The sequence below is a fragment of the Rutidosis leptorrhynchoides genome, chromosome 2, assembly GCF_046630445.1.
Source record: "Rutidosis leptorrhynchoides isolate AG116_Rl617_1_P2 chromosome 2, CSIRO_AGI_Rlap_v1, whole genome shotgun sequence".
Classification (NCBI taxonomy): Eukaryota; Viridiplantae; Streptophyta; class Magnoliopsida; order Asterales; family Asteraceae; genus Rutidosis; species Rutidosis leptorrhynchoides.
Genome location: NC_092334.1, coordinates 160510581 through 160582669, shown reverse-complemented (window position 1 = coordinate 160582669; position 72089 = coordinate 160510581). Strand labels below are relative to the sequence as shown.

Here is a 72089-nt window from a genome sequence, read left to right as displayed (position 1 = left end):
ACTTGTAACGACCATTGTGGTCACATACACTTATTATTTGCTTCTACTTAGTGAAGCATGCTTTTGGATTGTAAAACATTCGATGTTGGTTTAGACATCACTTTATTAATGAATGCAAACTCTTTTTGAAGACGCATATAGTACTTAACCTTGTAATGATCCTGTTGTTGATGATTCGTACACGATGGTTTTGTACGGGGCATCACATTTGGTATCAGAGCATTGGTTGTAGGGAATTAGGTTGCATTAGTGAGTCTAAGACCGACCCGAGTAGGATTCACTAATAGGACTAATCTACAACTTGCTAGTTTACTTGTTTCCGCTGAACTTACTGCATGCTGCTGCTTACTGTTACTGCTATATGCCGTATGCTACTACATGATTTCACTACTGCATGATATTACTTGCTTTCGATTGCATGCTACTTCTGAACGATTCGTTATTATTGCCATGCTACTTATTGTTATACATGATTTAAACTGTTGGCCTAATATGTGCTTGCTTTATGACTTACTGACATGGAAAATTTATTTTCCTTGTTCAGATGTCGGATGTACCACCTGCTAGCGTTTTGGGCAGTTCAGACTCAGACCCCGTCGCCCCACCTGCTGCTGCTGCCGATACACCGGTCCCGCTACCCATTAGTGATCCCGGCGCTTCTACTTCCGGAGCCAGTAGTAGTACACCTGCCCCAGTGGCTGCTTCCGATGGACACGTAGGCCCTACGGAGATTCCAGCTCCGTCTGCTCCCGGACCCTCGGGGTCACAGCCCCGCATCGGTGGGATTGAGATTCTCGTGGAGTTCGGGGAAGGTCCATTTCGTAACCATATGTGCACGCCTTACCGACGCACTCCCGACAGACGTTTAGTGCCGATTCCGCCAGGCAGACACAGAAAGATGTTGGCCGCCTTCGGACTGCCAGTTGAGCCACACGTGTCGCCACCACATGATTCAGACGACGGGTCTTCCACTGATGCTCCATCAGATGACACCTCTTTAGATGACTCCAGTGACGACGAGGACCCTGCTGATATACCTATACAGGCACCCTCCACCCCGCCGAAGAAGCGGTACCGTCCTGATGGCACCGGTATTCCAGGGGTGAATGGAGGTCGTGCTTTCACTGACGCTTTTGGTCGGCGTCGGTGGGTTACTGCCTGTAAGCGGCTTGTGCCGTACCCTGCCGACCCACTCATATGTAAGGCACCTCGTTACGTGCTGACTATTTCTGGAGCCGGGACATCTGCTGTAACATCCCGCCTTTTTCCATTTACTTTTCCGTTATACTAATATAAAGTCCGTTATATGTTTATAACATCTCCCGTTGATAAGCGTTTTAAATTATCTCGTTTAGGTAATTCACGCACCCGAACGAAAGTTAAGGGACTAAACTTGACAAGGGATCAAACCCTTGACTAGGTCAAAGGGTCAAACCCCTTTCACCCATTCATTATCATCTCCATCTCTCTCTTTATCTCTAGCAAGAACACACACCCATTTACAAAATTCATTCAATCATCATCTAAATCCGATCTAGGAGGCTTACAACAAAATAAATTACATATTCGTGATCCTCTCTTCATCCTCTTCATTTTGGTACCAACTTCATCTCGTTTGGGTAACATTTCTAAAACTCTACATTTCTCTAAATTCGTGTTTTTGACTTGAAATGGTGTTAGTTAGTGTCTATGGCTCATTGTGATGTCGTGTATATAATTTGTATGCTCGATCTCGTTGTTTTAGTGTAACTAGCATGAACTTGAATTTTGGTGTGTTGTTCTTGAATTTTGGATGATCATATGTTGTTAGATGTTAAAAGTTCATGTTCTAATTGTGTTCCTAGTATCATTAGCTTCATTTTGATGTATAGATTGATTTAAGAAACTTCATAAACGCGATTATTGATTTTGTGAACTTTTGGTTAGGGTTGACAACTCTTAAAACGAACTTTTGATGCGTTGAATGCTTGTTAATGTTATTGATAAGTGTTTAGTTGTGTTACATGTTTCATTACCTTCAAAACGGCATATCATATGTATAAATTGGATTCCCGAAACTTAAATTTCAATTGATAAACTTGAAACTTGAAAATAAACCTCTATTGATCACTTGACGGGATTTCGGTTATAGTATATTATGTTTTTGCTTGATGAAAAGTGCTTAGTTGCGTTCCTTGTCGAAAGAGCTTTCCGATGATATAAAATACATGTTCTAATTGCTTGCGGATCATAAAATGTGATTGTTTGTGTTTTGGTTCGTCCATTTGAGGAATACAGCAAACAGGGCCTGGGAAAAGATCAGGACGCCGTCCAGATGCTTGGGACGCCGTCCCACCTTTTGAACCGGGACGCCGTCTAGCCATTTGGGACGCCGTCCCATTTGGCTAAAACTGGCTGTTTGCTTTGGTCATTTGACATGAAAATGTTTGCTATGCTACGGACCTCCGATTAACATGAAACTTGGCCAACATGCTCATATATGATTATATAACTTAGAAAAATTGTCGGATATCCAACCCGACCCCGTTGAATTTTCTGTTGACTTTGACCCGACCAAGTTGACTTTTAATCAAACTTAACCAAATAATTGTGCAATCGTTCTAACATGTTTTTATACTTGTATCTTGCATGAAACATGACAATTTGATTCACATGCTATTATGATCGAGTCTTAACGAGCCATAGGACTAATTGAACATCTTTGACCTATCGTGTTTACCGTTATTGATACGACCTATTTGTTTAGGTCAAGACTAGCATTGTTCTTTGCACACGTTTACTTGTTGAAGTACTTTACTACTCGTGCACTCAAGGTGAGATCATAGTCCCACTTTTACTCTTTTTGAACTTACATTTGGGATGAGAAAACATAAACATTTCTTTACTAAGTGAACACAAGTACAGGAAAACAAACATTCTACATACGAGTTTAGAACAAAAATCCTCAATTCGATTATCATTAGTTACACTTGCCGGGTGTAAGCGAGAACTTATGTTGTATGGATCCATATGGGTTTGACAAACCCTCATTCAAACGGTTCGCTACCGTTTACGAATGAAATATATTTTCGAGAAACAGTGTATGTTCTAGCACTAAGTGATGGGGTTCAATGGAAGGAAATGTTAAGCATTGATAATTGGGTGCTCGTGAAACAAACTTTTGGAATGTATTACTATTATTTCATTGATGCAAATCTTGTGGTTCACTTGTACTTACTTACTTAAACCTATGATTTCACCAATGTTTTCGTTGACAGATTTCTATGTTTTTCTCAGGTCCTTGAACGATACATGATATATGCTTCCGCTCATTATTTGATACTTGCATTGGATGTCGAGTATATGTGCATTTCATGGAGCGTCTTTTGGCTTTACTTTAAACCGTGTCGCCTAGATTTCATTCGTATTATAACGTTGTAACTTAACTATTGGTTGAACAATTCTTGTAAACTTTGGGAACAATCTTTATTTTGAAATGAAGGCGACATATTTTGGTCAAACTTTGTCTTAAAGACTTATGACCACGTAACGGGACCTAAGTAGACGGCGCCGTCAAACATGATTTGGTCGGGTCGCTACAGATGGTATCAGAGCCAGGTTTAACCTTAGCCGTAAAGGTAGTCACGCGCGCCGGCTGTCAGGCCGGGCACCCATACGGACTATGCTTTTTGGCGGGTTAATCGTAGAGGGGGTTCTCACAGTGTTACCTGTGACGAAGCATTGGCTCTTACCCCTTGCGATCCCTTGGAATTTGAGGGTTGGCAGTTTGGCAGAAATGCGGGCCGTAAAATCAGTGTCTGAGGTACACTCAGTGGTCACCAAGCGGTTAGCTGGAAAGGCACTGGGTGGGTTTCTACCCCATCTGTCGCTACAGATGGTATCAGAGCGTTGGTTGTAGGGATTTAGAGTTCATTGGTGTCGACCCCGAGTCATAGGGTACATTGGTGAGTCTAGACTACAACCGGCATATAGACTTGAAGTAGGAATTACTTAACTACTTGTGCATTTATACTCGAACGCTTCTACTCATATCTACTCTTAGTTCATCTTAATCTCACGTTGTTTAATTTGATTGACACGCCACCTTGACTATATGAAATGATGTCGAATGCACATATGAATCAGGGTAATATAATTTCCGGGATTATATTACGGTGACTCATATGAACGTTCCGACATTATGACATAAAGAATTTAAGGCGAGTCGAGGAAAAACTTCTCTTTATCTTTATTCTATATCACGGTTAGTATTATTGAGAATACTAATCAATGATATTCTTGTGTCTTGAAGGAACAATGGCTCCTCGTCGTGTACGCCGCAATGAAACTCCCGAACAAGCTCTTGAACGGATGATAGCCACCGCCGTAGATGCGGCCATGGCCGGTCACTCATCCAACAACAATAATAATAACAACCACAACAACAACAACAACAACAATGGAGCCGGAAACTCAAACGAGGGATGCTCCTATAAAGCTTTCATGGGGTGCAAACCTCACACTTTTGATGGAACCGGGGGACCGGTCGTGCTCACCCGATGGTTTGAGCAAACGGAAGCCGTCTTTAGCATAAGCGGTTGTCGGGACCAAGACAAGGTCAAATACTCCACTCACACTTTCTCCGGAATTGCTCTAACATGGTGGAACACCTATGTTCAATCGGTGGGTACCGATGAAGCTCATGCCCTCTCTTGGGCCGATCTAAAGGAAAAGATGATTGTTGAATATTTTCCGCGCGAAGAAACCCGAAAGCTTGAGGAAGAACTAAGAGCTTTGAAAGCGGTCGGAAACGATCTTAAAGCTTATAATCAACGCTTCGCCGAACTATCCTTGATGTGTCCTAATCTTGTTAACCCCGAATCTCAAAGGATTGAGCTCTACATGCTCGGTCTTCCAAAAAGCATCAAACAAGGGGTGATGTCATCCAAACCCACTACTCATCAAGCCGCTATGAACATGGCTCGCCAACTAATTGAAACGGTTGACGAAATCGTAGTTCCGGCACCTAAGGCCGAGGATAAATCGGGCGGCAACAAAAGAAAGTGGGAACCCTCCCAATCAAGCAACAACAACTTTGCCAAGAAATCTTTCACTTTCGACGGCAAGAAGGGTTATGCCGGGAATCTACCTTTTTGCAACAAATGCAACAAACATCATTTTGGCGAATGTAGTAAGCTAATTTGCCATCGGTGCCAAGGAATTGGTCATAAGGCCAACGATTGTAAAAGTGCCACTCCCGTCGCTCGAAAGTGGCCCAATGCACCAAAGACGGGCACTTGTTACGAATGTGGCCAAACGGGTCATTATAGAAATGCATGCCCAAAGAAGAAAGATAACCCCAATACGCGCGGCCGAGCTTTCAACATCAACACCGAGGAAGCCCGGGATGACACTGAACTAGTCACGGGTACGTTTCTTCTCAACAATTCTTATGTCTCTTGCTTATTCGATTCGGGTGCCGATAAATGCTTTGCATCCAAGACTTTGACTCATTCTTTTAGCACTCCACCTCTTCCATTAGATACCACTTATACCATTGAAGTGGCTAACGGGAAACTATTAAGTGCTGACACATATTACCGGGGGTGTACGTTAAACATTTTGGGTAAGGAATTTGAGATTGACTTGATACCCATGGACCTAGGAAGCTTTGATGTAATAATCGGTATGAATTGGTTAGTCAAAACGAAATCTCACATCCTTTGTGATCTTAACGCAATCCGAATTCCTATCGAGAATGGTGAACCTTTGATTGTTTATGGCGATAAGAGTTGCACCAGACTCAACCTCGTTTCGTGCCTTAAAGTTAGAAAACTGCTCCGTAAGGGTTGTTTTGCGATCCTTGCCCACGTTAAGAAAGTCGAGTCCGATGATAAGCATATCGATGATGTGCCAATTGTTAGTGACTTTTCCGATGTATTTCCCGACGAATTGCCGGGTCTTCCACCTCATCGACCGGTTGAATTCCAAATCGATCTTATTCCGGGAGCCGCACCCGTAGCACGTGCACCATATAGACTCGCCCCATCCGAAATGCAAGAATTGCAAAGTCAAATCCAAGAACTACTTGATTGAGGTTTTATCCAACCTAGCCATTCACCTTGGGGCGCTCCGATTTTGTTTGTTAAAAAGAAAGACGGATCCCTACGAATGTGCATTGATTATCGTGAACTAAATAAATTGACGGTTAAGAACCGATATCCTCTTCCTCGCATCGATGACCTCTTTGATCAACTACAAGGGTCTTGTGTATATTCAAAAATCGATCTCCGCTCGGGTTATCATCAATTGAGGGTTAAGGGGGAAGATGTCTCCAAAACCGCTTTCCGAACTCGTTATGGTAGTTATGAATTCCTTGTCATGCCATTTGGTCTCACTAACGCACCGGCGGTGTTCATGGACCTTATGAACCGCGTGTGCAAACCGTATCTCGATAAATTCGTTATTGTGTTCATCGATGACATATTGATCTATTCTAAAAATGAAGAAGAGCACGAACAACATCTCCGACTTGTGCTTGAACTTTTAAGACAAGAACAACTCTATGCCAAATTCTCCAAGTGTGAATTTTGGTTAAAGGAAGTTCAATTTCTTGGTCATGTTGTAAGTGACCAAGGTATTAAAGTCGACCCAACGAAAATCGAAGCCATTAGCAAATGGGAGACTCCTACTACTCCTACTCACATTCGTCAATTTTTGGGTCTCGCCGGGTACTATCGTAGATTCATCGAAAATTTCTCTCTGGTTGCACGTCCTCTAACCGCATTGACTCACAAGGGAAAGAAATTCATTTGGGCGACCGAACATGAATCCGCATTCCAAATCTTGAAAACGAAGCTAACCACCGCTCCTATCTTGTCACTTCCCGAAGGCAATGATGACTTTTTTGTATATTGCGATGCCTCAAAACATGGTTTTGGGTGTGTATTGATGCAACGAACGAAAGTCATTGCTTATGCTTCTCGACAACTCAAAATTCATGAACGAAACTATACGACACATGATCTCGAACTCGGAGCCGTTGTCTTTGCACTTAAAATGTGGAGACACTATCTTTATGGAACCAAGAGTACTATCTTCACCGATCACAAAAGCCTTCAACACATTTTCGATCAAAAGCAACTAAACATGAGACAACGAAGGTGGATTGAAACCTTAAACGATTACGATTGCGAGCTTCGTTACCACCCCGGGAAGGCAAATGTAGTAGCCGATGCCTTAAGTCGAAAAGAAAGAGCGGTGCCTCTCCGTGTCCGAGCTTTAAACATCACCATTCACACCAACCTTAATAGCCAAATTCGGGTAGCCCAAGATGAGGCTCTCAAGGATGAAAACATCTCTCTCGAACACTTGAACGTCCTCACCTCTCGATTCGAAGTTAAAGAAACCGGACTCCGATATTTCGCCGGAAGAATTTGGGTGCCTAGTTATGGGGATCTACGAAGCCTTATTTTAGATGAAGCCCATAAGTCACGATACTCGATTCACCCCGGTGCCAATAAGATGTACCACGACCTTAAACAACTATATTGGTGGCCGAACATCAAAAGGGACGTAGCTACTTATGTTTCCAAGTGTTTGACATGTTCCAAAGTCAAAGCCGAACACCAAAGACCGTCCGGATTACTTCAACAACCCGAAATCCCGCAATGGAAGTGGGAAAGGATAACGATGGATTTTATCACCAAGCTACCAAAAACGACGGGCGGTTATGATACCATTTGGGTTATTGTTGACCGTCTCACCAAATCCGCACACTTCCTTGCCATGAAAGAAACGGACAAAATGGAGAAACTTGCACAACTTTACATTAAGGAGATCGTAGCCCGACACGGTGTACCTTTATCGATTATCTCCGACCGAGATGGCCGTTTCGTTTCTAGATTTTGGCGTACATTGCAAGAAGCGTTGGGAACGCGTTTAGACATGAGCACCGCATATCATCCTCAAACCGATGGACAAAGCGAACGTACAATTCAAACCTTAGAAGACATGTTACGAGCTTGCGTGGTTGATTTCGGAAAAGCTTGGGACAAGCACTTACCTCTCGCCGAGTTCTCTTATAACAATAGTTATCACGCGAGTATTAAAGCCGCACCTTTTGAAGCACTATATGGCCGCAAATGTCGTTCACCTCTTTGTTGGGCCGAGGTAGGCGACGTGCAAATCACCGGACCCGAACTCATTCACGAAACCACCGAGAAAATCGTTCAAATCCGAGATAGGCTTAGGACGGCCCGAAGTCGTCAAAAGAGCTATACCGACAAACGACGCAACGATCTTGAATTTCAAGTCGGTGACCGAGTAATGTTAAAAGTCGCACCTTGGAAGGGTGTAATCCGTTTTGGGAAACGCGGGAAGCTAAATCCGCGGTATATTGGTCCTTTCGAAATCTTGGAGCGTATTGGAACCGTTGCTTATCGTTTAGATCTTCCGCCTCAATTGAACTCCGTTCATCCTACTTTCCATGTATCTAACTTGAAAAAGTGTCTTGCCGAACCCGATATCGTCATCCCTCTCGAAGAACTTACTATTGATGACAAACTTCATTTTGTGGAGGAACCGGTTGAAATTGTGGACACCTCCGTCAAGACATTGAAACAAAGCCGAATCCCGATTGTCAAGGTTCGTTGGAATGCCAAAAGAGGGCCCGAGTTTACTTGGGAAAGACAAGACCAAATGCAAAGGAAGTATCCTCATATATTCGTGAATTCGGAAACGCAAGATCTCGAGGAAGAAACAACGACTACTACGCCTACTTAAATTTCGGGACGAAATTTCTTTTAAGGAGTAGGTAATGTAACATCCCGCCTTTTTCCATTTACTTTTCCGTTATACTAATATAAAGTCCGTTATATGTTTATAACATCTCCCGTTGATAAGCGTTTTAAATTATCTCGTTTAGGTAATTCACGCACCCGAACGAAAGTTGAGGGACTAAACTTGACAAGGGATCAAACCCTTGACTAGGTCAAAGGGTCAAACCCCTTTCACCCATTCATTATCATCTCCATCTCTCTCTTTCTCTCTAGCAAGAACACACACCCATTTACAAAATTCATTCAATCATCATCTAAATCCGATCTAGGAGGCTTACAACAAAATAAATTACATATTCGTGATCCTCTCTTCATCCTCTTCATTTTGGTACCAACTTCATCTCGTTTGGGTAACATTTCTAAAACTCTAGATTTCTCTAAATTTGTGTTTTTGACTTGAAATGGTGTTAGTTAGTGTCTATGGCTCATTGTGATGTCGTGTATATAATTTGTATGCTCGATCTCGTTGTTTTAGTGTAACTAGCATGAACTTGAATTTTGGTGTGTTGTTCTTGAATTTTGGATGATCATATGTTGTTAGATGTTAAAAGTTCATGTTCTAATTGTGTTCCTAGTATCATTAGCTTCATTTTGATGTATAGATTGATTTAAGAAACTTCATAAACGCGATTATTGATTTTGTGAACTTTTGGTTAGGGTTGACAACTCTTAAAACGAACTTTTGATGCGTTGAATGCTTGTTAATGTTATTGATAAGTGTTTAGTTGTGTTACATGTTTCATTACCTTCAAAACGGCATATCATATGTATAAATTGGATTCCCGAAACTTAAATTTCAATTGATAAACTTGAAACTTGAAAATAAACCTCTATTGATCACTTGACGGGATTTCGGTTATAGTATATTATGTTTTTGCTTGATGAAAAGTGCTTAGTTGCGTTCCTTGTCGAAAGAGCTTTCCGATGATATAAAATACATGTTCTAATTGCTTGCGGATCATAAAATGTGATTGTTTGTGTTTTGGTTCGTCCATTTGAGGAATACAGCAAACAGGGCCTGGGAAAAGATCAGGACGCCGTCCAGATGCTTGGGACGCCGTCCCACCTTTTGAACCGGGACGCCGTCTAGCCATTTGGGACGCCGTCCCATTTGGCTAAAACTGGCTGTTTGCTTTGGTCATTTGACATGAAAATGTTTGCTATGCTACGGACCTCCGATTAACATGAAACTTGGCCAACATGCTCATATATGATTATATAACTTAGAAAAATTGTCGGATATCCAACCCGACCCCGTTGACTTTTCTGTTGACTTTGACCCGACCAAGTTGACTTTTAATCAAACTTAACCAAATAATTGTGCAATCGTTCTAACATGTTTTTATACTTGTATCTTGCATGAAACATGACAATTTGATTCACATGCTATTATGATCGAGTCTTAACGAGCCATAGGACTAATTGAACATCTTTGACCTATCGTGTTTACCGTTATTGATATGACCTATTTGTTTAGGTCAAGACTAGCATTGTTCTTTGCACACGTTTACTTGTTGAAGTACTTTACTACTCGTGCACTCAAGGTGAGATCATAGTCCCACTTTTACTCTTTTTGAACTTACATTTGGGATGAGAAAACATAAACATTTCTTTACTAAGTGAACACAAGTACAGGAAAACAAACATTCTACATACGAGTTTAGAACAAAAATCCTCAATTCGATTATCATTAGTTACACTTGCCGGGTGTAAGCGAGAACTTATGTTGTATGGATCCATATGGGTTTGACAAACCCTCATTCAAACGGTTCGCTACCGTTTACGAATGAAATATATTTTCGAGAAACAGTGTATGTTCTAGCACTAAGTGATGGGGTTCAATGGAAGGAAATGTTAAGCATTGATAATTGGGTGCTCGTGAAACAAACTTTTGGAATGTATTACTATTATTTCATTGATGCAAATCTTGTGGTTCACTTGTACTTACTTACTTAAACCTATGATTTCACCAACGTTTTCGTTGACAGATTTCTATGTTTTTCTCAGGTCCTTGAACGATACATGATATATGCTTCCGCTCATTATTTGATACTTGCATTGGATGTCGAGTATATGTGCATTTCATGGAGCGTCTTTTGGCTTTACTTTAAACCGTGTCGCCTAGATTTCATTCGTATTATAACGTTGTAACTTAACTATTGGTTGAACAATTCTTGTAAACTTTGGGAACAATCTTTATTTTGAAATGAAGGCGACATATTTTGGTCAAACTTTGTCTTAAAGACTTATGACCACGTAACGGGACCTAAGTAGACGGCGCCGTCAAACATGATTTGGTCGGGTCGCTACATCTGCACCCCACTTCGTGCGGTCTGCACCACCCGCTCCACCAGCACCATCCGCTCCACTGGTACCACCTGCACCGCCAGCACCGCCTGCCCCACCAACACCCACTGTCGAAGAATTGACAAGGGAGGTGGGAATCCTCCGAGCTCGGGTTACTGAGCTCGAAGAGCAGTTGGCTCAGGTTTTAGACATCCTACACCCACCTCCACTGTAGGACTTTTGTATTAGATTTCATGATGTAATCTAGTTGTAGCTTCTTGTATTATTTATGTATTGTACGGACTTATTCAGATGTACGGAACTTATTATTATTAATGGAACTTTGCGTTATTTAATTCTTGCACGATGTTCTATTTACATTACTGTACGATGATTCTGTGGTATTTGTACCTAGATGCGTTATTTAATAACATGTGACGTTTTGATTCCATGTTGGTCACTATATACTGTATTATTACTACTTGCGTGCTGGATTTTGACTTGAGTCAAAAATTTTGTTTAGAACATCATGGCTAACGATCGATCCACACCTACTGCTGCTCAAATTGGAGAGATGATCCAAGAACGTGTAGCCGCAGCCCTAGCAGAAAGAAATCTCCAAGCTCCACCGCCACCACCACCGGTTATCCCACCCGTTCGAAATAGGTGTACTTACAAGGAATTCCAGAGCTGCAAATCACATAACTTCAGTGGAACCGAGGGACCGGTTGGTCTCACCAGATGGTTCGAGAAACTTGAATCAGTATTCCGAGTTAGCAACTATTCGGAGGACAACAAGACCAAGTTTGCTTCGTGCACGCTATCTAACAGCGCGCTAACGTGGTGGAACACGTTAGCTCAAGCGAAAGGCATCGATGAGGCGTATGCTACGCCATGGGAGGAATTCAAGGCTGCTATGATTGATGAGTATTGTCCAAGAACCGAAATTCAGAAGATGGAAATCGAATTTATGCAGTTAAAGGCCGTTGGGAACGACCTTGATGGCTACAACAGGAGATTTTTGGAACTAGCTCTTATGTGTCCGACAATGGTCACCCCGGAATTTAAGTGTATGGAGAGATACTTCTGGGGACTCCCTAAGTCCATCAAAGGAAACGTCACATCGTCCAAACCACTGAATGTTCCCGAAGCAATGCGCATGGCGCATACTCTCATGAACCAAATCATTATTGATGAGCCGGAGAAGGCTAAGTTTGAGGCTGGTAGTAGCGAAAAGAGGAAATGGGAAAACAACAACAACAACAACAACAACAACAACAACAACAACAACAACAACAACAACAACAACAACAACAACAACAACAACAACAACAACAACAACAACAACAACAACAACAACAACAACAACAACAACAACAACAACAACAACAACAACAACAACAACAACAACAACAACAACAACAACAACAACAACAACAACAACAGGGGAAGAAACTATGAACAGAACCCGGCGAAACGACATGAGGGTTTCAGAGGAAACAACAACGGTGGAAACCCCAACCCCAACAACAACACCAACTCCAACCCGAACTACAAAGGAACCTTACCACAATGCAAGAGGTGTTACAAACACCACACTGGGTATTGCAATGTTGTTTGTGAGAAATGCCAACGGGCTGGGCATATCGGGAAAGACTGCAAGGTCACCACTTTGAGTGGGAAGCCAAACACCAATGGGCCGAAGAAGTGCTACGAATGTGGACAGACGGGCCATTTCAGAAATGCGTGTCCAAATAAGCGAAAAAACGGAGGACCACCTCGTGGTAGAGCTTTCAATGTTAATACAAGGGATGCACGCGATAACCCCGACTTGGTGACAGGTATATTCAAAATCAACAATCTTTTAGCTTCTGTCTTATTTGATACTAGTGCGGATAGAAGTTATGTATGTAGACATTTTTGCGATAAGATTAATTGGTCATTAGTCCCGTTAAAAGAAAGTATGCTTGTCGAGGTCGCCAACGGTAAACTTGAAAAGGTTGACCATATTAGTCGTGGAGCTATTATCAACATAGCTGGAGCAGATTTCGAAATTGACTTGATACCTATCGAACTGGGAAGTTTTGACGTGATCGTCGGTATGGATTGGTTGAGCAAGATAAGGGCTGATATTATCTGTGGAGATAAAGCACTACGCATACCACAAGGAGATGGCGAACCACTGGTTATCTATGGAGAGAAATGTACCTCGAAGTTGAACCTCATTAGTTGCGTGAAAGCGCAGAAGATTATGAAGAAGGGACGTTTTGCTGTCCTAGCACATGTGAAAGCGGTAGAAACTGAGGTGAAGAGCGTGAACGACGTTCGAATTGTGAACGAATTTTCCGATGACTTCCCTGAAGAATTGCCTGGATTACCTCCGCCGAGAGCCGTAGAGTTTCAGATTGATTTAGTGCCAGGAGCTGCACCTGTAGCTCGCGCACCTTATAGACTCGCACCTTCCGAGATACAAGAATTACAAAGCCAACTACAAGAACTACTTGACCGAGGGTTTATCCAACCAAGTTTCTCGCCTTGGGGTGCACCTGTGTTGTTTGTAAAGAAGAAGGATGGATCCTTCCGTATGTGTATCGACTACCGTGAGCTCAACAAATTAACTATCAAGAATCGGTATCCTCTTCCACGAATTGACGATCTTTTTGATCAACTACAAGGATCGAGCGTTTACTCAAAGATCGATTTGCGATCCGGTTATCACCATTTGAGGGTGAAGGAAAGTGACTTGATGAAAACTGCATTCAGGACCCGTTACGGTCATTATGAGTTTCTCGTGATGCCATTCGGTTTGACAAATGCACCTGCCGTGTTCATGGACCTTATGAATCGTGTCTGCAAGCCTTACTTGGACAAGTTTGTTATCGTCTTCATAGATGATATCCTCATCTACTCTAAGAGCGAAGAAGAACATGAGCAACACCTCCGGCTAGTACTTGAACTCTTGAGACAAGAGCAACTTTACGCCAAATTCTCCAAGTGCGAATTTTGGTTGAAGGAAGTACAGTTTCTGGGTCATGTTGTAAGCGACCAGGGTATCAAAGTTGATCCCGCCAAGATTGAAGCCATCAGCAAGTGGGAGACCCCCACTACTCCGACTCATATTCGCCAATTCCTAGGTCTCGCCGGTTACTATCGAAGATTCATCGAAGGATTTTCTCTGATTGCACGTCCTTTGACCGCGCTGACTCACAAGGACAAGAAGTTCATTTGGGAACCCGCACACGAATCAGCATTCCAAACTTTAAAGAATAATTTAACCTCCGCACCTATCCTATCACTTCCTGAGGGCAGTGACGACTTTGTTGTTTATTGTGATGCATCGAAGAGTGGTTTTGGTTGTGTACTGATGCAACGATCAAAGGTTATTGCCTATGCCTCCCGCCAATTGAAGATTCACGAACGGAATTACACTACTCATGATCTCGAACTTGGAGCCGTTGTCTTTGCACTCAAATTGTGGAGACATTATTTGTATGGAACTAAGAGCACTATCTTCACCGATCACAAGAGCCTCCAGCACATCTTTGATCAGAAGCAACTGAATATGAGACAGCGTCGATGGATTGAGACGCTCAACGACTACGATTGTGAACTCCGTTATCACCCTGGCAAGGCCAATATTGTAGCTGACGCTTTAAGCCGAAAGGAGAGGACGACACCTCTTCGTGTTAGGGCTCTGAACATCACCATCCATTCGAACCTCAACAGCCAGATCAGAGTAGCCCAAGATGAGGCTCTCAAAGAGGAGAATATATCTCATGAACATTTGAACATACTTGTCTCTCGATTCGAGGTTAGGGAGTCTGGACTCCGATGTTATGCCGAAAGAATTTGGGTACCTCTTTATGGAGATCTACGGAACCTTATACTTGATGAAGCACACAAATCGAGATATTCGATTCATCCTGGAGCAGGCAAGATGTACCATGACCTTAAAGAATAGTATTGGTGGCCGAATCTTAAGAAGGACGTTGCGACTTATGTTGGTAAGTGTTTGACTTGCTCAAAGGTTAAAGCCGGGCATCAGAGACCTTCTGGGTTACTTCAACAGCCGGAGATCCGACAATGGAAGTGGGAAAGGATAACAATGGATTTCATCACCAAGCTACCAAAGACGGTGGGCGGATACGATACTATTTGGGTTATTGTTGACCGCCTTACCAAATCTGCACACTTTCTAGCGATGAAGGAAACTGATACAATGGAAAGACTTGCTCAATTATACATCAAGGAGGTCGTATCTCGTCACGGTGTACCTTTATCGATCATCTCGGATCGCGATCCCCTTTTTGCTTCTAGATTTTGGCGTTCTTTGCAAGAAGCCATGGGAACTCGTCTTGACATGAGTACTGCGTATCATCCACAGACTGACGGGCAAAGTGAGCGAACGATTCAGACCTTGGAGGACATGTTGCGTGCATGTGTCATTGATTTTGGAAAGGCCTGGGAAAGGCATTTGCCACTAGCTGAATTCTCGTACAACAACAGTTATCACTCTAGCATTAATGCTGCACCTTTTGAAGCATTGTATGGCCGTAAGTGCCGATCTCCTATTTGTTGGGCCGAAGTAGGCAAAAAGAAAATCACCGGACCCGAGGTAGTCCATGAAACGACCGAGAAGATTGCTCAGATCCAAGCTAGACTTAAGACTGCCCGCAATCGTTAAAAGAGTTATGCCGATCTTAAATGTAAGGACTTTGAATTCAACATTGGTGATCGTGTAATGTTGAAGGTTGCACCTTGGAAAGGTGTGATCCGTTTTGGAAAATGTGGAAAGTTAAACCCACGATACATTGGTCCTTTTGAAATCTTGGAACGTGTTGGACCCGTTGCATACCGTTTGGATCTACCAGCACAATTGAGCTCAGTTCATCCTACCTTCCACGTGTCGAAATTGAAGAAGTGTCTTGCTGCACCAGAACTTATCATACCACTTGAGGAACTTACGATTGATGACAAACTCCACTTTGTGGAAGAACCAGCTGAGATTATGGATCGTGAGATCAAAACTTTGAAACGCAACAAGATTCCGATCGTCCGAGTATGATGGAATGCCAAACGAGGACCTGAGTTTACTTGGAAGCGAGAGGATCAAATGATGCGGAAGTATCCTCACCTTTTCCCGACTCCTCCATCTACCTCATCTTAAAATTTCGGGACGAAATTTTCTTTAACAGGTGGGTAATGTAACGACCCTGGATTTTCCAACGTTTATTTATTAATAATTATTATTATTAATACGTGTGATTAAACGAATGTATGTTATTACATTTACATGTTGCCATGATTGCCCGAAGTTGACTTTAATTGCCCGAAACGTCCTTGTGACACACGAAACTTACACGAATAATATTTTCACATATTATTTACATTCATGATTAGTTTTATTAATCACTTTAATTAACTAAGGTTGTTGGTTAATTACTTGGGCTTTTGTTGGACTTTATTTGTTAATTATTGAACTTGGGCTTTGATTAGTGTAATGGACTCTTGAATATTGGGCTTCCAAGCCCACCCTACCTTTTTAAATGGACTTAATTAGCCCATAAGACTTGTAAGTAGTACTTGTACATGGAAACTAGCTAGTTACTTCATTAAGAATCTAGTTAACATATAATCCCCATGAAACCCCATCTAATATATATCTTTTGTAAGCTTTTCATCCAAGTAACCATTGAACTTCTCCTCCCCTCTTCTTTTTCTGCTGCTGGCCGTGAGCTAGGCCTCATGGGGAGGTGTTTTTGGCTTTCAAATTTTGATAACTTGGCTACTAGTTCTCTCACACTTCATTCATTCCAAACACACACTTGCATACTTTTTTTTTCCTCTCCTTTCTCTCTAAACTTTGTAAGTTACAAGGCTTTCTTTCTTTCTTCTTTTCTTTTTGAAACCGATTTCAAACACCCCATTTATCATCATCATTCATTGTTTGCTACTTGTATTTGGTTGTTGTTTAAGTTACTTGAAGTTTATTGTTACTTACTTGTTGTTGTTACATACTTGTTACAAGAATCAACTTTCTAGTTAGATTCTTCATATTAATCTTGTATTTTCAAGAACATACAAGAACTAACTTTCTAGTTATGTTCTACATACATTATGTCAAAAGATTCAAAGTTCTTGTGTTGTAACTCATACTTGAAGTTCATGAAGTAAACTTTAAAGTTTACTTTCTAAAGATCAAACTTTGGTTTGAATCTTTAAAGTATGAACAACCATGAATAATTTACTTGTTTACTTAGTTTACTTCTTCTTGAACTTTACTTTCATGTAATTAGTTTAAATGGTCAAGTACTACAAGTTAGTCTTGATCTCATATCTCTTGGAACTAAAAGTTAACTTAAAAGTCCAAGAACATATAAATAAGTTTTCTTTAAATATAACTTTGTATACTTATGCTTGATCTAGACTTTTGGGTCTTGGATCTTCAAGATCTAACTAAGAACTATGTTCCACATCTTAAGATCTTGATTAGTTAGTTTACTTTCAAGTTTATAGTTCAATATTTCTTTTATAGTTCATGTAAGTGTCAAACCTAAGACTTTGATGTAACTTTGGTTCTTCAAACTACATGCAACTCTTAAGTGAGTTATGCTTCATGTCTTAGACTTGCACTAGTGTTATGATGGTCAAGACTTGGTTGATATAATGTAGACACATCAATGAGTTGTACACTTGAAGCTATATGCATCAAGGATGAGAACCATGATGAACATCAAGCACCAAGACCACCGGAACTCACTTAAACTTACTGCTTCTGTCCAAACCCTACTGTTTTGCTGATTCTGTAACAGACCAGTAGACCTGGGATGTTGTGGTTATTATTTTCAAATATATCTTTTCGAGTAGATAACTTTTCATATAGGACTCATCTTAATCCGAGTTACGGTTTAGGATTTATGGCCCTCCGATCGTCACTATGTCCTTTAACGTTGTGCAGAAATTTCTGACCTACTCGCACTTAAACCGTTACCACGGTCAAACGAAGATGAGTTTGCTTCTGTAAATTTTACCACACTTAAAGGACTCATATACGGAGCCATGGCCACTGGTCTCACCTTAATTCAGTAAGGATAGAGGCCGTGGTGACTGACTGAAGTCAGCCTTTGTTTTAAACTACTTTCATAAACGAAACTTACTTTATGCCTTTTGTTTGATGATGAATGATGATGACCCTTAAGATCTTATTTACATACTTTTAAAACTTTTTGGACGATTTACTGACTTAGTACTATTTGACTTAGGTTGAGGACCTTCGGACCGATTATTTGCACACCTTTTCCGAACCGACTTTACGACTACATTATCATTGTGAGTTATAGCATTCCCTTTTTACTTTAACTTATTTTGGGAACTGAGAATACATGCGGATTTTATGTTTTACATACTAGGCACGAGTACTTAAACTTTATATATGTGTGGGTTATTCAACGGCATAAACATTCCCTTTAGCTCGGTAACGTTTAATCATTGGTTTTTGAACCGTGAACGCGAATCTTAGATATGGATCCATAGGGTTTGACATCCCCACTCGGGCTAGTAGCGCTAGAATTTAACGAGTGTTTAATACTTCGTAGACATACGCACTTGCCAAGTGTACTTTCAGGGGGTATAAACGTTAAGTTAGTTACCAAGTGCCCACGGTTAACATATACTTTATCATACTGTTTTGAAACGCTCTTTGTAGCACTGAAATCTCGTGGCCTACCTTACATACTGTTATACTTAAACTATAGCTCACCAACCTTTGTGTTGACATTTTTAAGCATGTTTTTCTCAGGTGCTTGAGGTTAGCTTCGCTGTGTACTAGTCGTGCTGTAGACACCCGCTGCTTAGAGTTATTATCGCATGAACTACTTTATTTTGCATTCAAATATTAGTACTTTTGAACTATGACTTGTAACGACTATTGTGGTCACAGACACTTATTATTTGCTTCTACTTAGTGAAGCATGCTTTTGGATTGTAAAACATTCGATGTTGGTTTAGACATCACTTTATTAATGAATGCAAACTCTTTTTGAAGACGCATATAGTACTTAACCTTGTAATGATCATGTTGTTGATGATTCGTACATGATGGTTTTGTACGGGGCATCACAACCATAGTATGTGCCAGCGTGCTATGATGTGAACCAAAGAGCTGGTAGCGTCATAGTACGTGTGTTGTAGTGTGAACCAAAGAGCCGGTAGCACTACGGTACGAGTTGTTAGAGTGTGAACCAAAGAGCCGGTAGCACTTTAACGCGAGTATGACTCGGGTTGTGATGTGAACCAAAGAGCCGGTAGCATCATAACCGATGCGTATGGTGTGAACCAAAGAGCCGGTAGCACCATGACGCGAGAATGGTTAACCATAGTTTTGTATTATTTTGTAGCATATTGCATTATGTCGATTATATGTTATTGATTACGCTAGTTGCGGTTTGTTGGAGATTATTAGCTTTGTACTTGAGATGATATGCTAATTGTATTGCTATCGTGTATGCGGTATATGTGTAAGTGATTGCAAGTCGGTATATTATATATATATATATATATATATATATATATATATATATATATATATATATATATATATATATATATATATATATATATATATATATATATATATATATATATATATATATGGGTATAATTATTGCATTCACTAAGCTTTGCTTACCCTCTCGTTGTTTATCTTTTTATAGGCCGGAGACAAGGGTAAGGGCATTCGTATGGATTAGAGATCCCGCTTGTTGTTTAGGGGACGCTTTTGGATGTTATAGCTTTTGGAGTTTGACCGAGATTTGGGTAGTTTAACCCCAAACACCAAGCTCATAGTGTCGTTTGGAAATTAAACTAGTGTGGTCGAAACTCAAACTTTTGTATGAAACTCGTAAAACGGCCGATGTAGGCCCCGTTTTGTAAAACTCATTTTATTATTGAATCGTGTGAGTTTTAACCATTATATCATATTGTGAAAACGTTTCGTCTAAATATGTCGGGAAGTGGGAGATCTTTTTTTGAAAATGGACAAAACCGGACAGAACTGAAAATGCCCTGTGCGCGCCGCGCACCCTGAGGTGGTGCGCGTGGCGCACTATTCTGTAATAAAATAAATAAATAAAAAAAATTCTTTCGCGTGATCTGTCTGTTATTGGTTTGGGTTGTTACACATTTATATTTTATCAAATAATTAAATTAATTTTAAAAATTAATTAAATAATAAAAACATAAATATTTTCTCTTTCCAAGACACTGAACTGACACTGAACTAATCATCTTCCCAATTTCCCTGTTTTTTCACCAATGTCAGTTTTCAGTGTCAGTCCAGTCAGCGTCCAGTCATCAGCAAGACACTGAACTAACACTGAACTGACGCGTCACCACACTCAGTGCTCTAATACTATACCACTATGTAGTAACTCAATTGCTTTATCCAGGCTAAACATTATTATAATTTGCAGCAACATTGGAAAATACAACATTAGCAACACCAACTTAGCTTGAAACTAGGATATCAATAGAATACTAAGAGCACTGGGTGTCGTGACGCGTTAGTTCAGTGTCTTGCTGATGACTGGACGCTGACTGGACTGACATTGGTGAAAAAACAGGGTAATTGGGACGATTGTCAATTACATTGGCTGAAGTCAGATTTTGATTTATTCAGAAAGATGGAATATTAAGGAAGATGATGATGTGGAAGCCACCTCATCAGATTAGGTGAGGTGGTGTCTATGTGGATGCATACATGGACTCGTATTACCTCGATTGCAACTTTTTCATATTCGAATCCTTTTTATGCTTTAAATTAAAATTAGAGTCCTTTTCTGGCAATGGCAATACTGATATTCTCTTTATTGAGAATTTTGGTCTTTTATATTATCTTTTTGGGTTATTTGCCCTAAAAGAATAACTCTACCTAATTATTCTTATTTATTTATTGATGTGAAAAATTAATTTGAGAAATTTAAAAATAGAATAGTAGAAAATAGAAAATATATATGAAATTCGAAAGAGTAAATAAAGATCAGGATGAGTTACAAATGACAAATCGATACGAAGACCAACTACCACTTGCAACAATTGAGAAATAATGATCAATTAAGTATAGTTGACATTTATGAGAATCATAATCAATGGCTAACTACGGTCCTCCCAATTAGTCAAATGTTAATTCATTTAATCACGAGAATATTGTCTGTTAGACTGTTACTTTAGTTACGTACTCCACCAATTATAAAAGTGTCCATATGCGAAAATCTTTTTTTTCCAAAAGAAAATTAAGACTTTATAACCAATTAGAAAATTCATTAAAAAATAAGATAAAATTATGTTGTTGATCCCTATGTTTGTATAAAAAAACATGAATAACATTTATCTATTTTTTGCGTGGTTGACCCTCATCTAACGTTTCTTAGTTGTCAAGCGTTAATTTTCCTCACGTGCTAGGCACATGAGGGCAATTTGGTCCAATTAAATATTGATCTACATTTATAACGGGATATTACAAGTGCAAACGAGAAAAGACTTCTTTTAATTAGACTTTAGTTTGGATAAGTGAGAAGACAAAATTGTCTCAAGGTGGCCAGAACCTTGAGGCCAAGTTTCATCATTTTGGCCTCCAATTTCCCTCCTACTTTAACCAATTATAATTATAATTATAATTATAATTATTATAATTATAATATTTGCTATGCTTTGATTTATTTTTAGATATCACTTTTGCATGATCTTACACCACTCAATTGACAGAATAAATAATCTTATGAACTTCAATCATTCTTCACTATTCCATTCCTAGAATTAATGGATTATATAAAGCTCAATTATAAGTTCATAATGCATAAACTATGAATGAATCTAGGCGAGTTCAACATGAACAATACATACAGGCTCAACAAAAACTCTAATAAATCAATGCTCATCTGCCAACATTATAAAAAGAGTCAACAAGAACAACTCTTGAGTACAATTCAAAGCTAAATAATCTCTTTCTAAATGGAAATTATTAATAATGATACTATAATTATTATGCAAATCAAATCCCCATCAGATAATTATAGTACAATTCAAAGCTAAATAATCAATGCCAACCTGATTTGGATTTTGCATTTATAGAGAACAGAATTGCACCGCTCGTTGATTTGGATTTGGCGGTGGCGTGATAAGATTTTGGAAGAAGGGAGTAAGTTATAAATGCAAATCAAAATTTAATTGGACCAAATTGCCCTCATGTGCCTAGCACGTGATGAAATCTAACGCCTGAAAACCAACAGAAGTTAGCCAGAGGAAAAAATAAAATAGGGAGAAGTGGGGATGTATTTTGAGTCGCAAATTTAGGGAGGTGAATTTGTGGGATCAAGAAATATTCTAGATTTAAATTAGATATAGGTGACTATGTAGTCGAGAATGCTTCCCTCTTAATCATATTCATACCCTTATAATATATATATATATATATATATATATATATATATATATATATATATATATATATATATATATATATATATATATATAGTGGTAGGATCAAGAGGGAAGTAACCAATCGGGGGGAAGCAAAAACTTTTTTTTTCTTTTCGTTTTTTGAAAAAACTTTGTTCACGAACATTATAGATAGGATGAAAATATGAACATTTAGTAGAGACACTTTGTGATAAATATTTTTATTTTGGCGGGAAAACGTTCGAAGAAGTAATATATAACAATTATCGTGTTTTTCGAGCGTATGTTGAGGTTTTAGCTATTGGGGTTTAGATATTAGGGTTTATAGGGTTTAGATATTAGGGTTTAGAAATTTTGGGTTTAGGGTTTAGATTTAGGGTTTAGATTTAGGATTTAGATTGAGTTTTTAACACGAACCGTTTAGAGTTTAGGGTTTAGGGTTTAGGGTTTGGTGTTTTGCATAAACCCAAAACACCAAACCCTAAACCCTAAACTCTAAATCGGGCTAAATTTTACTTCACAAAACATGAAGAAAAAAAAACGTTCATATTCTTCACGAACAATATTATCTTGAATGTTATTTTTGTCGATCTTTTTCCCGCCTAAATAATAACATTCATCACGAAGTGTCTCTTCTAAATGTTCATATTTTCGTGTGATCTTGATGCCGGAAAAAAAAAATTCCAAAAAAAACGAAAAAAAAAAATTTTTTGCTTCCCTCCGCCTCCCCCCGATTGGTTACTTCCCCATTGATCCTATATATATATATATATATATATATATATATATATATATATATATATATATATATATATATATATATGGTCACGATCCAGTGCTAAGGCCATGTTTCAGCGATATGGTAAACTGTAATTCTTACTGTCTGAGCTTTTTAATCAGTTTCTATGCTGTTAATTTTTTGTATTTTATATCTGCTTATATTATATCTGCAACTCGATTGGATGCTACTCCTCATGTTCCTGGAATGAAATGTTGAATCGTCTAGTAAGTTTCATTGTTTATTTTCATTTTTTTCATTTTTTCATCTGTTCATATTTTATTTTTATTTTTTATTATCATAATATATGTTTCTTAATATTGTATTTAAATTTTAAGGAATATATTATTTTATCTCATCTTTTTTTCATCATACATCGAATGTATTTTAATGCTTTTCTACAGAATTTATAGAAAATAATATTATCCTCATTATTTTTTTGTCATACATCACATGTATGTTATTTCTTTTTACCAATATTTTGTAGAATATATTATATGTTCTGATCATTTTTTAATCATACATTTCTTGTATGTTGATGCTTTATATTAAAATTTAAAGTTTTAACTGGTTTCCTCATTATCATTTCATCATACAACACATGTATGTTAATATTTTTAGCGCAAAACATGTAGTACATAATGATTTTGCCACCATTATTTCATCATACATCACACGTATATTGATGTTTTATCCCAAACCGTAAGGTACATAATGATTTTATCATCATGATTTCATGATACATCACATATATGTTCATGTTTTATGTCATTTTTATTTCTTGACAACTTTTTTTTCCAGATGGATCGAATGTTACCTGTGACGCCCCGTACAAAATCATCGTGTACGGTTAATCAACAACAGGATCATTACAAGGTCAAACATTATATGCTGTTTGAAAACCAGTTTTGCATTCATAAAAAGATAGCGTTTTACAAAGATAACGTGCTTCCTATGACTAGAAGCGTTAACATAAGTATGTGACCTAAAGGTCGCTACAAAGCCATTGTTTGAAAATAACATAAGTTACGAATGCAAAATAAAAGTTTCATGATTGAGACATCTCTAGATAATGCAGCGGAAGTCTAACACAGCGAGTCTGTAACAGTAAGTCTATAACACCAAGACTATAACAGCAAGCCTAACAGCTGAAGCAACAACGTCTAAGCACCTGAGAAATACATGCTTAAAAAGTCAACACGAATGTTGGTGAGCTATAGTTTAATTGTAACAGAAATGTAATGTAGGCCACAAGATTTCAGTGCTTCAAACCAGCGTTTCAAATCAGTAATTCAAATCAGTATGATAAAGTATATGCTTAACCGTGGGCCAAGGTTGGAGAACTCGGATCTCGGGGAGATCTCGTTTGAACTTTTTTAGGGGGATCTCGGCATTTCGGAATAATCTCGGGGAGATCTCGGACGTTGACTTACGTTGACTTTGTAGTTCTTTTAATAAAAATATACATAAAAACATAAATATATGTATATTTATATACTTTTTTACGAGATTTTAGAAAAATATCCGAGAAATGAGTGAGAAAATCTTAGAAATTACGAAATTTACAAGAAAATCTTACAAACTAGCAAGAAAATCCGAGAAATTGTGGCTTTGACTAAGTTTAACACCGTTGACCGAGAAATCTCGGAAGATGAACATCTCGTCTCGGTTGCCTTCTAAAAACGAGATCTCGGGGGAGATCTAGGGAGATTTACAACACTGCCGTGGGCACTTGGTAACTAACTTAACGTAATATCACCCCTTAAAAGTACACTTGGCGAGTGCGTAAGTCTACGAAGTATTAAACACCCGTTAAATGCTAGCGCGACTAGCCAGAGTGGGGATGTCAAACCCTATGGATCCATATCTAAGATTCGCGTTCACCGGTTCAAAAACCAATGACTAAACGTTACCGAGCTAAGGGGAAAGTTTATGCCGTTATATCACCCACACATATATAAAGTTTAAGTACTCGTGCCTAGTAAGTAAAACATAAAAAGCGCATGTATTCTCAGTCCCAAAAATAGTTGAAGTAAAAAGGGATGCTATAACTCACAGTGAATAAGCAGTAAAAGTCGATACGAAAGTGTGCAAGTAGTAAGTCGGTCCGAAAGGTCGTCAACCAAGGTCAAAGGTCACTAGGTCAGTATGTTGTCCCCATAAGTTTAAGAGTGTATAAAAATAAGTTTAAGTGTCATCATCATCATCATCATCATCATCATTCATCATCGTAAAAGCCAAGTAAGTTTAACAAGTATAGAGATCGAAACAATAGGATGACTTTGATCAGCTGCTACGACCTCTATGTAAATCAAAAAGACGCGTAGTCAGTGGCTATGGCTCCGTATGTGAGTCCTCTAATTACTTACCAATTTCCAGAACAAAACTCGTCTTCGTTTGACTGTGACGACGGTTTAAGTGCGAGTAGGTCAGAAATTTCAGCACAACGTTACAAAGGTGTAGTGATTTTAAAAAGGCTATAAATCCTAAACCGTATCTCGGATTGAGGTAAGTCCTAAACGAAAAGTCATCTAATCGAACCGAAATATCTGGAAATCAACTTTTCCAGTAGCCCAGGAGCCTGATCAGACCCTGAAAATAGTAAGCAAGTGCTCCGGTGGGATTCTTGGTGCTTGATGCTCATCACGGTTCTCATCCTTGATGCTTGTAGCTTCAAGTGTACAACTCATTGATGTGTTAGCATCACTTTGACCAAGGTTCAACCATCAACACACAAGAGTCAAGACTAAGAATTTAAAATACAACTCATGTGAGAGTTTGAGCAAGATGATGAACCAAAGTTACATCAATTCCTTAGTTTCAACACAAGTACAAGTTCTATTAAGCTATAAACTTTGAATCAAACTAAATAAGCAAGACCTTAAGTTATAGAACTTAGATCTTAGCTAAGTATTAAAGGCCTTAGACTAAAAAGTCTAGATCTCATGTTCTTGGTGAAATTCTAAGTCAAAACACTTATACTTTCAACTTTTACCCAACCATAAGTTATGAAACTTAGATCTTGTAAAGTAAAGTGAACACAAGTTACAATCTAAAATACAACAAATTAAAGAAGATCATAAGTTAGTAAACTTTGATCTTAACTAACTTTTTGTATAAACTTTAAGCTAGAAAGCTTGTATTTCTTTTGTTCTTGAATATCCATAAAGTAAAAAGTTGGATCTACAAGTTACATGAAGATCATAAACATAGGTTTTGATCTTTAAACATAAATAAAGAGATCTTAGGTTAATAAACTTAGATCTAACAAGATTATGAAGATTCAAAGCTAAAAAGCTTGAATCCTTCATGTTCTTGAAGATTCTTCAAAACAAAGTTTGAATCAACAAAAGTTATGAAGATTCAAGTTACAAAACTTGAATCTTTAAACAAGAATGATGATGATTTCGTGAATGATGAAGAAAAAGAAGAAGAATTAAAGTTTAAACTTACAATTTTGCTCAAGTATTTTAGAGAGGAAACTAGAGAGAAACTTGAGAGAAAATGTGTGTGTGTGTTTTTGAAAATGGAATGAGAATGAAATGAGAGTGTTTTAAAAAAGTGAAGTGGTGGTGATAGCCATATGGCCGTAGGTTTTGGAGGGTGTGGGGGGAACCTTTTGCTTTTCATGTGGTGGTGGCATGGTGTGGTCCATGGTGGTACAAAGTAGTGTTGGTATGTTGGGTGGCATGGGGTAAAAAGTTAAATGGTGTAAGTAGTTTTCCATAAGCATGCTAGTTACTTGTCTTAATATTTTCATGGGCTAATTATTAATTACATGGGTTAATTAATCCACTAACTAGCCCACTAAGTTGAGTAGGTTAGGCCATGGAAGACCATTAAGGTGTTAAGTCTATTAAGGTAACTAGTGAGCATTAGTAACCACTAAGTGTAATTAAATAAACCATCAAGCCAAGTAATTGTCATTAATAAGTAACAATTATGTTTACATAGTCATAATATTCTAATTATGACGAAAGTTTAACGTGTATCAAGTACATAGCTCGTTTTAAACGATAAGTGACACTAACGGTCGTAAATGCATTCGGGGATCAATTTAAGTGATTACACACTTAATAGCAAGTTGTAAGATATTAATGAAAGTAATTAGTCATTAAATAAGATCCCAGAGCATAAACTAGCTCAGTACACACATATACGCAGTTTCGTGCAAGCACAAAGCACAAAAGCAAGTCGAAAAAGCCGGGCCGTTACATTACCCCTTTTATAACTGAACTGAATCATTCAATGAGTTGTTATGAGCATTACACTCCAAATGGATCTAGATTATGGTTCCGTCGTGTTCCTCGTTCATTGAAGCCCGTTCTTAATTCTCAATATCCTCGTTTTGATCATTGCTTGCGTTTTTACGAGCTTTATGCCGAAGCTGCTGGTTTGGATGTTAAAAAAGCTTCATTCAATAAGTTGGCAGATGGATCTATCTCTTATGTAGTTTTTAGGTGTGTTAGATCTGGTCTTTTTAAAAGATTAGCTGTTGATACTCTTGTTACGATACCAACGTTGTTTGTGATCAGGTTGATACTTATAAAAATAAATCAAAGCGTCAATCCAGGAAAGGCAAAGAGGTTGGCCTTAATAATGCTAATACAGTTCGTAAATCTCCTAAAGTTGTTAACTGTAAATGTTCTAGTGTCAAGTGTGGTTGTGATGCTAGTTTAAGGTGTAAAATTTATAGGTTTTTTGAGGGACATAATCATAAGCTCGTTTCTGAAGCTAATAAGAGTTCGCTGCACATAAAGAGAAAGATGGAATATTTTGATATGAACTTTGTTCAGGATCTTAGGTCCAAGTCAAATATTGGTCCTATGCTTGCTCACCACATTAATTGTGATATTAGTTGCGGGTATGAAATGGTTGGTCCTACTAATGTAGACTATTAGCATTTTAGGTGTGACCTTCTAAGGCATGTTGGTGAAATTGGTGCCCATGTTTCTATCGAGAACCTTCTTAGGAAAAAATAAGTTTTACCCAATTTTACTTGCGAGTATAGATGCGATGATGAAGGTAGCTTGGTTGGTGTTTTTTGGGTTGACAATTGGTCTAAATGAATTATGAAGAGTTTGGCGATATTGTTTCATTTGATGCAACATATGGTACAAACAGATAATTTTATTTTTTGTTTTATGTTAACTTTATTTTTTTATCATTCATCATATGTATTTTATCTATTAATGTTCTTTTTTTTTTTCAGGTATAACATGATTTTTGTCCCTATTATTGGCATTGATAACCACAAGAAGCTTGTTATCTTTGGGGCTGCATTGCTCTCAAGTGAAACTATTGAATCGTACAAATGGTTTATTGATTGTTTCCTGGAAACATTCTCTACCGAACCTGGCTTGGTTACTACTGACCAAGATCTTGCGGTACTGGTAGCAGTGTATGAGAAGTTTAAAACTGCAAAACACCGATTATGCATGTGGCATATTAGTCAAAAATTAAAGGACAAGGTAAGTATTATATTTTTTAAATTCTTAATTAGTTTTTATTTCACATTATAGTTTTATTTTTTATCAGTAACTTATGATTTGTTATCATCAATCTGATGTATTTTTTATATTTACTTTGTTTTTGTTTTTTAACAATAACTTGTAAGTTGTTATCATTCATATGATGTATTTTGATATTTCTTTGTTATCTTGCTTGTTTTTACAGGTTAGTTATGAGTTGTATAATAACAAAGACTTCCGTAATCGAATGAATTACATATTCTGGAATAAACACATGTTTGAGAAAACTTTTGAAAGACGTTGGAAGTTATTAATCGATGATTTTTGTTTACATGGTGAAAATTGGTTCAACGATATGTATGCTAAGAAAGAGATGTGAATTCCATGCTTTTTTCGAGATGTTCTTGAATGGTCTAATGAGAACATCATATTTGTCTGAAAGTGAGAATTCTTTTTTTGCTAAATGCAAAAATAAGTAGTCGAATTTAATTGATTTCTTTTCTAGATTTGATGCTGCAATGGATAAACAACGTCATAACAACAGGTTGATAGAGTTTGAAATAGAAAATAAATCTATTAAGTGTGTTACTGATAGACTGATTGAGTTGAAAGCAATAGAAGTGTATACTCCTACTTTTTTCCTCCTAGTTCAAAATGAAGTTTTTAAAACTAAAGAAATGTGTGCTCAAAAAAGTTGTACTTCTGATGGAGAATATGATGTTAAGAAGAAATGTGTTGTTCAGTAAAAGTTTGATCCTCCCCGTAAGAAAATGTTGTACACAGTTAGTTATTTGTTCTTTAGTTGTATCTGTTCATTTTTTTCAATTTTTCATTTTATTACTTCCTCATTTTTTTTGTCTTATTTGTTTTTATACAAAAATTTCCTTTGATTCTAACACTGGTGAATCCGATTGTACATGTTTATTTTTCCAACGCGAAGGTCGTTTGTGTCGTCACATATTCTGTGTGTATGATATTGATGACATCTTGGAGATTCCTAAACATCATATTATGAGGACGTGGACAAGAGATGCATTTGAATCTTTGAATTCTATTTTTATTGGGTTTAAACATCATTCTTAGTCTTACAAGATTTCCAAACACCTTTTTAACATATTTCATAGAACTGTTTCTAGATGTAGGAATGATAAAGCAACTCTTCAGATTTTAAGTGACAAATTTAATATGTTTATGCAAGATTTTGTAGCGTCCATTCCTGATGAGCTTTCTTCTTGTACAAAGATTCAAATAAGTAAGAATGTTTTGGGATTTTCAAAACCAAAGAATGTTACGATTCATCCTCTGAATAATATCCGAAACAAAGGTCAACGTAATCGAAAAAGGTATTCTAGTGCTCGAGAAAATGCTGTGAAGAATTCATCTGTTAACAGAAGAAGATGCCAACGTTGTCAAGGTGTTGGGCATAATGTTTGTACTTGCGCTGCAGATCTTGATTCTGACCTAAATAGTGATGTGGATGAAGATGTTCATTCAGAAGAAGGTGAAGACAATGATGAATAAAGTGTTGATTCTGAATTTTTTTAGTTTTTTTTATCAATTTGAATTATTATTTTAGTAAATGTTCTGATTGAAATACTTATATATATATATATATATATATATATATATATATATATATATATATATATATATATATATATATATATATATATATATATATATATATATATATATATATATCAATTTGAATTATTATTTTAGTAAATGTTCTGATTGAAATACTTATATATATATATACTTATATATATATATATATATATATATATATATATATATATATATATATACTTATATATACTTATATATACTTATATATATATATATATATATATATATATACTTATATATATATATATATATACTTATATATATATATATATATACTTATTTATATATATATATATATATATATATATATATATATATATATATATATTTGTACTTGCAATTTGAGGTTTATCAATAATTTTGTATTTTGATATACATAATATAGTTTTTTTTGGTGATATGGTTTAACTTAGATAGCTTGTATAAATATTTGTATAATAGTGACTGTCATGTTAAGTAACATACATCAGACATATGTTAATGTTTATTTGTTAAGGATATGGTTTTTTTTTTTTTTTTTTTTGTACAATCGTGCTTGTAAAGTAACATGTGAAATTTTCAAAACTTCTTCCGCACTATCCGAATCATCTGAATATTCACTTTCTTCTCTTGGCATTTTTGCAATCTTGGAATTATAAACAGAGTTTAAAACAACGCGCTCCTCTACATCTTCGCTATCGCTATCGCGATGTTCAACAACTAAGCGATCAATATGTGATCCTAAATCATTCAATGGCCATAGATAAGTAAGCGGCATGCGAGATTCGCAACTATGCTTGGCATCTTTTTTGGCTTGCTCAATAGCAGTACCGACAACTTTATCTGCTTTCAAACTTGTTTTCCCAGCCAAAATTCTGAGTCGCTTTCCTTCTGCAATAGTTTTGTCGCGGCTTTGCTGCAAATTTTTGCGTGCAACCATTTTATCAGTAGCAACATTTAGTTGCGGATCAGCACTAGCTATATTGACATTAGACGCTTTAACAAGAGATTCTTGAACCAAATTGCTCGCGTTAGCATTACCATTTGCCTGAAAGTTAACTAGCAAGGCATTCTGCGAATCATCGTGCATCACATCAGCATTCATAGAGCTGTTCGCTTGTTTCGCATTAGCTGCCATGGCCGATGATCAAATCAACTGGTACGCCTCAGCAATTTTACTGCAAATCATCATAACAATACACGATTAAAATTAAACATGCAATTTTAATTGTTTGATAGCAGAAAACAAAAAAATTCGAGTTTAATTTTGAACGTGTCCCACGGATGGCGCCAATTGATCAATCATATATTAAAAATACTTAATTAAGGATTGAGTGCAATGAGATTAATGGGGAGAATGGGGTGTTGTTGTTTGTTTTGGGCCCCGATGATCGTCTTTCACTTTTGCAATTAAGTGATCAACCACCCCGACCCGGTCTTGACTCTTCATTAACATAATTCACCTTAACACAATGTAAAAATTCCTTGGGCAAAGTCACAAGTGAAAATTACAAAGGCTAGAGCAAATGGCAGAGAATCAACAAACTATAAATGAGAGGCAAGGCTCCCTATTTATAGTTTTCAGAATATACGCGGTGTGCGGATTAACTATCATCCGCATTGACTTAGCGGAAGAATCCACGGTCTTTATTAATGCGTAATTTGATCCGCTAACTTAACTTTCAGCGGATCTTCCCAATCCTTTAAGCATACCTTGCGCAACTACTGTTTCAGCCTTTAGTACTTAAAATATACATATACAATGCTATGTATATGATCAGTTGGATCTATAAATCTTAAAATTATTATTTTGTTTGTGATTATAGAACATGAGAAGGAGTGGCTAGATGGGTTGATCAGTATAAATTCATGAATAGTGACCTTAAATCTATTCTGTCAAACATATTAACATGTTAAACCCATATTCAGGGCGGAGCTTAGAGTAACCCAGAGGGAGTATCCGCCCCACCTGAATTTAACTGATAAAAAAAATTTACACTAAAAAAAAATTTAAAAAATAAGGTTTTTATTAGTGTTTATTCCCGCTGAAAATAAAAAATTTATTAAATTTTCGCATCCGCCCCATCTGTCTTTGAGTTCAAGTTCCGCAACATTGATACAATAGATTCAAATTATGTCATACATGTTAACACGGTGTAATCCCGCAAATTTGCGGGTTATTATGTACATAAAAAACCAATCAGTTAATCAATTAGTTACTTTATCTAAATATTGCGCTTTGAAGGTGATAGTGCTCCAAATGAACATATATTTAGTAGCAATATCGTTCCAATATGTAAAGTTTTTAAATGTAATTTCCTTATTTTTAGTTGTAATAGTTAAATAAATAAGTGCGAAGACGAAAGACGCAAATCGCTCGAAAATGAAGATTTAAAGACAAAAACAAAGATTTGAAAGACCAAAACGTCCAAAAAGCTCAAATGTACAAGATACAATTAAAAAGGTTCAAATTATTGATGAAGAACGTCTAAAAATGACAAGAGTACAAGTTACAAAACGCAAAGTAAACGATATAAAATAGTACGCAAGGACGTTCGAAAATCCGGAACCGGGACATGAGTCAACTCTCAACGCTCGACGCAACGGTGTAAAAATTACGAGTCAACTATGCACAAGAATAAAATATAATATTTAAATAATTCATAATAAGAATAATATTAAATAATAAAAAGTTGTTAATTTAGCATAGTTCAGGGGTCGTAAATGAAAATTCAATTTCATATTTTGCCTATAAAAGGCGATGATTATCGATCAATTTAAAGGCATCCCTTTTTCTATCCTAAAAATCTATTATCAATATCAATATCTAAAAATCTCTATCATAATGTTAATGTAATAAGATATAACAATAATCTTAATTTTAATTTTAAATTATGATAATAATAAGATTTATGATAGAGATCGTTTGAGTGTGTAAGTCGAAATTCTGTCCGTGTAACGCTACGCTATTTTTAATCATTGTAAGTTATGTTCAACCTTTTTATATTAATGTCTCGTAGCTAAGTTATTATTATGCTTATTTAAAACGAAGTAATCATGATGTTGGGCTAATTACTAAAATTGGGTAATTGGGCTTTGTACCATAATTAAGGTTTGGGCAAAAGACCGACACTTGTGGAAATTGGACTATTGACTATTAATAGATGGGGGGTATTGTCTAATTGAGTGACAACTCATTGGAGTCTGTCGAACCTATCTTCAAATTAATTATCCTAATAATTAATAATGATTATGGTTGTCCTATTTAGTGACGTTCATATGGAATCTATTATAATCATTTAATTAATTATTCGGGTTGGGTAATTGATTATTCAAACTGATCAAGTGGGTAAATTAATATTCATATCTAATCAAAACAGGGGTAGATTACATACAGTGATAACTGGTGTAATTGTTGACAGAAGTGATAACTGCGTCACAGTTTAAATCCTTAATTAGTTGGAATATTTGACTTCGGGTATAAGGGTAATTTGACGAAGACACTCGCACTTTATATTTATGACCGATGGACTATTATGGATAAAAACCAGATAGGTATCAAATAAACCATGACAAAGGACAATTAACCCGAGTAACAATTAATTAAAATCAAAACGTCAAACATCATGATTACGGAAGTTTAAATAAGCATAATCCTTTTATTTCATATTCTATCGCAATTTTATTTATTGTTATTTTATTTATCGTCATTTATTTATTTTACGCACTTTAATTATTGTCATTTATCTTTACGCTTAAAAATATAAAATCGACAAACCGGTCATTAAACGGTAAAAACCCCCCTTTTATAATAATATTACTACTTATATATATATATATATATATATATATTTATATAAATATAGTTTTATAAAAATATAGTACGTAATCACTAGCTCCCTGTGGAACGAACCGGACTTACTAAAAACTACACTACTCTACGATTAGGTACACTGCCTATAGTGTTGTAGCAAGGTTTAGGTATATCCCATCCGTAAATTAATAAAACTTGTGTCATATTTTGTAGTATTTCCTAGTAAAAATAATACTATTTCGTACCCTCACGCTACATCATCAAGTTTTTGGCGCCGCTGCCGGGGAGCGCTAAAACGCTATATTTTTAATTATAATAATATTGAAATAAAATATAATAATATAATAATATTGAAATAGAATATAATAATATAATAATATTGAAATAGAATATAATAATATAATAATATTTTAGAATCAAAATTTGATACGTAAAATTTTAAAAAGTCGTATTTATTAAATACTTCAGGGGTATATTATGTAACTTGTAATTAATAATTTCTATCATATCGCTTTCATGTGAATAGTAAATTAATTAATTTCTTTTCATTTACTATTCATGAATAGTAAATGAATTAAAAAAAAGTTTTGAAAAAAAAATAATAATTATAAAAAAATTATTAATTTGTAAAAAAAAATCGTTTTAAAAAAAAAAAAACGTAAAAAAAAAAAAACGTAAAAAAAAAAAATTATTAAAAAAAAAATATATATTTTTTTAAGATTTTGTCTATAAAAAAAAAATATTTTTTTTAGTTTTATTACCTTTAGATTTTTAGACTATAGTCGCAACTTTTAGTATTAAGTTTAGTTTTGCCATAGTTATTTTTACTTCTAGAATTTTTAGGCTTTGCCGTAAAATCCCTTAAGTGCTTATTCCTTAGACTAAGTTTTAGGTGCTTTAGAATTTTGCGACGCCGTTTTTCGCGCTACTTTTTTTTTTTTTTTTTCGACGCCTATTTTTTGACCTTTTATTTTTCGACCTTTTTCGACGCGCAATCTTTTTCTTTCTTATTTCTCGCTATTCTAGTTTTAGGACATAGATTTTTATTCTACTTCTTATCTAAATTTCTTAAAATTACAAAAATTTATTTTAAGTGGTTAAATTGATAGACATCAAAATTTTCTGGTTCGTAGTAATAGTTGGATTTGTACGTGGACCGGGTTATTGGAGCCAAACAGTACTCAATTATATTGAGACCAAACGAATCCTGCCCCTCTGCGGCATCTTTTGGCTATTCGAAACGTGGGCAAAATCAGAAAAGTCTATTAATTGGATAACTTATTATAATTTTTCTTTCCTTTTTAAAAACTAATAGGATATTCAGTGAATGCACCGAGCAAGACGTTCGCCGCCGGTCATACGTTCACCACCTGTAACTCGATCAAGACATCTAGCAAATATTGTCGCCGTTGATTTTTCTTTAGAATCGTCATCTAGTCGAACAAGAACTCCAACTCAAATTTCCGATAATCCATCTTTTGAACCCGACTTCACAATTAAGAACCCGGAGCATATTCAAGGACAATTCCAAGATCTTGAACCACTAATTATTCCTCCTGAGCCACAAACCATTAAATCAGAATCCTCTAGTGATTCGTATTCAACAAATTCAATTATGGAAGTAACGGAACCTCTAAGTATGGAAGACCGAATGAGAGCTAAACGCACTGGCCAAGGTCACGCAATTACTCATCCAGACATTAATGCGCCAGATTATGAAATCAAAGGACAAATTCTACACATGGTGACTAATCAATGCCAATTTAGTGGTGCGCCGAAGGAAGATCCAAATGAACATCTACGTACGTTTAATAGAATTTGTACACTATTCAAAATTCGAGAAGTGGAAGACGAACAAATCTATCTCATGTTATTTCCCTGGACTTTAAAGGGAGAAGCCAAAGATTGGTTAGAATCGTTACTTGAAGGGGCGATTGACACATGGGATGTTTTAGTTGAAAAATTTCTTAAACAATTCTTTCCGGCATCCAAAGTCGTGAGACTTCAAGGAGAAATTGTTACGTTCGCGCAAAATCCAAATGAAACATTATATGAGGCGTGGACAAGATTCGGAAGGATGTTGAGAGGATGTCCTCAACACGGATTAGATACTTTTCAAATAGTACAAATCTTCTATAAAGGCGTAGACATCGCCACACGAAAAGGCATCGACATAACAGCTGGTGGTTCCATTATGAAGAAAACCGCAACTGAAGCTTACAAAATTATTGATAACACAGCCTCCCACTCGCATGAGTGGCACCAAGAAAAAGATATTTTTCGTTCATCTAAAGTGGCTAGAGCCGATTCTAGCCATGACTTTGATTCCGTTTCAGCAAAAATAGATGCTTTCGAAAGACGAATGGAAAAGATGAATAAAGATATTCACGCAATACGAATCAGTTGTGAGCTATGCGGTGGACCACACTTATTGAAAGATTGTCACATTGAACCAACATTGGAATAACGAGAGAATGTTTCCTATATGAACCAAAGGCCTGGAAATAATTATCAAAATAATTATCAACCGCCAAAGCTAAACTTCAATCGAAATCAAAACATTCTTTACAATCCAAAAGGACCCGAAAATAACTGGTATAACCAACAAGGTCCGAATAACCAACCAACTCAAAACAGCACTTTCAATCAACAAAGACCTGGTTTATATAAACCACAACAACAAACCGAAGAGAAAAAGTCAAATATGGAAGATGTGGTATTCAAGCTAGTTGAATCTCAAACACAATTTATTGAAACTCAAACCCAAACGAACGAGAGATTTGATCAGTCATTAAGAACTCAACAAGCTTCCATTTTGAATCTAGAAAAACACGTAGGTACTCTTGCTAGCATGATGAGTGAGAGGGAACAAGGAAAGCTACCGAGTAATACTGAAGTAAATCCTCGGAATGAGAATGTTAATATGGTTTCAACGAATTCTGAAAAACCAGCACCAGAAGATGGGAAGGTTTTAGATGAGAGTAACAATGAAGAAGTTACACCACCACCACCCGAGTATGTAAAGCCAGTGGTGGCACCATACAAACCACCCATCCCGTTTCCAAGAAAAGGAGTTGAGTATGAGCAAGTGATAGGTAATAAAGATTGTGATACCTCTGGAAAGAAGAAGAAGAAAAAGAATAAGAAAGTGCAAGAAACAAAAGCCGTAAATATAAACCCGGTGAAGACAGTTCCACCAAAACCTCCACCTAGGGTAGGTGATCCGGGTGAATTTATTGTTCCTTGTCTACTTAGTGATTGTGTCATGTATGATGCACTAGCAGATTTAGGTGCAAGTGTAAGTGTTATGCCTCTTTCCTTATATAAGAGATTAGGTGTAGGTAAGTTAAGTCCAACGGATATGAGTGTTCGACTCTTTGATCAAACCATTAAGCACCCAGTTGGAATTGCTGACAACCTACCCGTTCAAGTAGGCAATTTAACCTTTCTAGTCGAATTTATTGTCATTGACATAGAAGAGGACCCAAACATTCCTCTAATTTTAGGTCGGCCATTCTTAGCTTCCACCAAGGCGTTATTTGATGTAGGAAATGGAAGAATGACACTTAAAAGTGGTGACAAATCGATCACCTTTATGATTCGAAAGTCTAAATCTCCACCAGCCAAAACCGTTGAACCAGTAAAAACAATTGGTAAGAACCATGTGCTTTTACCAACTCCAACGGTAATACTTAGCAATAATGAAACGCCTAAGTGTGGGGAAAATGAAGTAACACCTAATGATGACATGATAACAAAGAACCCCGTTGTTGATACGAAATTAAATGATCCCGTTATTAATAGTTCAATGAAGAAACTTATTAAACAGATTCGCGATGCTAGAACCAAGGAGAACTTTAAGTTATGTAACCGGTTAGTATCCAATCTATCACCTAAAGAAAAGGAGAAACTAGTTGAAATTGTGGATATTACACAGGAATCCGACCAATGGCTTAAAGAAAAAGTCACGGATATGCAAGTTGATTATGGACCAAGAGAAATTAACGATGAAGTTAATCACAATTTTGACACCACGGCTACCTAATTGTGGGGAGATTCAAATGTTCTAAAAAGAAAATGCTATCTAGAGTTAGTTGTTCTGTTCTCGTGTAGTTCCGAGAATGGAACCCGATTGGTCTTTTCCGCTAGCAGACACTAAAGAACTAGTTTTCTCCCTCCATTCTGAATTTTTGTTTTGTAGTTTTTTTTTATGAAATTAATATGCATTTTAATTTAAGTTTTAAAAAAAAAAATTTACTTTAATTCATTAAGTTTAAAAAATGATTTCTAAAATTCGTCGTGAGTTAAAGACTAGGTCGTTGAGCCGAAATTGCTTTACCCAAGGGCGGGGCGACAAATTTTGTTATCATTTAATTTTATTGATCTAAAGTATGCAAAAAAAAAAAAATATTATATTAATTTTTGAACGTAGGGGTTATATACCAAACTTCAAAAATATGTATATATGTTTGTATTTTATGTTATGTACACAACAGGGTAAAACAGCGCACTTTCAAAGACTGTCATTAAGTTCAACAAAAAGCTACTAATTTTGATGACAAGGCGCAAAATATCAAATGTGATGTAAAATAATATGCTTACAAACTGGGTATTTTTAATCACTTTTCTACACTTATCACCCTCATGAATTTATAATTATAGTCTGATTTCATGCAAATGAGGGCATTGCATGATCTCAAGTGTGGGAAAGGGTTATAAATTCTCTCGGGTTTACACTTAGTTTATTTGCCAAATTTTGTGAAAATTTAAAAAATTTTCAATTAAATGAACTCAAAATCATGTTTATATATATTTATGAACGATGAAAACTAGGTGATAATACCGAAATTATCGTTACCTCGAAAAGGACATAAATTGAGAAACACCCTAAAACGCTTGAATTCATTTAAAATGAAATAGAAGAAAATAAAAAGGCAAAGAAAGAAACTAAGTGTGGGAAGAATGTACCAAGTTATTCAATTTAAAACATATATCACATATTTTTGTACAAGATTATTGCAGGTACTTTTGCTTTGGACGATACTAATCAGTTTTACCCGGTTTACTGTAATACATTTGAAAGAAAGATGGATCTACACGATGAATCAATTCCATCATTAAAAGGAAGTAAAGTCTTCCGAAAAAGACACGCGCTTCTTGATTTAGGTCATGAAGTTGTCGTCCAGACCAGCTGTAGGTTGACGAAAAATCTAGAAAAGTCATCACTAAAATCAGCAGGAAATCCACGGACCTCAGCATCAAACAGGGTCGCCAAGTGGTCAGATTTATCCTAAACATGAGAAGGATTTATCTCGTACAATGGGGAGGCACCGTGCAAATTAGCTTGATAAGACTAATGAATCAGATCCCCAGAAAAGGATAATCTCCTTAAAGATTAAAAATCAGCTTTTAAGACTGATAATACTCAATCCTAGAGATTGACCTTAAAGATTGAGAATTCAAACTCATGGAATTCGATGATATCTAAACTCGAGCATGAACGAGAAAATATTTTGATCAAAAATACAAACCGATTTGTTTTCTGAAAAACCATTTTCAATGCGTTCATTACCATTGAACGTAAAATCCTAAGAAATTCACCTGGAATTCATTAGGTCACCTGAACCAAATCGGGTGTCAACCGTAAGAACGGTGGTTGCATAGCATGGTCGGAGACAGGACCTTGTGCCAGACCGAAAAATTATAGGATGATCTTTACTATCGCTCCTACCAAGGATAGTTCTAGCATCCGACACGTTAATAAGACCATAATCATCTGCATGTCACGGGACATTGCCTTAACAGTTTCTTGTTCATCGCTTTCCTTTACAACCGGACGGTAGTTTGCCGAAAGGTAATATACGGGACAAGTAAACTGGACGTGTTGCTTTCCTAATACAAGGTTAGCAAGTGGGTAACACAAAACCACAAGTGTTGAGCTAAAATTTTCAAATCTGAAACCCACACAACCCACAAAAATATTTTGCAAACACCGGTGAAGGGTTATTCCGGAAAACTTATCTAGGGTAAAAGCTAGATTAAATTTTCAAAAAGATCAAATGTTTTCATAAAGATCCAATTTCCTTAAGGATCTACATTTTAATAGTCATGTGGGACTGTAAACCACCTTTCAAATGTGCACTTTGCTTTGGAAACCGAAAGTAAATCGGCTATTTGATTGCAAGTGTCGTTGACCTAAACCCGAGGCAACTGTGGATGACACACCCACCTTTAACCATCATTACTGTCATTGTTTATACCGCTATATCAAAATCACTGATGTACAAAGTGTGATGGATAAAAAAGTGATTCATGTATGTTTTTATTTCAAGTTCTGTATTGCTTGAGGACAAGCAATGCTCAAGTGTGGGGATATTTGATAGTGCTCCAAATGAACATATATTTAGTAGCAATATCGTTCCAATATGTAAAGTTTTTAAATGTAATTTCCTTATTTTTAGTTGTAATAGTTAAATAAATAAGTGCGAAGACGAAAGACGCAAATCGCTCGAAAATGAAGATTTAAAGACAAAAACAAAGATTTGAAAGACCAAAACGTCCAAAAAGCTCAAATGTACAAGATACAATTAAAAAGGTTCAAATTATTGATGAAGAACGTCTAAAAATGACAAGAGTACAAGTTACAAAACGCAAAGTACACGATATAAAATAGTACGCAAGGACGTTCGAAAATCCGGAACCGGGACATGAGTCAACTCTCAACGCTCGACGCAACGGTGTAAAAATTACGAGTCAACTATGCACAAGAATAAAATATAATATTTAAATAATTCATAATAAGAATAATATTAAATAATAAAAAGTTGTTAATTTAGCATAGTTCAGGGGTCGTAAATGAAAATTCAATTTCATATTTTGCCTATAAAGGCGATGATTATCGATCAATTTAAAGGCATCCCTTTTTCTATCCTAAAAATCTATTATCAATATCAATATCTAAAAATCTCTATCATAATGTTAATGTAATAAGATATAACAATAATCTTAATTTTAATTTTAAATTATGATAATAATAAGATTTATGATAGAGATCGTTTGAGTGTGTAAGTCGAAATTCTGTCCGTGTAACGCTACGCTATTTTTAATCATTGTAAGTTATGTTCAACCTTTTTATATTAATGTCTCGTAGCTAAGTTATTATTATGCTTATTTAAAACGAAGTAATCATGATGTTGGGCTAATTACTAAAATTGGGTAATTGGGCTTTGTACCATAATTAAGGTTTGGGCAAAAGACCGACACTTGTGGAAATTGGACTATTGACTATTAATAGATGGGGGGTATTGTCTAATTGAGTGACAACTCATTGGAGTCTGTCGAACCTATCTTCAAATTAATTATCCTAATAATTAATAATGATTATGGTTGTCCTATTTAGTGACGTTCATATGGAATCTATTATAATCATTTAATTAATTATTCGGGTTGGGTAATTGATTATTCAAACTGATCAAGTGGGTAAATTAATATTCATATCTAATCAAAACAGGGGTAGATTACATACAGTGATAACTGGTGTAATTGTTGACAGAAGTGATAACTGCGTCACAGTTTAAATCCTTAATTAGTTGGAATATTTGACTTCGGGTATAAGGGTAATTTGACGAAGACACTCGCACTTTATATTTATGACCGATGGACTATTATGGATAAAAACCAGATAGGTATCAAATAAACCATGACAAAGGACAATTAACCCGAGTAACAATTAATTAAAATCAAAACGTCAAACATCATGATTACGGAAGTTTAAATAAGCATAATCCTTTTATTTCATATTCTATCGCAATTTTATTTATTGTTATTTTATTTATCGTCATTTATTTATTTTACGCACTTTAATTATTGTCATTTATCTTTACGCTTAAAAATATAAAATCGACAAACCGGTCATTAAACGGTAAAAACCCCCCTTTTATAATAATATTACTACTTTTATATATATATATATATATATATATATATATATATATATATATATATATTTATATAAATATAGTTTTATAAAAATATAGTACGTAATCACTAGCTCCCTGTGGAACGAACCGGACTTACTAAAAACTACACTACTCTACGATTAGGTACACTGCCTATAGTGTTGTAGCAAGGTTTAGGTATATCCCATCCGTAAATTAATAAAACTTGTGTCATATTTTGTAGTATTTCCTAGTAAAAATAATACTATTTCGTATCCTCACGCTACATCATCAGAAGGGCACAATCAACTTACATGAAATAAAGATTTTGCAAAGTGGATGAAGCGGGTTCGGTAACAAATCAAAATGAGACTAGGCTAAAATTGGTCAACTAACATGTGGGTTTAATTAGTTTAGCTGTCATCATTTTTTCTTTGTGTTTTGCAGAATTTCATAAATAAATAAAATATTAAAATGTAGGTAGATATGTATAACATAATATCTATACATAAACATTTTCTTGAATTTCACGTCAAATGCTGACTTTCCACCAAATTTATCATAAACTTACAAAACACTGTAACATTTACCTCAAATGCACACGAACATTGCAAATCTGAATTGTGTTGTGATCGGACCAATAACAAGTGTTATTAATTTGTGGATGAAAAATCGTAGATGTTTTTTTTGGAACGACAAATTTTCGTTACACAACTTCTTAGCAAGAAACTAAGGAGCAACAACCAACAAACTTGCAAAGGTTTCATCATCCAATCGTTCCTAGAAATATTACAACGACTTCTATTATAAAGCCAATCAAAAATACAACGTTTCTTCATCGTCCGCGGCTGAAACATGATGCTATTCCTGAATCTCCAAATGTACCACAAAAGACATGCGATAATAATGTATAGTCTATTCTTCTTTTCCACCGAAGCTTGCCAATTTTCGTACCACGCTATCCATTCGGACCAAACGAAAAAAACCCGGCATTTGAACTCCAACCCAAACTCGCAACTTTCTCCACCATCACCAACGAACACCGGAACATGATATGATGCAAGCTCTCAACCCGACCATCACACATGACACAATTGATATGTTGAATCTCTAACCCCTTTTGAGATAACTTTAATCTTGTAGTAGGTGGTTTTTCGGTACTTTTTTCATGGATGTTGTCATCGTCTAAAATAGCAGTTGTTGTCAATAAAATTGGTCACAAAACATGAAAGACTGTTAATTAGTGTTTAGTACCTATCACACAAAATTCCTATCTATAGAAAATTTAACCTAATTAGAATTATAACGGATCTAAAACTTTCAAGATTCGTCATTGATGTTGGATAATTTTAATAGTTATAGTATAGATTAAGAAGTATTTAGTTTAATTGTAAGGTTTATTAATTATCCATATCTAATGAATGTCACCAAAAAATTGGTCGTATCACATACTCATGGTTGCCGTATTTGGTGGGGAAGATTAGTGTAAGATGAGACAGACTTAATTAATTAGAATTGCTAGTTGAATTGATATTGCCTTGGTGATTGAATTACATAGCACGTGGGAGTTGACAGTGCACATGGAAAAGTGGGTTTAATAGCATGGAAGTGGTTTACCTACTTTATAGGAACGTGTGGTAGTGAGTTAGTGGTGGTAATTTGTTCTATTTAGTATTTAAGCTAGTGTAGTGCATAAATGTAAAATACAGAAAGTTGACAAAATGTAGTCTGCATGGTTTCTTTGTTTTTTGTAAAAAGCTAGTTCATGTATTTTACTTTCTTAATTGTCACTTAATATTTTGAGTATGAAGAGCACTGTTGTAAACAGCGTCCGTTGCGTCTGTTGCGATACCCTATGCGGCGTTTTGGTAACTAAACCGTTTCGACCCCTTCCCGTTTTTTATAAGCCGGTTAACGGTCAAAAGTCAGGTCAAATGCAGAAAAAATTGGGTCAACGCCGGTCAAAAGTCAGAAATTCTGTTGAAATCGGTCATAAGTCGGTTAAATCAATTAAAATTGACTTAGTTTAGTATTCCATTTTGTATTATATTAAAGATAATAGTAAGTATAGGTACAAACTTGTCAACGAAGGTTTTTTAGCTCCAAAAGAAGAGAGGATTCATCGAGAAATGGCTTTGGAAGACTCATACTCCGACTTCGATGATGAAGAATGAAGAATCATATTTGTGTTTGAATTATGTTATTTATGTTTCAGTAATTGTATTTGTGTGTGAACGATCGTAGTTGTTGTACTAGGATTTTTAATTTGAATAAACTAGGACTTTTAAATTTTGTGCAAGTTTTATTTTATTTATCATTTATATTTTATCAAATAATTAAATTAATTTTAAAAATTAATTAAATAATTAAAACATAAATATTTTCTCTTTCCAAGACACTGAACTGACACTGAACTAACCATCTTCCCAATTTCCCTGTTTTTTCACCAATGTCAGTTTTCAGTGTCAGTCCAGTCAGCGTCCAGTCAACAGCAAGACACTGAACTAACACTGAACTGACGCGTCACCACACCCAGTGCTCTAATACTATACCACTATGTAGTAACTCAATTGCTTTATCCAGGCTAAACATTATTATAATTTGCAGCAACATTGGAAAATACAACATTAGCAACAGCAGCTTAGCTTGAAACTAGGATATCAATAGAATACTAAGAGCACTGGGTGTCGTGACGTGTTAGTTCAGTGTCTTGCTGATGACTGGACACTGACTGGAATGACATTGTAAACTGACATTGGTGAAAAAACAGGGTAATTGGGACGATTGTCAATTACAGTGGCTGAAGTCAGATTTTGATTTATTCAGAAAGATGGAATATTAAGGAAGATGATGATGTGGAAGCTACCTCATCAGATTAGGTGAGGTGGTGTCTATGTGGATGCATACATGGACTCGTATTACCTCGATTGCAACTTTTTCAGATTCGAATCCTTTTTATGCTTTAATTTAAAATTAGAGTCCTTTTCGGGCAATGGCAATACTGATATTCTCTTTATTGAAAATTTTGGTCTTTTATATTATCTTTTTGGTTTATTTGCCCTAAAAGAATAACTCTACCTAATTATTCTTATTTAGTTATTGATTTGAAAAAATAATTTGAGAAATTTAAAAATAGAATAATAGAAAATAGAAAATATATATGAAATTCGAAAGAGTAAATAAAGATCAGGATGAGTTACAAATGACAAATCGATACGAAGACCAACTACCACTTGCAACAATTGAGAAATAATGATCAATTAAGTATAGTTTGTTATAATAATAATAATAATAATATAGATATGGATAGTCAATTTTGGTGTATACATGTAGTCAATTTTGGTACATAAAGTATGTATTTTTATATTGAAATTTTAGGCTATAAATACTCATGAATGCAAGCATTAAACTTGCACCATTTCTCACACTTACAAAGTGTTTCTTTCTTTCTCTCCATTATCATCTTTGTTCTTACACTTCATTATTAGTATTCTTAATCAAGAATGAAACCACTAAAGGTAGTTACAAGCCTACTGAATTATAACATAAGAATCAAACCACTAAAGGTAGTTATAAGCCTACTGAATTATAACACGTTATCAGCACGAAGTGCTCCGTATAATCAAGGTTTATCTAAGCAAGCACAAGTCACTAATCAAGGTAATAATAATAATAAAAAATCTTTAACGATATCTTCTATTATTTATTAGTAAGTTAAATATTATTATCATCATAACTAACATTTATATTTAAGTTATTTAAGTTATATATGGTCGGTTATACCGCCTGAATTATATTTCTGTAATCTAACTTTTATTAACTTCACTAACATTTATATTTATGTTATATATGGTCGGTTATACCGCCTGAATTATATTTCTGTAATCTAACTATTATTAACTTCACTAACATTTATATTTATGTTATATATGGTCGGTTATACCGTCTGAATTAATTTCTGTAATCTAACTCTTATTAACTTCACTAACATTTATATTTATGTTATCTAACATTTATGATTACTTATGCAATTAATCATTATTTATTCCATGCATACTAATGTTTATTCTTAAAATTTATTATTTATGCATAATATGTTTATTCTCTTAATCTTCGTATTTATACTAAACGTATTTATACTAAATGTATTTATAGTAATCGTATTTATACTAATAAAATTCTTTTATTAAAATTATTATTAATACAACGAGTACATAACAGTCGTTAACGTTAACTAACGACGTTACAACGGTCATATATACATAACGGTTGTTAACGTCAACTGGCGACGTTACAACGACTATATTTTTCAAATATAAAATAAACATCTCCGTTTTCACATTTTCACAAATCAATCTTCATTTTCTCAGATTACCACTCTCAAAAAGTTTTTTGTAAAGATGATTCACACAAGGATGATTTTTCCTATTGTATTGGTCATACTAACTATCATCATTGTTGTTAATATACCACGGGGTGAACCTATAGTCTATCCTGCTCTTATGGGTTTATCATTTGTAATCATGCCATTATTCTGTTGTTTGCTACTTATGAATTTAAAATGATTCTAATTTCATTTTATAATTTTTATATGAGTAGAAGTTGATTATGGTTATGATTTATGTTGTTCATCTTTTTGATAATAGAAAATGTCGAATTTGAAAAGGCTTAAATTTGCTCCTTTAGAATCAAGTGGGAACAACTACTTAACGTGGGTTATGAATTTAGAAAAACATCTCGAATGACGAGTCCTTAGAATCTACATATTATATGATCGAAGATCCAAGTGTATTATGGAAAATACTCAAAGATATATACGATATTAATTATCAAGAAATAATGGTGATCCATGAAAGAATAAAATTGAAGATGTTAGTAGACGCTCTTATAAGAATCCCAGAGATTCTTATTAATGATCTGGTAACGTGGATCATCAGTCTAGTATTTCTTGAATACATGAACATCTTGTTTAGCTGTACAAATAAGTCCCAAAAGAAAAGAAAACGAGAGTGAATCTGTTGAAAAATCTTGATTAAATAAACCCTAAGCTACCTTGAGACTTGAATGGTTTGAATGTTCTAAGATGCCTAGCTTGTTATGTATCACTCATAAATATATGGTTTTAGACCATAACGCATATGTTAATTAAGTGTTATCTTTTATGTACTTCAGATTGTAACTTGTTTGCATGTAATATAATTTGATTATCTTGCTGAAATATAACTCATTATTTGCTTATCTTATTTGAAGTTTTAGTATGGATCCTGCTGAAATACAACATCAATTAAATGGTAAAGACCTATGTATTGCAGATAGTGGTAACATACACACTATGATCAAATCTAATAAATATTTCATTGATTTAAATCAAATGAAGGAATTATAAATACTATATCAGGTCTTGCAAACTTGATATAAGGAATGGAAAAGGCAAAAATTCATATTACCAAATGGTACGAATTTTCTGATAAACAATGCCTTGTTTTCTCCCAAATCAAAGAGAAATTTGTTAAGTTTCTCTGATATATATCATAATGGATATGATTATCAGTCAATGATAACCGGAAATGAGAAATATCTATGTAGCACCGAAAAGCGCATATGATGAAAAGCGCATATGATGAAAAGCGCAGCGCATATGATTAAAAGCGCATATGATAAAAAGTGCATATGATGAAAAGCGTATATGATGAAAAACGCAGCGCATATGATTAAAAGCGCATATGATGAAAAATGCATATGATGAAAAGCACAGCGCATATGATTAAAAGCGCATATGATGAAAAGGATATATGATTAAAAGCGCATATGATAAAAAGTGCATATGATGAAAAGCGCATATGATTAAAAGCGCATATGATGAAAATTGCATATGATGAAAAGCACAACGCATATGGTGAAAAGGATATACGATGAAAAGCGCATATAGTCATTAATGAAAAGCACATATGGTGATTAATGAAAAACACATATGGTGATTAATGAAAAGCACATATGGTGATTAATGAAAAGCACATTGAGAAAGAATCACAAATGTTTCTTGAAAGAATTCAAGGAGATATATATGGACTAATTCATCCATCATGTGGACCATTTTGATATTTCATGGTTCTAATAGACGCATCTAGCGGATGGTCTCATGTTTGTGTGTTATCAAGCCGTAATATGGCATTTGCAAAGTTTCTAGCTCAAATTATTAAATAAAGAACACATTTTTCGATTACACCATTAAAAAGGATGAGACTTGATAATACTGTTGAGTTAACATCTCAAGGGTTTAAAGATTATTATATGTCTACAGGGATTGTTGTTGAACATCCAGTTGCTCATGTGCATACACAAAATTGGTTTAGCTGAATCAATAGATAAACGCTTGCAGCTAATAACTAGACAATTGGAAATGAGTACAAAACTCTCAATATTTATATGGGGACATGTAAATTTACATGATGCGACATTAATTCACATTAAACAAGTGCAAGTAATAAATATTCTCCATTACCAACTTGATTTTGGCCGAGAGCCAAATATTTCCCACCATTAGAATATTTGATTGTGCAGTGTATGTTTTAGTTGCACAACCACAATGCACTAAAATGGATCCTCAAAGGAGGATGAGAATATATATATATATTGAATATGAAATATCTTCAATTATAAGATATATTGAACCCATGGCGGGTGATGTTTTTACAGCACGTTTTGCTTATTGTCACTTTAATGAAATATTGTTCCCTAGATTAGGGAAAGAAATGAAAAATAAAGAAAAAGGTGTTTCATGATGTGAACATAAATTAATGTATCTTGATCATCGCACAAAAGAATGAGAAAAGAAAGTTTAAAATAATGCATATGCAAGAACTTGCAAATAAATTACCTGATGCATTTACAGATACAAAAAGAGTGACTAAATCATATATACCAGCAGCAAATGCTCCAGCTCGAATTGAAATTCAAAAAACTGGCAATAATGTCACTCTTGAGTCTTTGCCACGCCAGAAACGTGGGAGACCAATTGATTCCAAAGATAAAAATCCTCGAAAAAGAAAATTAGCTGATAATGAGGTAAAAGAAAGTGTTCAAGAAGAACCACAAATCAATATTCCTTCTGCAGAGGATATTGATAAATGTAAATACATAAATTGTAATAAATTATACAATAATATGGAACCGAAATGGAATGACAAAATATTGATGAGAATTTTTCATATAATGACATCATGAATAAAGATGATGAGCTGGAACCAAAATCTGTCATTGAATGTCAAAATAGACATGATTATATACGATCTGAATTGGAATTGCTCAATAAAAGAAAAGTTTTCGGATAAATCATTATCACATTTAAAGATGTGAAATGTATGGGACACAAATGAATTTTTACCCGGAAAGGAAATGAGAAAAAATGAAGTTACAAGGTAAAGCTAGACTTGTAACTCAAGACTTCTCTCAAAGACCAGAAATTGATTATGAGTAAACTTATTCTCCTGTTATGGATGAAATTACTTAATAACTCTGGCAGTTTCTAAATTTTTTTAAAAATGCATCTAATGGATATTATTACTACTTATTAAAATGAATCACTTGATAGTGATATATACATGAATATACATGAAGGGTTTAAGGTATCAGAAGCATCTAATGCTGAATATACATGAAGGGTTTAAGGTATCAGAAGCATCTAATGCAAAACATAAGGAAATGTATTCCATTGAATCACAAAGATTCTTATATGGATTGATACAATAGTATAACTAATTAAGTGATTACTTGATAAGAAAAGTGTATACATATAAACTTATTTGCACATGTGTTTTTATTATGAAAACAATGACCGGATATATATCGTAGTTATTTATGTCAATGGTCTTAACATCATATGAACAAATAAAGAGATCTATGAAATCATTCAACTTCTAAAGAATTAATTTGAAATGAAAGATCTTGAAAAAACCAAGTACTACCTTGGATTGCAAATTGAGCATATGCCTAATGATTTACTTGTACATCAAACAACTTATACCGAAAAGATTTCAAAACATTTTTAAAGTCAAAACCATTGGTTGTTAGATCGCTCAATATTGACATTGATCTATTTCATCCCTGTGAAGATCATGAAGATCTTAACAGATCGGAAGTTCCATATTTTAGTGCAATTGGAGTTCTTATGTATTTTACAAATTGTTCAAGACCTGACATTTCTTTTGCAGTTAATTTGTTGACAAAGTTCAGCTCAGCCCCTACCAAAAGACACTGAAATGGGATCAAACACATATTTCGATACCTTCGAGGAACTACTGATTTAGGATTATTTTATTCTAACGAATCAAAACAAGATTTGGTTGGTTATGCAGATCCAGGTTATTTATCTGATCCACATAAAGCTAAATCTCAAACTGGATATGTATTCCTAAATGGAGATACTGCAATATCATGACGTTCTCAAAAACAAACACTTGTTGCTACATCATCAAATCATGCCGAAGTGATTGCATTACATGAAGCTACTCGGGAATGTTTCTGGTTGAGATCAATGACACAACTCATTACTGATTCTTGTGAACTAGAACGAGATAAAAATCCAACAAGTATCTATGAAGATAATGCAGCTTGTATAGCACAGATGAAAGAAGGGTACATCAAAAGTGACCGAACAAAACACATACCTCTTAGATTCTTCTCATACACTCAAAATCTCATTAAGGACAACCAGATTGAAATGAGATATGTACAATCCAGCAAAAACTCTGCTGATCTTTTCACGAAAGCACTTTCAACTGCTATTTTCAGAACACACGTTCATAACATTAGCATGAGACATGTTCAAAAGATGTAACAGCTGAAGCGATATCTACTTGAGGGAGAGTCAACTCCATGCTGCACTCTTTTTCCCTTAGCTAAAGTTTTTTCCCACTGGGTTTTCTTTAGCAAGATTTTTAACGAGGCAGTAATTTATAGTTGATCTTCAACAAAACAAAATTGCTATCCAATGGGGAGTGTTATAATAATAATAATAATAATAATAATAATAATAATAATAATAATAATAATAATAATAATAATAATAATAATAACAATAATAATAATAATAATAATAATAATATAGATATGGATAGTCAATTTTGGTGTATACATGTAGTCAATTTTGGTGTATACATGTAGTCAATTTTGGTACATAAATATGTATTTTTATATTGAAATTTTAGGCTATAAATACTCATGAATGCAAGCATTAAACTTGCACCATTTCTCACACTTACAAAGTGTTTCTTTCTTTCTCTCCATTATCATCTTTGTTCTTACACTTCATTATTAGTATTCTTAATCAAGAATCAAACCACTAAAGGTGCTTATAAGCCTACTGAATTATAACATAAGAATCAAACCACTAAAGGTAGTTATAAACCTACTGAATTATAATATAGTTGACATTTATGAGAATCATAATCAATGGCTAACTACGGTCGGCCCAATTAGTCAAATGTTAATTCATTTAATCACGAGAATATTGTCTGTTAGACTGTTACTTTAGTTACGTACTCCACCAATTATAAAAGTGTCCATATGCGAAAATCTTTTTTTTTTTTTCCAAAAGAAAATTAAGACTTTATAACCAATTAGAAAATTCATTAAAAAATAAGATAAAATTATGTTGTTGATCCCTTATGTTTGTATAAAAAAGCATGAATAACATTTATCTATTTTTTTGCGTCGTTGACCCTCATCTAACGTCTCTTAGTTTTCAAGCGTTAACTTTCCTCACGTGCTAGGCACATGAGGGCAATTTGGTCCAATTAAATATTGATCTGCATTTATAACGGGATATTACAAGTGCAAACGAGAAAAGACTTCTTTTAATTAGACTTTAGTTTGGATAAGTGAGAAGACGAAATTGTCTCAAGGTGGCCAGAACCTTGAGGCCAAGTTTCATCATTTTGGCCTCCAATTTCCCTCCTACTTTAACCAATTATAATTATAATTATAATTATAATTATAATATTTGCTATGCTTTGATTTATTTTTAGATATCACTTTTGCATGATCCTACACCACTCAATTGACAGAATAAATAATCTTATGAACTTCAATCATTCTTCACTATTCCATTCCTAGAATTAATGGATTATATAAAGCTCAATTATAAGTTCATAATGCATAAACTATGAATGAATCTAGGCGAGTTCAACATGAACAATACATACAGGCAACAAAAACTCTCTAATAAATCAATGCTCATCTGCCAACATTATAAAAAGAGTCAACAAGAACAACTCTTGAGTACAATTCAAAGCTAAATAATCTCTTTCTAAATGGAAATTATTAATAATGATACTATAATTATTATGCAGATCAAATCCCCATCAGATAATTATAGTACAATTCAAAGCTAAATAATCAATGCCAACCTGATTTGGATTTTGCATTTATAGAGAACAGAATTGCACCGCTCGTTGATTTGGATTTGGCGGTGGCGTGATAAGGTTTTGGAAGAAGGGAGTAATTTATAAATGCAAATCAAAATTTAATTGGACCAAATTGCCCTCACATGCCTAGCACGTGATGAAATCTAACGCCTGAAAACTAACAGAAGTTAGCCTGAGCAAAAAATAAAATAGGGAGAAGTGGGGATGTATTTTGAGTCGCAAATTTAGGGAGGTGAATGTGTGGGATCAAAAAATATTCTAGATTTAAATTAGATATAGGTGACTGTGTAGTCGAGAATGCTCCCCTCTTAATCATACCCTTATATATATATATATATATATATATATATATATATATATATATATATATATATATATATATATATATATATATAGTGGTATGATCAAGAGGGAAGTAACCATTCAGTGGGAAGCGGGGAAACAATTTTTTTTTTTGTTTTTTTCGTTTATTGAAAAAACGTTGTTCACGAACATTATAGATTGGATGAAAATAAGAACATTTAGAAAAGAAACTTCGTGATGAATGTTATTATTTTGGCGGGAAAACGCTCGAAGAAGTAATATATAACAATTATCGTGTTTTTCGAGCGTATGTTGAGGTTTTAGACATTAGAGTTTAGATATTAGGGTTTAGATATTAGGGTTTTTAGGGTTTAGATATTAAGGTTTAGAAATTTAGGGTTTAGGGTTTAGATTTAGGATTTAGATTGAATTTTTAACACGAACGGTTTAGAGTTTAGGGTTTAGGGTTTAGGGTTTGGTGTTTTGGGTTTATGAAATAAACCCAAAACACCAAACCCAAACACCAAACCCTAAACCCTAAACTCTAAACTCTAAATCGGGCTAAATTTTACTTCACAAAACATGAAGAAAAAAAAACGTTAACATTCTTCACGAACAATATTATCTTGAATGTTATTTTTGTCGATCATTTTCCCGTCAAAATAATAACATTCATCACGAAGTGTCTTTTCTAAATGTTCTTATTTTCATCCAATCTATAAGGTTCGTGAACAAAGTTTTTTCAAAAAACGAATTTTTTTTTTTTTTTTGCTTCCCCCGCTTCCCCCCGATTGGTTACTTCCCCATTGATCCTGCCCCTATATATATATATATATATATATATATATATATATATATATATATATATATATATATATATATATATATATATATATGGTCACGATCCAGCGCTAAGGGCATGTTTCAGCAATATAGTAAACTGTAATTCTTACTGTTTGAGCTTTTAATTAGTTTCTATGCTGTTAATTTTTTCTATTTTATATCTGTTTATATTATATCTGCAACTCGATTGAATGCTACTCCTCATGTTTCTGGAATGAATATTGTTGAATCGTCTAGTAAGTTTCATTGTTTATTTTCATTTTTTCATCTGTTCATCTTTTATTTTTATTTTTTATTATCATAATATATGTTTCTTAATATTGTATCTAAATTTTAAGGAATATATTATTTTATCTCATCTTTTTTTCATCATACATCGAATGTATTTTAATGCTTTTCTACAGAATTTAAAAAATATAATATTATCCTCATTATTTTTTTGTCATACATCACATTTATGTTATTTCTTTTTACCAATATTTTGTAGAATATATTATATGTTCTGATCATTTTTTTAATCATACGTTTCTTGTATGTTGATGCTTTATATTAAAATTTAAAGTTTTAACTGGTTTCCTCATTATCATTTCATCATACAACACATGTATGTTAATGTTTTTAGCCCAAAACACGTAGTACATAATGATTTTGCCGTCATTATTTCATCATACATCACATGTATATTGATGTTTTATCCCAAACCGTAAGGTACATAATGATCTTATCATCATGATTTCATGATACATCACACATATGTTCATGTTTTATGTCATTTTTATTTCTTGACAACTTTTTTTCCAGATGGATCGAATGTTACCCCTTTTATAACTGAACTGAATCATTCAATGAGTTGTTATGAGCATTACACTCCAAATGGATCTAGATTATGGTTCCGTCGTGTTCCTCATTCATTGAAGCCCGTTCTTAATTCTCAATATCCTAGTTTTGATCATTGCTTGCGTTTTTACGAGCTTTATGCCGAAGCTGCTGGTTTGGATGTTAAAAAAGCTTCATTCAATAAGTTGGCAGATGGATCTATCTCTTATGTAGTTTTTAGGTGTGTTAGATCTGGTCTTTCTAAAAGATTAGCTGTTGATACTCTTGTTACGATACCAACGTTGTTTGTGATCAGGTTGATACTTATAAAAATAAATCAAAGCGTCAATCCAGGAAAGGCAAAGAGGTTGGCCTTAATAATGTTAATACAGTTCGTAAATCTCCTAAAGTTGTTAACTGTAAATGTTCTAGTGTCAAGTGTGGTTGTGATGCTAGTTTAAGGTGTAAAATTTTAAACGGTAAGTAACGATTTATAGGTTTTTTGAGGGACATAATCATAAGCTCGTTTCTGAAGCTAATAAGAGTTCGCTGCACATAAAGAGAAAGATGGAATATTTTGATATGAACTTTGTTCAGGATCTTAGGTCCAAGTCAAATATTGGTCCTATGCTTGCTCACCACATTAATTGTGATATTAGTTGCGGGTATGAAATGGTTGGTCCTACTAATGTAGACTATTAGCATTTTAGGTGTGACCTTCTAAGGCATGTTGGTGAAACTGGTGCCCATGTTTCTTTCGAGAACCTTCTTAGGAAAAAATAAGTTTTACCCAATTTTACTTGCGAGTATAGATGCGATGATGAAGGTAGCTTGGTTGGTGTTTTTTGGGTTGACAATTGGTCTAAATGAATTATGAAGAGTTTGGCGATATTGTTTCATTTGATGCAACATATGGTACAAACAGGTAATTTTATTTTTTGTTTTATGTTAACTTTGTTTTTTTATCATTCATCATATGTATTTTATCTATTAATGTTCTTTTTTTTTCCAGGTATAACATGATTTTTGTCCCTATTATTGGCATTGATAACCACAAGAAGCTTGTTATCTTTGGGGCTGCATTGCTCTCAAGTGAAACTATTGAATCGTACAAATGGTTTATTGATTGTTTCCTGGAAACATTCTCTACTGACCAAGATCTTGCGGTATTGGTAGCAGTGTCTGAGAAGTTTAAAACTGCAAAACACCGATTATGCATGTGGCATATTAGTCAAAAATTAAAGGACAAGGTAAGTATTATATTTTTTAAATTCTTAATTAGTTTTTATTTCACATTATAGTTTTATTTTTTATCAGTAACTTATGATTTGTTATCATCAATCTGATGTATTTTTTATATTTACTTTGTTTTTGTTTTTTAACAATAACTTGTAAGTTGTTATCATTCATATGATGTATTTTGATATTTCTTTGTTATCTTGCTTGTTTTTACAGGTTGGTTATGAGTTGTATAATAACAAAGACTTCCGTAATCGAATGAATTACATATTCTGGAATAAACACATGTTTGAGAAAACTTTTGAAAGACGTTGGAAGTTATTAATCGATGATTTTTGTTTACATGGTGAAAATTGGTTCAACGATATGTATGCTAAGAAAGAGATGTGAATTCCATGCTTTTTTCGAGATGTTCTTGAATGGTCTAATGAGAACATCATCTTTGTCTGAAAGTGAGAATTCTTTTTTTGCTAAATGGAAAAATAAGTAGTCGAATTTAATTGATTTCTTTTCTAGATTTGATGCTGCAATGGATAAACAACGTCATAACAACAGGTTGATAGAGTATGAAATAGAAAATAAATCTATTAAGTGTGTTACTGATAGACTGATTGAGTTGAAAGCAAGAGAAGTGTATACTCCTACTTTTTTCCTCCTAGTTCAAAATGAAGTTTTTAAAACTAAAGAAATGTGTGCTCAAAAAAGTTGTACTTCTGATGGAGAATATGATGTTAAGAAGAAATGTGTTGTTCAGTAAAAGTTTGATTCTCCTCGTAAGAAAATGTTGTACACGGTTTGTTATTTGTTCTTTAGTTGTATCTGTTAATTTTTTTCAATATTTCATTTTATTACTTCCTCATTTTTTTGTCTTATTTGTTTTTTATACCCAAATTTTCTTTGATTCTAACACTGGTGAATCCGATTGTACATGTTTGTTATTCCAACGCGAAGGTCGTTTGTGTCATCACATATTCTGTGTATATGATATTGATGACATCTTGGAGATTCCTAAACAACATATTATGAGGAGGTGGACAAGAGATGCATTTGAATCTTTAAATTCTATTTTTATTGGGTTTGAACATCATTCTCAGTCTTACAAGATTTCCAAACACCTTTTTAACACATTTCATAGAACTGTTTCTAGATGCAGGAATGATAAAGCAACTCTTCAGATTTTAAATGACAAATTTAAAATGTTTATGCAAGATTTTGTAGCGTCCATTCCTGATGAGCTTTCTTCTTGTACAAAGATTCAAAATAATTGAGAATGTTTTAGGATTTTCAAAACCAAAGAATGTTACGATTCATCCTCTGACTAATATCCGAAACAAAGGTCAACGTAATCCAAAAAGGTACTCTAGTGCTCGAGAAAATGATGTGAAGAATTCATCTGTTAACAGAAGAAGATGTCAACGTTGTCAAGGTGTTGGGCATAATGTTCGTACTTGCGCTGCAGATCTTGATTCTGACCTAAATAGTGATGTGGATGAAGATGTTCATTCAGAAGAAGGTGAAGACAATGATGAATAAAGTGTTGTTTTTCCAGGTTGGTTATGATTTGTATAATAACAAAGACTTCCGTAATCGAATGAATTACATATTCTGGAATAAACACGTGTTTGAGAAAACTTTTGAAAGAATTTGGAAGTTATTAATCGATGATTTTTGTTTACATGGTGAAAATTGGTTCAACAATATGTATGCTAAGAAAGAGATGTGAATTCCATGCTTTTTTCGAGATGTTCTTGAATGGTCTAATGAGAACATCATCTCTGTCTGAAAGTGAGAATTCTTTTTTTGCTAAATGGAAAAATAAGTAGTCGAATTTAATTGATTTCTTTTCTAGATTTGATGCTGCAATGGATAAACAACGTCATAACAACAGGTTGATAGAGTATGAAATAGAAAATAAATCTATTAAGTGTGTTACTGATAGACTGATTGAGTTGAAAGCAAGAGAAGTGTATACTCCTACTTTTTTCCTCCTAGTTCAAAATGAAGTTTTTAAAACTAAAGAAATGTGTGCTCAAAAAAGTTGTACTTCTGATGGAGAATATGATGTTAAGAAGAAATGTGTTGTTCAGTAAAAGTTTGATCCTCCTCGTAAGAAAATGTTGTACACGGTTTGTTATTTGTTCTTTAGTTGTATCTGTTAATTTTTTTCAATATTTCATTTTATTACTTCCTCATTTTTTTGTCTTATTTGTTTTTTATACCCAAATTTCCTTTGATTCTAACACTGGTGAATCCGATTGTACATGTTTGTTATTCTAACGCGAAGGTCGTTTGTGTCGTCACATATTCTGTGTATATGATATTGATGACATCTTGGAGATTCCTAAACAACATATTATGAGGAGGTGGACAAGAGATGCATTTGAATCTTTGAATTCTATTTTTATTGGGTTTGAACATCATTCTCAGTCTTACAAGATTTCCAAACACCTTTTTAACACATTTCATAGAACTGTTTCTAGATGCAGGAATGATAAAGCAACTCTTCAGATTTTAAGTGACAAATTTAAAATGTTTATGCAAGATTTTGTAGCGTCCATTCCTGATGAGCTTTCTTCTTGTACAAAGATTCAAAATAATTGAGAATGTTTTGGGATTTTCAAAACCAAAGAATGTTACGATTCATCCTCTGACTAATATCCGAAACAAAGGTCAACGTAATCCAAAAAGGTACTCTAGTGCTCGAGAAAATGCTGTGAAGAATTCATCTGTTAACAGAAGAAGATGTCAACGTTGTCAAGGTGTTGGGCATAATGTTCGTACTTGCGCTGCAGATCTTGATTCTGACCTAAATAGTGATGTGGATGAAGATGTTCATTCAGAAGAAGGTGAAGACAATGATGAATAAAGTGTTGATTCTGAATTTTTTAGTTTTTTTTTTTATCAATTTGAATTATTATTTTAGTAAATGTTCTGATTGAAATACTTATATATATATATATATATATATATATATATATATATATATATATATATATATATATATATATATATATATATATTATTTTTGTACTTGCAATTTGAGGTTTATCAATAATTTTGTATTTTGATATACATAATATAGTTTTTTAATAGTATTTTTGGTGATATGGTTTAACTTAGATAGCTTGTATAAATATTTGTATAATAGTGACTGTCATGTAAAGTAACATACATCAGACATATGTTAATGTTTATTTGTTAAGGATATGATTTTTGTTTTTGTACAATCGTGCTGGTAAACTTAATTTAGATTAACATACATGATATGTATGTTAATGTTTAACGTTCATCTGTGCTTTGTAAATTTTAAAGTGATTAAAATACATCAGATGTATGTTAATGTTTTTCTACCAAAATATTATGACAATTTTTATTCAATTGTGCCTATAAATTTAATAGTACTTTAATATACATCATATGCATGTAATGTTTTATCGAAAATTTCAATAAGCATAACATTTTAATATATCCATCATTCATGCATCATTCCAATTTTTACAGAAACTTAAACTACTTGTTTCAAAATAACATCAAATTACAAACATTGTTTCTTTTCATTTAACTTTTTCAGTTTAGTTTCTTTTTGAAAGATGCTTTAGTCATCGCCAACATTTTAGGCTCTGCTTCTTCGAGTCTCCTTTTCTTTGTCTCTTCATTAAAAGATGCTTCATATTTTTTCCTTCTGATAACCATCTCCGCCCATTTTGTATTCATTTGATAAGTTATTATCTTCACTCCATATCTGATTCTTAAATCAATTAGCTGTTTGTCTTGACTTGAACCCTCTTCTGTTAGTTCAGAGTCCCATGGAAATACTCCTTTATAAGTTTCCATGTGACGCATCATGAAAACTCCACAGTCTTTTTTATTGTCCGTTGTTCTCCACTTCATATTCAGCTCTTTTACATCTTTTCCAATTTTGTCAGCTAAGTTGTTATTACCTTTCGTATGCAGATATGTTTTGAGCAAAGTCACCTAAATCAAAATATTTTTTTTGTTTTGTTTATGTATATTAGTTTTTTAACTTTCAATATATTTGATACATTTAAATTTAGAAATATGTGCTTATATATATATATATATATATATATATATATATATATATATATATATATATATATATATATATATATATATATATATATATATATATATATATATATGGGATGTTTGCATATATGTGCTTAATCTCCATATTCGTTGTTGATTTGTCGATGATTTCTAGAATAGCACTTCTGAGATTGAAGCACAACATGTAAAAGTGTTGAGATTTTCAAATTGGGAAGATTACCTGCATATAATCATTCTGTTTATAAGTTTTGTTTCACATAAATAACTTGATTTTATATATATTAATACCTTTTTATTTGTTAGCAGATCAATTCCTTTCAAATCCTCATATCCTCATATACTTTAAAATGCTACAGATAATACTCAATGCTTGCTTTGAAATCTTGCTGATTTTTTATGATTATGTGACTACGATTCAGCATATCCTGGTCCTATATTAGGGTTTTTTATGAAGTAGCAAATATTCATCAATAAATTTTATGTATATGTTTTATTTAATATACTTACCTGGATACATGTTGGCATGAAGAATATTTTTGCCGTGGTTGGTCTAGCATTAATCTCTTGCTTTTTCAGTATACCTGACCATATGTCTATTATACTCGAAATCACCCATGTTGGGTACATTAAGCTCAACATGCATTCATAAAAATAGAAGTCATCATCTTTGTTCGCGTAAACAATCGAACTGCAAATAATATATAATTATTAGCATACATTTGTTGTATCTTAGCATTAATATATTAATTTTAAAATTAATCTCTAATAAATATGTTTTATTTATCACATTACCCTTCTTTTTCTCCCAAGCTCATCAAGTATCGCACAATGCTTCGTTCATCATTATCAACCTATTGTTTAAGATCAACCTCCCTTTTATTAAATGGAGACCTATAGACAGCTGCTAACTTTGTCTTTCTTTTCTCCATCTTCATTCATTCATCTACTTTTTTCTTGTTTGGTTCATCTTCATCTTCTTGTTTTTCATCAGCCTTTGACCTTTCATTTCTGTTTACTTCGCCATCCATTCACCTTCATTTAGAGATGTTGTTTGCTCTGCAACTTCAATTTCATTTATCCCTTCTTCATCATTCTGATACAAGCATCCTTTTTTCAATCTTTCTAAACCAGATGCTATTTTATCCGCTGCAACATTTTTAACCTCATCAATCGTTGTAGAACATTATCTTCACTTTTAGACTCAATTTGCACATCCTCATTCATTTCTTTTAAAACAGTCGCAATTGTATCTTTTTCACTGCTTCAACATTATCAATCGTTTTATTCATCACCGTATTTTGAAGCAAATCATCTTATCTCTGTTCCTCCTTCAACCAAATCATCATCTTTTTCTGATTCAGTTGCATCATGTAATTCGAACTCGACTGCAAAAGATGTATTGTACTCTTTTCTTCCACCTTCACTTGATTCTGATTCTGGAGATGTCATCTCTTCATTCCATGATGAATCTATTCCTTGAATAATACTTTGTAGGTTTTTTGAAATTTCGTTAATCTACGTGTTATTTGGAAACTTGATCAAAGCTTCTTTAACTTCCAAAAGATATTTCTTCACATCTTCATATCATTCTTTGATTTCCTTCTTATATCCGTGCATCTTTTTTATGTATTTAGTCAATTTTTATTAACATACATATCATGTTTTTTTGTTTTGATGTACTTTTTACTGTAACACCCTGGTCTTTTTTTATTTTCTAAACACAACGGAAGTAAATATTTAATTACCAAAGTAACCTTAGTTAATGTTTACATAACATTGTTTACAAACCAACTTTATACAACAACAGTGTTACATGAAAACATAATTAAATTAGAAAACATCAGAGCTAACGTATAGTCAAACATGTCTTCAACCCGTTCGCAACACCCTTCCTAACCAACAGTACCTAAATCTGCAAGGGGTGAAAATGTGGGGAAATTAGCACAACTACTAAGTGAATGGATACTATCTAACAGATCAAGCATAAGAAACTGAACATGCAAAGGCCACAAATAAGCTAACGTCCTGAACTAGCATATAACAACAACTGAAAATATGAGGATCGGCGGCTTGTACGAGCACACGACTTAGTTGATCAAGCTACAGTCTACCGATAGTCCGCTTTACTGATTCCACTGCATAACCGTCCAGACGCAACACATGCGTCCTTCTATGTTATACTGAACAATTAGTAACATCAAGACCCGACCAGGCTACCACGGTCGACCTCACATCAACCCTACCTTGTCGCCTCGGTGGGTTCCTAACCTTGCCGCCTCGGTTGGTGTCCAACTAACAGTGCTCACATAAGATCACAGATAAACATGAGAATAAACATGCTTAAAAGTGTCAACCAAAAGGTTGGTGAGTTCATAGGTTTATCATAAACAATCATTTCCATTATTTTAATAGACCACAAGATTTCATTTTTCCATAAATATACATCTCATATCAGGCATTTCGCAAACTGCATAGAGATAAAAATCATTCATATGGTGAACACCTGGTAACCAACATTAACAAGATGCATATAGAATATCTCCAAAACAGAATCCTCTCGTCTGTATAATAATAAGTCGAAGTACTAAAGCATCCGTACCTCGGATGGGGTTTGTTAGGCCCATAGATCTATCTTTAGGATTCGCGTCAATTAGGGGTACTGTTCCCTAATTCTTAGGCTACCAAGCTAAAAGGGGCATATTCGATTCGATAATTCAACCATAGAATGTAGTTTCGATTAATTGTGTCTATTTCGTAAAACATTTATAAAAGCAGCGCATGTATTCTCAGTGCCAAAAATATATATTACAAAACATTTAAAAAGGGAGCAAATGAAACTCACAATACTGTATTTCGTAGTAAAAATACATATGACGTCATTGAACAAGTGCAAGGTTGGCCTCGGATTCATGAACCTATATTAAGTGTATATATATATATATATATATATATATATATATATATATATATATATATGTTGGTCAATATCTGTCTAACAATTTAGGTCAAGTCATAGTGTACCACAATCCTAATGCTCGAGACTAATATGCAAAAGTCAACAAAAGTTATCTTGACCAAAATGATTTCCACAATTTAAACATGAGTATTACTTAGTTTAAATATAATCGTTTTATATTTCTTTTTAAATATTTTTAACAGACTTAGTAAATAACATAATTCATTTATTAATAAAATTTTTATATTAAAATTTATATAATAAAAATATACTTTTATATATCTTAAGTAATAAAATTTATAAAGTTCATTTAATATCATAAAAATAATATGATAGGTATTATTAATGTAATTATATTACACGTAGTAAAATATGTTTGTATCACATATTTATTTGATAAAATAATATCGATAATAATAATAGTAAGTAAAAGTGGTATTATTTTGTAATAATAATTATTATGATTCTACTAATAATAATAACAATATTTATATTTACTAAAAATGATATTATGATAAAATGATAATTCTTATTCTTATTAATAATAATAATGAAATTTTATATTAACAATGATATTCCTATTAAAAATAATAATTTTTGTAAAAATGATAGTTTTAAGATTAATAATACTTTTAATGATAAAAAAATAATGAAAACGATATTTTTATCTAAATCAAAATCTTTCAAATTTTAATTTAATTATGATACATATACTCATTATTTCCTAATCAATTTGTTAATAGCTTTTAATCGTCTTTTATATCACGTTCATAATAATGATAATAATAGTAATCATAATAATTAGATGTTACTAATATTAGTTTTAATTATAATAATACCAATAATAATAAATATTATGATAATATTAATGATAATACTAATAACTATTTTAATGATAATAATAATAATAATAATAATAATAATAATAATAATAATAACAATAACAATTTTTAAATAGTGATACATATATTAATATTAATAATAATAATAATATTAGGTAATAATAATAACGACGGTAATAACGATGATAGTAATAATAATAATTTTAACAATAATACTAAAATTCAATTGACTATAACTTCTAATACGTTCATCGAAACCATTCGATATCTAAATGAAAAGTTCTTAATTTTTTGCTAGATTTCCAACGACATGCATATCATATACCTTATCTCAACCGCATATGTAACTAATTCAGGATTCAATATAAACTATCTAGCGACAATATTAAATGTACAAGCATGCATAATCCTAAATACTCGAGCACTAGTCAGGGATATACTAGTAATATATAAAAGTTAAGTTATGATTGCTCACATATCAATGTTGAGATTCAATATTACAGGAAAATACGTAGATGCAACGGAGATGATAAACACTAGTTTGACCTCATGAGCATACCCCCGAACATTACCCATAACCTCCATAGCTATAACCCATAATTTCCTTAGCTTCATCTCGCTCATAAAATTAATGCACTCATGACTTCGTCGTAGTATTTTATGTATATACTAATAATAATAAGATTAATAATAATATTAATCTTAATTAATAATAATAATAATAATAATTTAAATAATATAAGTAATACTCCGTAATATGAAAGGAAACATGAAATGAATGAGAGTGAAACGAATTCGGTTTATAAAGGGATTTTAGCCACCTTCCCCTCTCATGCGATCGCATGAGATTGTGAGTGTGAACTCATGTGATCGCATGAGGACACTTTCCAGTTCACTTCACAATTCATATTCTAACGAAACCTTTATATACATATATTTAATAAATAATATATTAAATCTTTAGAATTAATTAAATATTATATTATATTCTCGTGCATAGTTGATTTGTAATTTTTACACCGATGTGTTGTACGTTGACCCTCGACTTAAGTACCAGTTCCGGTTTTTCGAACGCATTTTCGTACGCTTAGAAAACTGGTACTTTACATTTTGTGTAATGTACCTTTATCAATAACAAGACCCAAATCAATGAAAAATTATCCCAATCAAAGTGTAACTTATTCATTTGAGTGTTTTGGTCATTTGCTTCTATAAATCGACATCTCGTTATTTACCAATATATATTATAATAATACTATTTTAAATCCAAAACGTTTTACGACTAAGTTAATATTATATTTTATCACTTTGTAAAATAATGATATTATCATTTAAAAATATAAACTTATATATTTTAGAAATATTTATTTGCTAATATAATATTTAGTTTTTCAAAAACTAATAAAGTTTAATATATGATAAGGCTAAAAATGAACATATATTTCATAGCATTATCCCCCAAGAAAGACAAGATTTTAGTTGCAATTGTTCCATTTTCAAGTGATATTCGTTTATATTAAATAAGTGCGAAGACAAAAGGCAGATTCGACAAATTGAAGACAAAAAGGTCCAAAAAGCTCAAAAGTACAAGATACAATTAAAAAGGTTCAAATTATTGATGAAGAACGTCTAAAAATGACAAGAGTACAAGTTACAAAACGCAAAGTACACGATATAAAATAGTACGCAAGGACGTTCGAAAATCCGGAACCGGGACATGAGTCAACTCTCAACGCTCGACGCAACGGTGTAAAAATTACGAGTCAACTATGCACAAGAATAAAATATAATATTTAAATAATTCATAATAAGAATAATATTAAATAATAAAAAGTTGTTAATTTAGCATAGTTCAGGGGTCGTAAATGAAAATTCAATTTCATATTTTGCCTATAAAAGGCGATGATTATCGATCAATTTAAAAGCATCCCTTTTTCTATCCTAAAAATCTATTATCAATATCAATATCTAAAAATCTCTATCATAATGTTAATGTAATAAGATATAACAATAATCTTAATTTTAAATTTAAATTATGATAATAATAAGATTTATGATAGAGATCGTTTGAGTGTGTAAGTCGAAATTCTGTCCGTGTAACGCTACGCTATTTTTAATCATTGTAAGTTATGTTCAACCTTTTTATATTAATGTCTCGTAGCTAAGTTATTATTATGCTTATTTAAAACGAAGTAATCATGATGTTGGGCTAATTACTAAAATTGGGTAATTGGGCTTTGTACCATAATTAAGGTTTGGGCAAAAGACCGACACTTGTGGAAATTGGACTATTGACTATTAATAGATGGGGGGTATTGTCAAATTGAGTGACAACTCATTGGAGTCTGTCGAACCTATCTTCAAATTAATTATCCTAATAATTAATAATGATTATGGTTGTCCTATTTAGTGACGTTCATATGGAATCTATTATAATCATTTAATTAATTATTCGGGTTGGGTAATTGATTATTCAAACTGATCAAGTGGGTAAATTAATATTCATATCTAATCAAAACAGGGGTAGATTACATACAGTGATAACTGGTGTAATTGTTGACAGAAGTGATAACTGCGTCACAGTTTAAATCCTTAATTAGTTGGAATATTTGACTTCGGGTATAAGGGTAATTTGACGAGGACACTCGCACTTTATATTTATGACCGATGGACTATTATGGATAAAAACCAGATAGGTATCAAATAAACCATGACAAAGGACAATTAACCCGAGTAACAATTAATTAAAATCAAAACGTCAAACATCATGATTACGGAAGTTTAAATAAGCATAATCCTTTTATTTCATATTCTATCGCAATTTTATTTATTGTTATTTTATTTATCGTCATTTATTTATTTTACGCACTTTAATTATTGTCATTTATCTTTACGCTTAAAAATATAAAATCGACAAACCGGTCATTAAACGGTAAAAACCCCCTTTTATAATAATATTACTACTTATATATATATATATTTATATAAATATAGTTTTATAAAAATATAGTACGTAATCACTAGCTCCCTGTGGAACGAACCGGACTTACTAAAAACTACACTACTCTACGATTAGGTACACTGCCTATAGTGTTGTAGCAGGGTTTAGGTATATCCCATCCGTAAATTAATAAAACTTGTGTCATATTTTGTAGTATTTCCTAGTAAAAATAATACTATTTCGTACCCTCACGCTACATCATCAAGTTTTTGGCGCCGCTGCCGGGGAGCGCTAAAACGCTATATTTTTAATTATAATAATATTGAAATAAAATATAATAATATAATAATATTGAAATAGAATATAATAATATAATAATATTGAAATAGAATATAATAATATAATAATATTTAAGAATCAAAAATTTATACGTAAATTTTAAAAAAAAGTCGTATTTATTAAATACTTCAGGGGTATATTATGTAACTTATAATTAATAATTGCTATCATGTCGCTTTCATGTGAATAGTAAATTAATTAATTTATTTTCATTTACTATTCATGAATAGTAAATGAATTAAAAAAAAAAAATAAAAAGTTTTGAAAAAAAAAATTATAATTATAAAAAAATTATTAATTTGTAAAAAAAAAAAAAATCGTTTTTAAAAAAAAAAAAAAAAAATTTCGTTTTTAAAAAAAAAAAAAAAAAAAAAAAATTTGTGTAAAAAAAAATCGTTTTTTTTTAAATGAAAAAAAAAATTCGTTTTAAAAAAAAAAATTTGTAAAAAAAAAATCGTTTTTTTTTAAAAAGTTTTAAAAAAAGAAAAAAAAAATTATTAAAAAAAAAAATATATATATATTTTTAAAATTTTGTCTATAAAAAAAAATATTTTTTTTTAGTTTTATTACCTTTAGATTTTTAGACTATAGTCGCAACTTTTAGTATTAAGTTTAGTTTTGCCATAGTTATTTTTACTTCTAGAATTTTTAGGCTTTGCCGTAAAATCCCTTAAGTGCTTATTCCTTAGACTAAGTTTTAGGTGCTTTAGAATTTTACGACGCCGTATTTCGCACTACTTTCTTATTTTTATTTTTCGACGCCTATTTTTCGACCTTTTTATTTTTCGACACTTTTCGACGCGCAATCTTTTTCTTTCTTATTTCTCGCTATTCTAGTTTTAGGACATAGATTTTTATTCTACTTCTTATCTAAATTTCTTAAAATTACGAAAATTTATTTTAAGTGGTTAAATTAATAGACATCAAAATTTTCTGGTTCGTAGTAATAGTTGGATTTGTACGTGGACCGGGTTATTGGAGCCAAACAGTCCTCAATTATATTGAGACCAAACGAATCCTGCCCCTCTGCTGCATCTTTTGGCTATTCGAAACGTGGGCAAAATCAGAAAAGTCTATTAATTGGATAACTTATATAATTTTTCTTTCCTTTTAAAAACTAATAGGATATTCAGTGAATGCACCGAGTAAAACGTTCACCACCTTTCATACGTTCACCACCTGTAACTCGATCAAGACATTTAGCAAATATTGTCGCCGTTGATTTTTCTTTAGAATCGTCATCTAGTCGAACAAGAACTCCAACTCAAATTTCCGATAATCCATCTTTTGAACCCGGCTTCACAATTAAGAACCCGGAGCATATTCAAGGACAATTCCAAGATCCTGAACCACAAACCGTTAAATCAGAGTCCTCTAGTGATTCGTATTCAACGAATTCAATTATGGAAGTAACGGAACCTCTAAGTATGGAAGATCGAATGAGAGCCACACGCACGGGCCAAGGTCACGCCATTATTAAACCAGAAGTTAATGCTCCAGATTATGAAATTAAAGGACAAATCCTACACATGGTAACTAACCAATGCCAATTCAGTGGTGCACCGAATGAAGATCCTAACGAACACCTTCGTACGTTTAAAAGAATTTGTACACTATTCAAAATCCGAGAAGTGGAAGATGAGCAGATCTATCTCATGTTGTTTCCCTGGACTTTAAAGGGAGAAGCCAAAGATTGGTTAGAATCGTTACCTGAAGGGGCGATTGACACATGGGATGTTTTAGTTGAAAAATTTCTTAAACGATTCTTTCCGGCATCCAAAGCCGTGAGACTTCAAGGAGAAATTGTTACGTTCGCGCAAAAGCCAAATGAAACTCTATATGAAGCGTGGACAAGATTCGGAAGGATGTTGAGAGGATGTCCTCAACACGGATTAGATACTTTTCAAATAGTACAAATCTTCTATAAAGGCGTAGACATCGCCACACGAAAAGACATCGACATAACAGCTGGTGGTTCCATTATGAAGAAAACCGCAACTGAAGCTTACAAAATTATTGATAACACAGCCTCCCACTCGCATGAGTGGCACCAAGAAAAAGATATTTTTCGTTCATCTAAAGTGGCTAGAGCCGATTCTAGCCATGACTTTGATTCCGTTTCCGCAAAAATAGATGCTTTCGAAAGACGAATGGAAAAGATGAATAAAGATATTCACGCAATACGAATCAGTTGTGAGCTATGCGGTGGACCACACTTATTGAAAGATTGTCACATTGAACCAACATTGGAACAACGAGAGAATGTTTCCTATATGAACCAAAGGCCTGGAAATAATTATCAAAATAATTATCAACCGCCAAAGCTAAACTTCAATCGAAATCAAAACATTCTTTACAATCCAAAAGGACCCGAAAATAACTGGTATAACCAACAAGGTCCGAATAACCAACCAACTCAAAACAACACTTTCAATCCACAAAGACATGGCTTGTATAAACCACCACAACAAACCGAAGAGAAAAAGTCAAATATGGAAGACGTGGTATTCAAGCTAGTTGAATCTCAAATACAATTTATTGAAACTCAAACCCAAACAAATGAGAGGTTTGATCAGTCATTAAGAACTCAACAAGCTTCCATTTTGAATCTTGAAAAACACGTAGGTACTCTTGCTAGCATGATGAGTGAGAGGGAACAAGGAAAGCTACCGAGTAATACTGAAGTAAATCCTCGGAATGAGAATGTTAATATGGTTTCAACGAATTCTGAAAAACCAGCACCAGAAGATGGGAAGGTTTTAGATGAGAGTAACAATGAAGAAGTTACACCACCACCACCCGAGTATGTAAAGCCAGTGGTGGCACCATACAAACCACCCATCCCGTTTCCAAGAAAAGGAGTTAAGTATGAGCAAGTGATAGGTAATAAAGATTGTGATACCTCTGGAAAGAAGAAGAAGAAAAAGAATAAGAAAGTGCAAGAAACAAAAGCCGTAAATATAAACCCGGTGAAGACAGTTCCACCAAAACCTCCACCTAGGGTAGGTGATCCGGGTGAATTTATTGTTCCTTGTCTACTTAGTGATTGTGTCATGTATGATGCACTAGCAGATTTAGGTGCAAGTGTAAGTGTTATGCCTCTTTCCTTATATAAGAGATTAGGTGTAGGTAAGTTAAGTCCAACGGACATGAGTGTTCGACTCCTTGATCAAATCATTAAGCACCCAGTTGGAATTGCTGACAACCTACCCGTTCAAGTAGGTAATTTAACCTTTCTAGTCGAATTCATTGTCATTGACATAGAAGAGGACTCAAACGTTCCTCTAATTTTAGGTCGACCATTCTTAGCGTCCACCGGGGCGTTATTTGATGTAAGAAAGGGTAGAATGACACTTAGTAATGATGAGAAATCGATCACCTTTATGATTCGACAGTCTAAATATCCACAAACCAAAACCGTTGAACCGACAAAAACGATTGGTAAGAACCATGTTGTTTTACCAACTCCAACGGTAATGCTTAACAATAATAGAACGCCTAAGTGTGGGGAAAATGAAGTAACACCTAGTGATGACTTGATAATAAAGAACCCCATAGTTGATACGAAATTAAATAACCCCGTTATTAACAGTTCAATGAAGAAACTTTTTAAACGGGTTATTGATGCTAAAAGTAAGGGAAACTTTAAGTTATATAACCGGTTAGTATCCAATCTGTCGCCTAAAGAAAAGGCGAAGCTAGTTGAATTTGTGGATATTACGGAAAAAGCAGGTCACTGGCTTAAAGCAAAAGTCACAGATATGCAAGTTGATTATGGTCCAAGAGAAATTGACGATGAAGTTAATCACAATTTCGACACCACATCTACCTAAGTGTGAGGAGATTCAAATATTCTAAAAAGAAAATGCTGTTTGGAGTTAGTTGTTCTGTTCTCGTGTAGTTCCGAGAATGGAATTCGATTGGTCTTTTCCGCTAGCAGACACTAAAGAACTAGTTTTCTCCCTCCATTCTGAATTTTTATTTTTTTTAGGTTTTATTTGAAATTAATATGCATTTTAATTTATGTTTTATTGTGATTTTAAAAAACAAAATTTACTTTATTTCTTTAAGTTAAAAATATGATTTTTAAAATTCGTCGTAAGTTGAACACTAGGTCATTGAACCGAAATTGCTTTACCCGAGGGCGGGGCGACAAATTTTGTTATCATTATTTTTAATTTTATTGATCTAAAGCATGCCAAAAATATTATATATTATAAATTTTTGAACGTGGGGTTATGTACCAAACTTCAAAAATATGTATATATATGTTTGTATTTTATGTTATGTACACAACAGGGTAAAACAGCGCACTTTCAAAGACTGTCATGAAGTTCAGCAAAAGCTACTGATTTTGACAAGACGCAAAAAAATCAAATGTGAAATAACAATATGTTTGCAAACTCGGTATTTTTAATCACTTTTCTACACTAATCACCCTCATGAATTTATAATTATAGTCTGATTTCATGCAAATGAGGGCATTGCATGATCTCAAGTGTGGGGAAGGGTTATAAATTCTCTCGGGTTTACACTTAGTTTATTTGCCAAATTTTGTGAAAATTTGAAAAAAATTTCAATTAAATGAACTCAAAATCATGTTTATACATATTTATGAACGATGAAAACTAGGTGATAATACCGAAATTATCGTTACCTCGAAAAGGACATAAATTGAGAAACACCCTAAAACGCTTGAATTCATTTAAAATGAAATAGAAGAAAATAAAAAGGCAAAGAAAGAAACTAAGTGTGGGAAGAATGTACCAAGTTATTCAATTTAAAACATATATCACATATTTTTGTACAAGATTATTGCAGGTACTTTTGCTTTGGACGATACTAATCAGTTTTACCCGGTTTACTGTAATACATTTGAAAGAAAGATGGATCTACACGATGAATCAATTCCATCATTAAAAGGAAGTAAAGTCTTCCGAAAAAGACACGCGCTTCTTGATTTAGGTCATGAAGTTGTCGTCCAGACCAGCTGTTGGTTGACGAAAAATCTAGAAAAGTCATCACTAAAATCAGCAGGAAATCCACTGACCTCAGCATCAAACAGGGTCGCCAAGTGGTCAGATTTATCCTAACCATGAGAAGGATTTATCTCGTACAATGGGGAGGCACCGTGCAAATTAGCTTGAT

The 72089-nt window shown here is 33.8% G+C and overlaps 1 protein-coding gene across 1 annotated transcript; it reads left to right on the top strand.

Moving 5' to 3' along the window:
* The first annotated feature begins 27585 nt into the window (after nt 1–27585).
* LOC139888396 (uncharacterized) lies at nt 27586–30329 on the top strand. The gene is made up of 6 exons (XM_071871405.1): nt 27586–27786; nt 27873–28201; nt 28550–28808; nt 29014–29183; nt 29314–29550; nt 29951–30329. Exons 1-6 carry the CDS (start codon nt 27586–27588, stop codon nt 30327–30329), a joined length of 1575 nt encoding a protein of 524 aa, XP_071727506.1.
* Nucleotides 30330–72089: the final 41760 nt, after the last annotated feature.

Bases quoted from the DNA above. Each gene is read 5' to 3' on its own strand.
- LOC139888396 (XM_071871405.1), top strand. From the start codon at position 27,586: ATGAGTTGTTATGAGCATTACACTCCAAATGGATCTAGATTATGGTTC. The intron at 28,809-29,013 runs GTAAGTATTATA...TTGTTTTTACAG, and splicing joins GTCAAAAATTAAAGGACAAG to GTTAGTTATGAGTTGTATAA. The intron at 29,551-29,950 runs GTAAAAGTTTGA...TTCTAGATGTAG, and splicing joins AAGAAGAAATGTGTTGTTCA to GAATGATAAAGCAACTCTTC.